Genomic DNA, 71,685 nt, shown 5'->3' with positions numbered 1-71,685 from the left:
ACACATTTCATCAGAGAGAATCTGTTTAGTATTATTTCATTTCATTTTGAGCACTTCAAAGAGATATTGTGCTTGCAAATCAGATAAACGTTTGCACAGTATAAAAGGAGCTTCTCCAGCTTTAATAAAAATGACCTTTATTTATATAGCCTTTTATTCAAACAATGTGTGCAAGTGCTAACAAGTACCTAATGAATACCCACATACACACAAAGGCATACATTAATTATAGCAACAAGTATTGCTTAATACCATGTAGCGCTTAGCTTCAACCTTGCAATTTGTGGTTATGTGAGTCAACCAAAAGTCAATTAATTTGTATTGGGACTTCTGTTGTCTCAACTGCTTTTTTGTATTTGTTCAAGAAGGGACAATGCACACTAATTAACATGAGCACTTGAGTCCATCATGTAAATGTGCCAGATTTAGCCCTAAAGGCTCAGATTCTCATCTGCAGTCCCTGACAGGTTGATTGCATTAAAAGAGAATATACAAGAGCACATACTGTAAGCACAGACAGAAGCACATGCTCTCCTTATGTTTTTTATTTCGGCCTCTAAGACCAATGACCAATGTAGGACACTGTTTGCCAGCGCAAATTAGCACACAAGCTATTTCATTAGATTCAGTTGCTGCTTGTCAATATTAATAGACAAATGAGCAATTGTATAAATAACAAGGGAGTACTGAAGCTAGTTTAGAACATTGGGAATTCAATTTATGGTTATTATATGCTAAATCAAAAGTAAATAAAAGTTTACATCTACATTTATATACTTGCACATCGGTAGTGCTCCATTACTAGAACTACAAGGCAGGAAATGCTCACAAAAATATACTTTTCTTCTATTTCTGTGATGTTTTTTTACATCCATTGGTTAATAATGCCCCTACAGTGAACACTGTTGGTCGTACTGTGTGGAAACAAGGCATACTGTATGAGTTTAAGTGAAATGCCATAGAGAGTGAAATTAGTCGTTTTTGGTATCGACTTGAAGAAGGTCACCGAGGAAGCAAGACCAATTTGACTAGCTATTCTTAAAGAACAAAACATTCTAATCTCACATTGTAGGTATGTGTAAGTCAGTGTGGCTAATACTAATAAAAACTATTGTTCGTGTTTTATTTCTGGTTCATTGTCACATAAGCCTGCCTAGCGATGCTGGAGGTTAAGAAGACCTCATGTTGTCACGCAGCACATCACCAAACACTTAGTATCTGACATTTCTGTCAGTATTCCAATAAGTAAATACATATTTCAATGTCAAATTCATTCTTTCTTCTGAGAGCTTCAAATGCGATTGTTTTTCTGTCGCAATCTGTTGGATGCTTAGAATCTGACGAGAAAATTGTCATGGAGATACCTTGTCCAGGGTGAACAAGCATCTAATAATCAGTGACGTATCCTGGGATCATGGTGGGTGTTTCAGGCTTTTCAACTGCAGACATCCTGCACGGCCCAGGTGACCCTGCCACAGCTGATCAAGCCCTGGCCTGAGTCCCATTACCCCCCCACACTCTCCTGCTCGACCCCCTTTATACTCAACCATCTGGGGGATCTTTGTGCTGCCTCGGAGGCTGATGGCTCTGCCCTTGTCTGCCCCCGTCACTCCTCTTACTGAGAGCTTTACTCCAACATCCGCAGGCCACTCAGTATCAACATAATTCGTAATGTAACAGTGAGCACAAACTGTGCAGTTAGCAAGCTTATCAGAGACCCTCTCAGGTTGTTCAAATGTCAAGGCAAATGGGATGCATTGAGTGATATTTAAACTCCACTAAGAGACATTTATGTGAATTTTAAATAAATGACTGAATTTGAAAATGTAGCTTGTGCTGAAGCCACTGAGATTTCTCACCCATCTATCTTCTCTTCACAGAACCTTCTGGTCCATACAAAGACTGCATGGTTCATTTTCTTCCTTTCTCCATTATAAACGTTTCCGAACATTTACTGGATAATTAAACTGATCATGTAGGTTAATGGAGAATGAAAACTTGTAATTAACTTGAGAAACCATTTTATGCTACTTTATAACTCTTTTTCACTTCATTTCAGAGGCAAACATTGTACATTCTTCTCTGCTACAGATTTAGTTGATAGTTAATTTCAGATCATCATTTTTTATTTAGAAACAAACATGGTGAGCAGCAGGCCATGGATGGTTTTGTAGATAAGCATGAATCAATGAATATTATGACTCGTTTGACAGATGGCCGGTTGTCAGAGCAATACATATTGCACCGGTGGGTTTCAAAAGGAGCATTTGCTGCAAACCAGATAACAGACTGGTGGAGAACATCAAGCTTCTGGAGTGCGCCCATTCATGCCAACCTATTTAAAATGTCACCATAACTCAACGTAGGGAGGATGGTCGTTTCAGATTCCCTTCAATAGTTTAACCCTATGGTATTACCTCTCTAATAGTCTCAGCTGGGTTCATTTCAAAAACTGTTTGAGATACAAGTAGTTGAAATAATGTAAATACATATAAAAAGTAAAGATTACAGAAAAGTCTAATTTAGCCTTTAGTCTTCTTTGTGACCCTTCTGAGGTGGCCAAAGGATTGCTCACCATTGGACTTGTTGGACTAAGCGCTCTCTGCTGTGTCAATCCCCAAAGACCTTTCCATTTCATTCCCTAATGTTTAGCTGAAATAGTGTCTTACAAACCGGAGATGGTCTTGCGATGGGACCAGCCGCAACACCAAATCTGGCCAGAAGCATAAGACAGACAGAAATATAAACACCCGGCAAATCTTTCAAAACAGCTTTTTTGGTAGTTACCGCTACAGTATGTGTCTCTAGAAGCACATTAACATCCATATTTTATACAGTCTATGGTGACAAACAACTGCATTTCAGCAGCAACATTATAAAGCAACTTACACATTATTGCATTACTATTAACATTCTAATAGTGTCTTATATAATAATAATCAGTCACCTTTTTCTGCAGAACGATACTTTTATTTTCGAAAACTATAATTACATTTTGGTTGATAACACTGCTTTTCTATTTTTTGAATGCAGGACTTTTAATTTCAAGAGAGTCATCTTACTTTAACTAAAGAAAATGATGTGATTTCTTCTACCACAACTAAACAAAAAAATGTTTCCTTAATCTGAATACTTGCAATCATGAGGGATTGAGCCCAGAAGATAAATATATTTATCACTGTTCCTGTGCAAGGCTTTTGTTGGACCCATGGGAGTTGAAATGAGGCGTCCCACATCGTAAGCAATCCCAGCACTACGCTGTGATTTTGAAGGACAAACGATTTTCTGCTTTCTCAGAATCGAGGTTGAAATATAATTATGGCCGGTCAGTCAAGTGTTTCACATAAAAGGCAAAAAGTGTGCCTCAGACCCATCAATACTGCGGCTGTTGTAAGGACAGTTAGTTTCTAGGTTGGAACGGCTGTTTTGTAAACTGCTGGACATTTTGCAACTTAAGGGACTGTACATGTTTGTTGGTGCCTTGGAGGCTCTTGAGTAGTTCTGAAAGTTACATATTTGGGGTCTCAACATGGTCAAGGATACACAGACTTTCTCCAGTCAACATGTGTAAGTCTGAGTTTGGCTCTGTGAAACAAAGTGTATGTGGGTTCTTCGCTTGAACTGTGAATAATTCTGTGGCTGTGACTGCGAGGATTCAGCCTTACAAATCATACACTCTTGCCCCTAATATGCTACAGAACCATGCATAATGAATGGAGGATGGATAGGGATGGATTTGGTAGTGATCTCAGTCATTCCACGTCCACACTACTAGTGAGTGTGTTCCAGTGATGGTGGGATGCAGCAGGATTTTGCATGCTGCCAATGTCGCGTCTGCAGGAAACTGTCCCTCTTTGTTTTTCTCTCTTTCTCACTAGCTCCTTGACTTATTTCCTCTCCAAAAGTCATTACAATTCCTATAATACAGTCCCCTCCTTTCAATATTATTCCCTAACCTCTCTCTCTCTCTCTCTCTCTCTCTCTCTCTCTCTCTCTCTCTCTCTCTCTCTCTCTCTCTCTCTCTCTCTCTCTCTCTGGATTTATTTATTTCATTGGCTGGCAGGCTCACTCTTCATTAATCTAATGCAGTTTTCTCAAATTCATTCAACTGCCTGCTTCAGCAGTCCTGTAGTGTAAAACTGTCGGGGGCTTTTCAGCTTGCCCAACTGTCACTCACCATGATCCCACAAAAGAAAGACATCTGCAATTTCTCCCTGTTTAACATAAAATGCAAAAATAACTAAATGTTTCTTCTACATCATCTTGTCTTTTTGTTTGCAGAGGGTTGCTGGCTCTTGCTTTTCCTCTTTCTTCTTCCTGTTCCATTTGGTTTGCGGTCTCTCACTCCGTAACGAAGGTGGAATTGAAGTCACAATCTTTAAAATGATTTTCGTTCCTAGAGTTGTTTAACAGGACACTAACATATCCTGAAATCTCAAACACCAGTTTGGCTTTTGTCCAAACTTGCAGAAGTCTAACCAATTGGAAGTCATTCTACCAAGAGGTGGATTAGGAGGGCTGAGTCGAGCTTTTAAAGATGCAACCAAATCTAAAAGTCAGAACTGTGAGCATAAGAAATCACCCAGCCACATAGCTCCTCCCATAGGTCTAGGCCATATGTGATGAGATGAATAAATACACAAGCACTTCTTATTGATTACCATATTTTACCCGGCTCTTATGGTTTTTATGTTCTGTCTGACTTTGTGAAGCGTCCTTGATGTAAAAATATGCAGAGCAATGATTATAGTCTCCTGATTGGATTTTAGTCAGAGCTTCAGGTTGTGTGTGGTAGTGTGTGTGTGTGTGTGTGTGTGTGTGTGTGTGTGTGTGTGTGTGTGTGTGTGTGTGTGTGTGTGTGTGGTGTGTGTGTGTGTGTGTGTGTGTGTGTGTGTGTGTGTGTGTGTGTGTGTGTGTGTGTGTGTGTGTGTGTGTGTGTGTGTGTGTGTACACTGTATGTGCATGTTGAACATTGCCCTGGGTTATTAGTAACCAGATCCAGAGTGCGACACACCTGGTTGCCTCTTGCACTCAAGTACAAATCTTAAAAAGCTTCGTCCCTAAATCATAACATTGGCCATTCATTTATTGCTGTGTGAGCAATCAGTGATGCACTGATGAGAAGGAAACACACTTTGTATAGCTTGCTCCCTTAATGCATATTAATGCATCAAAGTTTGTCCTTTCTTTAAAGCAGCTTTATTTAAATTAATATTCCTCATATTTACATATGATATGTATGTTTCAAAGAGCACTCTGTTTAAGTGACTTCACTTTACTTTCTCTACATGAATAATCTGGTGCAACCTCAAGTATACAGTAAGCAACAATCATTGGGGCTTATTTTGAAATAGTGGGTCTTTGTTTAAATTTGTCCTACTTTATAAGTCCCATTTTTTGTTGTTGTTCATACTTTATACAGTAATTGGTCCTGACCAATTGTCCGCATGCGACGAATAGGGAATGTGAAGAGGTTGGCTCATACAGTATGTGCAGTTCAATGCAAGGTTGCATACTTTTAAGAATGTGCTTAAAGAAGCTGAGCAATGCCGAGTAAGAATACAAAAGTAAAATAAATGTAAACAATTGTTTATTAGAAAACAAACAAAAAGGGTAAAAATGAAAAGATCTGTTATTAATATTTGTTTGTATGATTTTGCTGTGTATATAGCAATTTCAGTACACGTTACTGTGCATGGCACTTACAAGGTTTCACAGAATACAATGTGGTAAACAAGGTCAAAAGCTCACTGTCACTTTGTGTGACTGACGGATATGTCTGCTGTCCACATAAATTGTACATTTGTGGATCAAAACAAAGGAGACATGGCTCCACAGGTCCTGCGGCGAAGCTGTTAAGAGTGTAAACTTCACAGCTCTAATACTCTGATGATACAATTCAGATCCTGCATGGAGAGTGGGCTGTACAAATAAAGCACAGAGGCACACCGGGAATAGAAGAAACGTAGGAGAGAACCGCCCACCATAAGCCACTATACACATGTATCCACCGTGGAGTAAAAGCAATCCTTTTCAGAGCCTAATACAACAAAACTGCGTATTGGCTTGTAAATATAGGTATTGAGGGAAAGAAAAGGGTCAAATAACTGCATTAACAGGGCACAGGAGATGTTCTTGAACAGACAATAAGCTCTATAGCTAAATTGGTTCTGCACTGTCGCTTCTCTCTCAGCTGACGTACCTGCCTCCACCTTGGGGGGACTGCAAGGCCTCGGCGATGGACTCAGACTTCTTCAACACTTACAGCATCACAGCCTGCCGGATCGACTGCGAGACACGATACCTGGTGGAGAACTGCAACTGCAGGATGGTCCACATGCCTGGTAGGAACCACAGGGGCATGTCACTGCTCGACATACATGCTATCTACATTAGCTTATAAAGATGAAGATGTTAAAGTGTCTCTTTGTAGTGCTTTTATTTGAATTTGGCGTGGCAAAAACAATTCTTATGGAACAAAGAGCTTTTTGCCAGTGACTGCATTCATACTTTCACAATCCACTGGATTGGAAAACTCAAGTGTTTCCCTTCGAATTTGTGCAGTGATTACAGTTGGCATATGTAGTCTACCTCCTAAATGTAATCACAGGGTGGCATCTGAGCTGGCAAATTGAAAATGAGTTTGGCACAGAGGAAACATTGGCCTCTGTTAACCCGCACTCACCTGTCCAATAACTGTTAATGTGTCTCTATTCAATCACGGTCAGTGTTTGCATATCCAGGGAGACCCAGACAATCTGTCTGGGAAATAATCAGGATTAGCTGCTTCCCTAAAGTGATTGTGCAGTTGATTTATGTGAGTCTACAAACAACTCCCCAGCTAAATTCCTCCGCTCCTATCCATCTATGCTATCTTCCTGTCATTAGACTGATTTTTCACGACTTTAAAGCAAAATGCAGTGAATAATTGTAGCTGGGAAATAATTTCCTCTACATGTAGGACACAGCTTTTTCCTTTGTCGAGAGAGAGGGGTGGCTCAACTGCTACTGGGGAGAAAGATGGAGAGGGTGACAGAGACAAGGGTGACACGGACTGAAAGTAGTGACGAGAGGCGGAAAGTACAAAAGTTAATTAAATCAATTACGAGATGGGATCAGATTTGGGAAGAATATCCAGGCATGATAAGCTTGGTGATGACACACTGAGACAACATTAATTATCAGTTAACATCTTGTCACCCTTTGTGGTTCTTGGTTTGTAACCCTCTTCTCCTTTTGTTCACACTGAGAATATTATGTGTCCTTAGGAGATGCCCCGTACTGCACCCCGGAGCAGTACAAGGACTGTGCAGATCCTGCCTTGGGTAAGGAGATAACCCAGCATGCTGTGTGTGTGTGTGTGAGTGTGCATATTCGCTGTTCAATGTGTATAGCCAACTATTCAAAGCCCCTTATTCATGCTGATAACAGATAAAAGTGTTCCTTTAGCCTGAAGGTAGCTCGAATAGTAAACCTCAGGCCAGGCACTGAGCCGTGCCTTTTCACACTCCCCTGTCTCTTTATCAGCTGATACCTCTCAGGCCTTTCATGACTGTTGCTTGTTTTCAAATCTCTCACTCTTTCAATAAACCATCTTTTATATTTCTCATAAAGGCCTCTAGGGTGTCTCCTAGCGGCGTCATTTCAAAAGTTTTCTTTGACGCCTTTCACTCTGCTGGCTTTGTGTTTGTCATCCTGAGGTGATGATAAATCTGTCTGTCTCTGTGTCTTCTCTCTCTCCATTTATCTGTCCTCTATCTACCCCTGAATTCCTAAATAATCTATTTTTCAGACTTTCTTGTCGAAAGAGACAATGACTACTGTGTGTGCGAGACGCCGTGCAACATGACGCGCTTCGGTAAAGAGATGTCCTTTGTCAAGATACCCAGCAAAGCATCAGCAAAGTACCTCGCCAAGAAATTCAACAAGACAGAGCAGTACATATCGTAAGTCACATTCTTTTGTCTTATCCAATTATCCACAACTTTTACTGATATATTTTCTTTGAAAAGTTTAACTGATGAGCACAAGATATCTACTTCACTATTAAGGCCATTCTCAGGTTATGTGGGTGTTGGATGTGTCAGGTTTTCACATCACACTTCTTAAATTGGATACTGTGTTAATCAATCTGGACCCTTTTTCCCCATGTCTTTGTTTCAAAGTGCTTTATGGAGTCAACCGTGTTTTCTTTTATAGGTCCTGTATTGAGCGAGAGCACTGCAGCCACTAAACTGTTTTTGATGTAATGCTTCAGGCACCAATTGCACACCGTTATGGTACATCCACTAAAAAGGAAGTTACACTTTAAGTTGCACATGAGACCACATCATTCTGCACAGAAAGCTTAAGAGGGAGAGAGAAGGAGAGAACTGACGATAAGCAAAACACGCAAACACTGAGTGGAGGGGGGCTTTGGGCGTTGTATTTTCATTTTTTTCTGGGGAATAAATATTGAGAGCATATGATATTATCATGCTATGGCTTTACACATTATAATGTCCAAATGTATGAAATCAATTTAATTGAAAACAAAAACGTACAAAAAAGGTTACTGAAGTCTTATTTTCACATTTTTTTTAGAAGGAACATGTGATGTGGGAACAAAGTTAAAATCAACTTAAACAATTCATATTTGATTTTGCATATATTTCCTTTTTTGCAATATATACAAAACCATACTTAAATAAAATACATCGAATTAACATTATGATCTTGCTATAAGTCATATCCACAGGCTTATTTTCGGTTTTCATTTGTCAGGATTCACCATGTAATACAGAACTGTGGGTGTTTCTTCTATTACAGAAAACAGAAGTTGCATTAAAAAGGTTAGATGTGAGGGCTTCTTCATATTATGGGAAATGCTGCTGCACAGTACTGACACATCTGTAGCTTTTATTCTTATTTGTGATGAACTTGGAGTAGAACCTGATGTGTACCATTGTGTTGGTCAAACCACATCACATCTCAGACAGAGTGTTTTGAGGTTCATTTCCCTTATAGCAGCTTGCTTGAGGCGGCACAACAACTGCTGTAACCAGTTCACTTTCTCAAACCTGGATTGTTTTCCATTGAGTTGAGGAAAAAGAATAAGGATGATTCAGTCTTAGTTTGACTTGATTAAGCTGCCAAGTATGTACTGTTTCTTTGCCAAATGTAATGAAAAGATCAAAAGTAGTTCAAGGGAATGGGGAGAGGGAGAAATCATAGTTAAATCCTTTATCTATCATTCCCGGCGGAGCTGTTGAGGACAAGATAATTACACCATATGTAGTCGGAGTGCGGCAAAAACCTTTCACTTCTCCCTGCTGAAAGTTTTATTTAATCCCCTTCGGATAGATGTGAGTCCTTCCAGTTCATCTTTTGACTGGCAATGTTTCCAAGCAGTGTCAGGCTGATGAGCATTTGCTGGAAGTGTTCTGCTATCTGGGCTGCACAGTGTTTAGTGGTGTGAAACTGAAGTCTGTGACAGTGGACTGTCGTTCTACTGGGAACCACTAAAGCAGGGGGAGAGAGATATTGATATAGACGCAGACACACAGCTTTATTTATTAAATAATACTAATACTACTTGGACGGCAGCAGCAGTGTTATATTTATCCAATCATTCTACTTTGAGTGAAAGATAGAACATATACAGATATGGACTGAATTGAATGAGTGCTCCACTTCCACTGCATTGCACCGTCTTTCTCTCTTTTATTTTCATATATAGAGCCTATATTGCATATATATGCGAGGAAGCATCATTCAAACTGAAGACAGCTCACACAGGTGGGCCTACAAATCAGGAGAACACACACAGGAGTTTCAACAAAAAGCAATACAAAAACACAACTATATCAGTGATTCCCTATCCCAGGGTTTAACTACTTCTGCAGCTGCCATGGAGCAGGCCTTTCTGCAAAGATGTAGAAAAACTGATTAAACAAATTATTATAAAATAAAAACCTCAGTTTTTAAGATTTCCAAATATTGAATAAGATGTAATACCTGAACACTATGTGTTGCAAGCATGAAAACAGGAAGGTAAGTCTAAACAAGTAAGCTACAGTAAAGGTAAGGAATTAAATATATCATTGAAATAGTGAGATACGCAGAAGACCTATTTTGATTAAAGTAAAACATAAACAGTATATATAATCCACTAAAAGTATTGGTTTAAATACAATAGTTAGCTGAAAGTAAAACACAAATATGTTTATATGTATATAATGTTTGATTGGCAGCTGAAGTAATGGATAAACAGTTATAATGGGTAGCTAACATTGGATAAAGAACTGAAATTATACAATAAATTGTAAGTAATTGATTAACAAAAGAAACAGTTAACTAGCATTTGAAAAAATAAATAAACTTAGTGGATAAACTGTAAAATGTTGTTAAGTAATAAATAAACCGCTGCAATAAATATTTAAAAAAAATTGTGAGCATATGTTACAGTAAATGGAAAACAGTTTACTGTGTTTGAAGATATTAATACAAGTTGGTCGCTAAAAGTAATGGATTCAGATTAAACGTCCAAATTCTGCCACTCCAATTAGTACGGCCTAAAAGTATAAACTTGATCAAACCGAACTCATTGTTGCACACTATTCCCTTTTATATTATCAGTGTTTAATAAAGTCAATTTTACATTGTTTTATGCCAACACATTTAACACGTGTGCTATAGTTCTCAAAGATGGAAATGCAGCATTAATAAAGCCTGCATCCTATTTTGAGCTGGCATTCCACCTCTGTTATGATAATTCAACATACATTTGAGCTCATCGGAGGAAGCTATGGGTGTATGTCAAAAAAAGAATGGGAACGAGTGACCAAGATTACAACCCTAGGCGGGATATTAAGTGTATGATGATGGTTTTGTTTTATGTTGAGTATACTAAGGATGCTTTATGTGCTTTTAAAATCGTCTGTGCAGTCAAACTACAGGAGCTGAAAGTACATCTCCCAGCATGAAACAAGCAGATGTGTGCCCATCTACTATGAGAACATCTCCAGCTACATTACCAACTGTAATTTGCATTTCAACTTAGCCCTCGGCTTAGAGCTTCTTCAACTGACAGATCATCACGTGTCTTAACTTAAATTGAAGTAATAAAACAGTAAACGAAATCCTCAAAGTCAAGTTACGTTTTTGATTCAACCCCAGTTATGTGTGTAGTATGTCATTTAGCCCGCGGAGAGGATATTCAGGAATCAAAATAATAGTCTGCTTTGCCTTTGGCCGTAAACTAATTATTTCTCATTCTGCTGAAGTCCTGAATTTCAGATATTAACCCTCTGGAGTCTAAGGGTATTTTCTCGATTTTTAGATGTTTTCTTAAATCACCTTTTAAATGTATTTCTTCTAACATGGCACCCCATGTGTTAAATATCAAAATGTTCAGGACAATCTCTGGTATTGCTATATATGCAAATTACTCACCTTAGAGCACTGTTTGATGAGATAAGTAGCTCAAAAGCTTAAAATTTGACATCCGATTTTCGGAAAATCTTCAAAACTTTTGTGAAAACACAAATTTACTCATGTGATCGAATTGTTTTGGTGTTTTAGATTAGGTTACCAAAGTCTTAGGATCACAAAAGCAGTGAAATATTTGAATTACACTGTATATAAATGTGTTATTCATGTCTAAAATGAAAAAAATTTAATTCGAATTTTGAGTAAAATAGGTGTTTATCACTCTACTTTCACCACAGCAGGGATACATTAGGACATTAGGACTGAATAATGACTTCATATTACATACCAAGGTTCATGTGATGTGTACAAATACAAATTGAGCATTCAACCTTTTTTTTCAACCAACAATTTATTATAAATATGTTTTTTTCAACCAACTATTTATATAAATATAAGAAACTGGAAAATCTAACTATTTACAATATTGAACATCAGAACTTTCAACCAACTATTCATTATAAATGTCAAGACAGTGTCAAGGTCTGTGTCTGTCTTCCAAGACAGTGGGTCTGGCTGCTGTGAAGATTCTACTCCTTATAATCGAAAATATATGATTAATTACGTAAAATTAGAACTCTAGAGGGTTTAACACAGCATGCAATCAAACAGCTGTCATAATTTCCCTTGTTTTCCATAAAGCCCCTGTCACACTGTCTCGAAGTTGACACCCGATGGACACACGATAAAGGAAATGTTCAAATTCGGCTATGATCGTAGCAACATCGGGCCATTCGTGAGGGCATCTAAGCCATCGTATGACCGCCGGTGGAGTTTCTCAGGCTCCGGCAGCAACTTCGTGAGCGGCAACTTCGTAAGGCACTCGTGAGGGCATCTTGTCAAATCGTGTCATCTTCGTGTTATCATCGGTGCATTCACCCTCACTCTGATCGGGGCGAATGCCCGATGGCACCGATGATAACAAGATGCCCTCACGATGGCCTTACGAAGGGCAAAATTGACACACGAATTCAACACGAAAATGAACCTTCGCAAGGTCCTTCGGCAATTTGTTGGCATGCCAAAGATTTTGCCACCGCTCACGAAGTTGCTGCCGGAGCCTGAGAAACTCCACCGGCGGTCATACGATGGCTTAAGATGCCCTCACGAATGGCCCGATGTTGCTACGATCACAGCCGAATTTGAACATTTCCTTTATCGTGTGTCCATCGGGTTTTTTATTGCACAACAAAATCATGTAAATATATTATGTAAATAACCCAATTTGTGTTCTGTGAAACTAAAAAGGATATAATATATTATTTTGAAGGACAGTTGACAGGAAGTTGTTGTTGTTATGGAAACAACATTACGGAGAAAACGTAATATTTTCTACATATAACGACGGATAAAGTAAAGAACAAAGTCTGAAGATATCAGTACAGTATCATAGTACTGTAACATAATTGTTTTTGGTACTTTCATTGCAGTTGTATGTCTTAAATTACATTACATTGCATTTAGCTGACGCTTTTATCCAAAGCGACTTACAATAAGTACATTCGACCAGGAAGACACAACCTTGAAGAAAACAGAATCATATAAGTACATCAGGTTTCATAGAGCCAAACATTTCAAGTGCTACTCAACTGGCTTTAGGTAAGCCAGTCCTTTATTAGTATAAAAGTGCTTCGTTAATAGTTCTAACGCTCGAAGTGGAGTCGAAAGAGATGAGTTTTCAGTTTGCGCCGGAAGATGTGCAAGCTATCTGCCGTCCTGATGTCAATGGGGAGCTCATTCCACCATCTTGGAGCCAGGACAGCAAACCCACGTGTTTTCGCCGATGGGAACTTGGGTCCCCCTCGCAGCGAGGGCGCAACGAGTCGTTTGGCTGATGCAGAGCGTAGTGCACGCGCTGGGGTGTACGGTTTAACCATGTCCTGGATGTAGGAAGGGCCAGATCCATTCGCAGCATGGTAAGCAAGTACCATTGTCTTGAAGTGGATTCTAGCAGTTACCGGAAGCCAGTGAAGGGAGCGGAGGAGCGGAGTGGTGTGGGAGAATTTAGGAAGGTTGAAGACCAGACGAGCCGCTGCATTCTGGATGAGCTGCAGAGGTCGGATGGCACATGCAGGTAGACCAGCCAGGAGGGAGTTGCAGTAGTCTAGGCGTGAGATGACGAGAGCCTGGACCAGAACCTGAGTCGCTTTCTGAGTCAGCTGGGGACGTATCTTCCTGATGTTGTAAAGCGTGTATCTGCAGCAACGGGTTGTAGCAGCGATGTTTGCAGTGAAGGACAGGTTGTTATCTAGGGTCACACCCAGATTCCTTGCAGTCTGAGTCGGGGAAACAACTGAGGTGCCGATGTTGATTGTTAGGTCAAGAGTGGGACAATCTTTTCCCGGGAGGAAGAGCAGCTCAGTCTTGTCAAGGTTGAGCTTGAGGTGGTGAGCAGACATCCACTGATAGATGTCAGCTAGACAAGCAGAGATGCGTGCAACGACCTGGGTCTCTGAGCGGGGAAAGGACAGAATTAATTGGGTGTCGTCAGCGTAGCAGTGGTAAGAAAAACCATGTGGGCTAATGACTGATCCGAGCGAGTTTGTGTACAGGGAGAAGAGGAGGGGACCAAGAACAGAGCCCTGAGGGAGCCCCGTAGTTAATTGACAAGGGTCGGACTCAGACCCTCTCCAAGTCACCCTGTAGGTACGGTCTTTCAGGTATGAGGTGAGGAGGGAAAGTGCAGAGCCTGAAACTCCAAGTTTTTGGAGAGTGCGAAGGAGGATCTGATGATTCACCGTGTTGAATGCAGCAGACAGGTCCAACAGGATGATGACAGAGGAGAGGGATGCAGTTTTTGCAGTGTGCAGTTCCTCCGTGACAGCAATGAGAGCAGTTTCTGTGGAGTGACCTGCCTTGAAACCAGACTGGTGCGGATCCAGAAGGTTGTTCTGATGGAGATAACAGGAGAGTTGTTTAAAGACAGCTCGTTCAAGTGATTTAGACAGGAACGGGAGGAGAGAGACAGGCCTGTAGTTTATAACATCAGACGGGTTGAGAGTGGGTTTCTTTAGGAGAGGGTTTACTCTTGCCTCCTTGAGACTGTTTGGAAAGTGACCAGAAGTTAGAGAAGTGTTGATGAAATGGGTGAGAAACGGTAGAATATCAGGAGCGATAGTCTGAAGGAGGTTTGAAGGGATAGGGTCCAGAGGACAGGTGGTAGGGCGGGCAGAGGTAATGAGGGTAAGAACCTCACTTGGAGAGAGAGGGGAAAAGGAGGTAAGTGTGTTGGTGGAAGGAGGGTCTGGTGACCCAGCGGTGAGTAAAGGTGAGTCAGAAAAAGAAGAGCGAATATCATCAACCTTTTTTTCAAAGTGAGTAACAAAGTCGCTTGACAGAAGTGAGGAGGGGGGAGGAGCTTTTGGAGGGTCCAAGAGGGTGGAGAAGATGGAAAATAGTTTTTTAGGATTGGAATAGGAAGATTGGATCTTATCTTGAAAGAAAGTGCTTTTTGCCTGAGAGATCGAAGCAGAGAAAGAGGAGAGGAGAGCCTGATAGGTTAGGAGGTCGTCACGGTGTTTGGATTTCCACCATTTCCGCTCTGCTGCCCTAAGGACGGTTCTATTAGCACGCAGTGCATCATTTAGCCAGGGAGCAGGAGGGGACTGACGAGCCTGCCGAGATGTGAGAGGACAGAGCGAGTCCAGAGTGGATGAGAGAGTAGAGAGGAGAGTTTCTGCAGCAGAGTTTGGAGGCAGGAGATGGAACGAATCAGAGGAAGGGAGGGCTGAGAGCACCGACGAGGCAAAGCTAGAGGGGGAGAGGGAGCGAAGGTTACGGCGGACAAGTGCAGGATGAGAAGAGATTAGTTTGTTATGTTTGGAAAGGGATAGAGAGAATGAAATGAAGAAGTGATCGGATGTGTGGAGCGGGTTTACAGAGAGGTTAGAAGTAGCGCAGTTCCTTGAGAATATGAGATCAAGGACATTGCCAGCTTTATGAGTTGGTGGGGATGGAGACAGTGAGAAAGCAAAGGCGGTTAACAGAGATGTTAGTTCGTCTATCTTCCCCGTCTGGAGGTTGAAGTCTCCGAGAAGTACAGCGGGAGGGCCAGTTTCAGGGATGAGTGAGAGGAGATTATCTAATTCCTCCAAGAAGTCCCCCAAGGCGCCTGGTGGACGGTAGAGAACAACAATGGTTAACTGTATAGGATGGGTTACTGTGACGGCATGGAATTCAAAGGTGGAAGGAGTGAAGTTAGGTAGCTTGAAGAGGGAAAAGCTCCATTTGGGAGAGAGCAGGAGACCAGTGCCACCTCCTCTGCCAGTTGGTCTGGGTGTATGGGAGAAGGAATATGCAGTGGAGAGAGCTGCTGGGGTGGATGTGTTGGATGGAGTAATCCAGGTCTCAGTGAGAGCAAGGAAATCCAGAGACTGCAGGGAGGCGTAGCCAGAGATGAAGTCAGCCTTAGGAACAGCTGACTGGCAATTCCACAGGCCACCAGAAACTAGATGTTGGATCTCAGTGGAGCACGTGGGATAGACGAGAGCAGGCCGGTTATATCGATTAGGAGATACACGGGGCCAGTGATAATTGCGAGAAGACACATGAACAGGAATAGAGAAAATACACATGATTATAGCATGAGGGGCTAGAAAACTAAAGAAAAGATAAATAAGACACCAGCTCAATCAGAGTAGGATTTGCCTCCCTCGTGACTCCCGCAGGACTCCAATGTCTTTGTCAGTCTTACTCCCGCAGGACTCCAATGTCTTTGTCAGTCTTACTCCCGCAGGACTCCAATGTCTTTGTCAGTCTTCGGCTGTCTGACGCTGAAACTGACGCTCCAGGAAAGAGCTACCCGAAATGGATGCCTGATTGCTCAGTTCTCACAGCTGTAGGGCCACGGCCCTCTAATTAGTTAACTATCTACAGCTGATGGGCGACAATAGACTGGCCGTGCCTATATTAATGCAGGCTTGAGTGCTGAGACCTGTAAAGCAGGTTTCGCCTGAGCAGATCTGAGATTTAAAATCTCTCAAACGCGATTTAGCCGTTTACGCTACAATAACAATTTATACAGAGTCGAATAAATGAAACAGAGAAGTCTAATTAAACAAGAATATAACTTACAGTGGTTGCTGCGTCAATAGGTAATGTCGTCACCGGGTCCAGATGCACACAGTGCAAATGTAATGTAAATGTTGCCTTTGTGTGTGGTTCGGGGCCATCTTCGTGCGAAATTCACAATTCCATATTCGTGTGTCCATCGGGTGTCAATTTCGGGACAGTGTGACAGGGGCTTTATGACCAGACCCACCGTGGGGAAATTAGCTTGTGACTGCAGGTTGTTGGCGCGGGAGGATTATGAGACAATAGGCCCGCTGGGAACAGACTTGCAAAAGACCCCCCTACCTCAGCTACATGGAGCCCGACACCCAGGGGTGTCTTTTTGTTGTAGTTTTGTGTTCTCTTTGCTGCTGTTTTGTGTCCCATTTTAAGTTGGGTTTTTGTAATGATGTTTTGTCTGTGGTTGTTTAGCCCTTGTTGTAATCTGTTTGCGTCTCTTTGCATTTCATATTTATCCTATTGTGGTTACTTTTGTCTTTTTGTATTTGTTTTGCATCTCTTTGAAGTCGTTTTTGCATCTCTTCGTAGTTGTTTTGCATCTCTCTGTAGTCGTTTTGTGTCTCTTTCTGGTCGTTTTGTGCTTCTTTAGGGCTGTTTGTGTCTTTGTAATAGTGTTGCAACTCTGTGTAGTTTTAAGTCTCTGTAGTTGCTGTTTTGTCACTTTGTGATTGTTTAGAACCCTTTCGTAGTTATTGTGCATCTTTTTTTAAGCGCTTTATGTTTCTTTGTGGTCATTTTCTATCCATTGCTGCTTGTTTTTTGTCACTTTGAGAGACATTTTGTAAGTAAACGCCATGGAAACAAAGTTGTGGCCCTAAGCCTGTGCCCTGTCAGCCCGTTCAATAATCCATATATGGTTATTTACTCAACCCAATGCATCTGCTCAGTTATCTGCAGGAAGTGTCAGACTCACCAGTCATGTTCTCCGCCTGCGGACACTCTGATAAAACATGGTGTATGAAACATACACTGAGACATTTAAATGTGTGAACTAAGACTGAGCCTTTCTCTCTGTTTACAGTGATAACCTTCTGGTCCTGGATATCTATTTTGAAGCGCTGAACTACGAAACCATCGAACAAAAGAAAGCCTACGAATTGGCAGGCCTTCTGGGTAAGGAAATGGCTGTCTAGTGTTTACATGGGAGGAGATAATAAACAGTATTCATATACACCTCAGATGATTTTGATGGAAAGTGACAGTAAGGCAACCGCTTGTTATTGTAAAATAGGTGTTCAGGTCCCAGATGACACAGCGCTGTCTCTTTAATCTAGTGTGTCTATTGTGTGATTTCAACATTTTCTTCTTTCCAACATCTGTTTTCTGACACATTTCAGACCTAAACAAATATTAAAAGCACATTTAAAATATGCTTCATGTGAATAAACAGAGATGATGATCCTCCTTAAAATGTCCTATTTCTCTCTCCAGGTGATATCGGAGGTCAGATGGGTCTCTTCATCGGAGCCAGCCTCCTCACTATTCTGGAACTCTTTGACTATCTATATGAGGTAAAATATCTCTTTAAAACACCTCCCGCCATCATCGGAGCCTCTCACCCTCATCCGGTGGTGCAATGTATTGTTTATGGAAATGTGTTCCAGTATTAATGGTATTACTTGCATACAAAATTGAGTTTTGCACACTATTTCACCAAGGACGTGTTTTAACGAGCGTGACGAACACTGTGTCCCTCACAACCCTGCAGCCCATCTCTGTGCAACACACACACACACATTTTAGCAGCAGCAACTCTGAATACATTAACATTTTGGATGTATTATATTTTAGATTAGTTGGGATGTCTCTATCCGTTCTCATTAGAGCAACTCTGTGTTGCTTCCTCCATTACTAGCAATGCAGAAAGATATTTGTGTCCGTCTCCTTTTTAGTTTGTGTGTGTTTGCGTGAGAGAAAAAAGCAGCACCTGCATGTCCAGTTTGGAGGGCGAAACATATTTATAGATGGATAAAATCAATCTCTCTTGAATTTCATTTTGCATGATCCTTCAAACTCCAAAGTGTGTGGGCTTGAACTATAAAAAAAATATTTTTGAACGGGTCAGTAACGGGTGTCCTCTGCTATTTTCAGGTGATCAAATACAAGCTGTGCCGATGCGTGAAGAAGAAACACAAAGGCCGCAACAACAACGACCGGGGAGCTGTGCTGAGCCTGGATGATGTGAAACACAATGTCAGTAGACTGCTGCTAAGTACTTCCACTGTATCAGACTCAATGTCATTTGACAGGGACACACTTGGAGTGAAGGAGGATGATAGGGCAGCCGTGATGGTGGTGGGGAGGAGTCAAGAGAAAGAGATGGAAGAAACCAGGGACTGGGGAGACAGGGAAGGGAGTGAAAGTGTGATTGGGAGAAGAGGGGGAGACAATTGATAGTGGAAAGTGGTGTGCATTTAATCAAAGCTGCTGGACATGACCAGCAGGGACAGGCCAGGATTAGAGCATTGGAAGGTGTGACAGCTCACTTATTGCCAAGTATAAATGAAGTTCACTTTAATTGTAGGTCTGAGATCAGGCAGAGGAAAAAAGGGAAAGATGTGCTCATCTTCTGATCCTCTCCCCTGCCTTACATCTTCATCATTTTTTCTTTAAAGCATTTCTTAGGGGTCTATTCCCTCTCAGCCCCATCTTGTTTCTAATGTCACATTTATCTGAGGGTGTAGTACTTTCTCATATGTGTTTTATCTTCTGTTTTACTCTTGATGTAAGGACTCCCCCTCCCCTCTTGTTTCAATACGTCCCTGCTGATCATTTCTCTTCAGTGTCTTAATCCTCGTTTATCTTACAATCTAATTTTTGCTTTCGCTCTCTGCTAATGTTTCTCCCAGGCTCCTTGCGAGAACCTGCGTACACCATCAACATATCCTGGCAACATGCTACCCCATCACCCGGGCCAAGCTAACTTTGAAGACTTCACTTGCTGAGCAGACCCCGGGGGGAAGCATCCAAGTGCGTGTTATGCAACCAAAGCCAACCATACAAGAAGAACTATCCAGCACGGGGGGAGTGTGAGGAACTGATACAAAGTCTAACAGAGGCACTTTTTACATAGATACGGAGTTAAGCGGACAAATCAAACACGACAAAGAACTGTCACCCAAGGCCGAGCGGAGAGGATATCCCAAAAAGAAAAAATATCTGTCAATTTTCCGGAGAACATTTCATGCAGCACTCTTCTATCTCTTGTGTATCTCTGGAATACTGCCGCAGAGGATGTGGAGGAACCTTGCCAACACGGACCTCTCTATCTCTTTCAAAAGACAACTAAATTAAATGTAAAAATAAACATGTACAGCTATCTCACCATAGACAGCAGATCATAAAAAAGAGCCCCCATGCCTTTATATAACACACGATGGTTTCACACGACACCGGCCTGCTAGTGAGACTCATCCTGCTTACTCCACTTTACATGTAGCAACATAATGTACCTGTTGCAGCGCTCCGTAAAACATCAGCTGGACTCTGTGTAGTTGAGAATGTATTTATGTTCACGATGGGTGTAGTTGGGTGTACAGGGAAGTTTTTCAGGGGGCTTGTGTTAGACATAGAGGTGCATTATCAACCATTTAAAATGTACTGGCGATGATTTCAGGTCTCATCATGTAAATGCATGCTTGTATTTGTCCAATGCATGTTTTTCATTTCATCTATAATTTTTCTTTTTTTTTACATATATATATATAAATGATATAAGTACCAAGTTTGCCTCAATGATATACAGGAAAACGAAGATGATACATCCCATATATATATGTGTGTGTGTGTGTGTGTGTGTGTGTGTGTGTGTGTGTGTGTGTGTGTGTGTGTGTGTGTGTGTGTGTGTGTGTGTGTGTGTGTGTGTGTGTGTGTGTGTGTGTGTGTGTGTGTGTGTGTGTGTGTGTGTGTGTGTGTGTGTGGTGGGTGGGTGGGTGGGTGTGGGTGGGTGGGTGGGTGTGTGTAGTGATGTACTCATAGAATGTAGAATATAAAATATAAATACACAACTCAGCAGCGCAAGCTTCACTTTATTTGCTGCAAAGCTGGTGAAATGTTGCTAATTCTCCACAGAGCGTTAAAGAAAAAGGCACATGTGCAAGAATTGGGAGGCAGAATGCAGCTGCAAGGACAGTGTGTGTGTGTGTGTGTGTGTGTGTGTGTGTGTGTGTGTGTGTGTGTGTGTGTGTGTGTGTGTGTGTGTGTGTGTGTGTGTGTGTGTGTGTGTGTGTGTGTGTGCCCAGTCAGCCTGTGTCTGTTGACTGAAAGAATGGGCTGCACCTAATTTAATTTCTCATCTGTTATTTCATTTTCACGCGTGCCCTTTGAGTCGAGGAGTTTTCATTCAGCTTCATTAAGTCTTATCTCGACTGCAGGATGAGGTGAGGGGAATTATTTTTCGAGGAGTTGATCAATGAAATCCAAGTAATGTTGGGCTGTTAAAAAAGTTTCTGTATCTGTGTTCTTGTTGCAAGAGTCTTATCAAAGCACAATACCGCCAGTATGTTGAGGTGATGTAAAAGGCAACGTACTATTCTTCTTGATATATTGTCATATTATTAATATCGTGTTGATCCGACTGTTTTTCGGTTGTTGTTTTTTCTTTCATATAAAACATAATCGATATTGCCTGATAATCCTGTCTCCATCGTCCAGGTAATAGGCTGGTCTATTTAGTTATCAAAGCATAAATAAAATATAAATATCATTTTGGAAATTGTTATTCTTCTGAGGTTTTATTCTTATCAGTGAATTCAGTCTTTAAAACCTCTATTTGTTCGTTTGGTCGAGGTGAACGGGGGGGAAAGCGATGTATTTGTCAAATCCAGATACTGTGCAAATGTTCATTTTGAATCACAAGTAGCTCTCAGAAAATCTGATTAAGCTTTCTGGGCTTAGGGATTTTTCTCAATGTTCTCTTATCAACATATTATCTTGTGTTTTGCATCACACAACACTTTTTTTAATTAAGTCAGCATTAAGGGTTTAGGGGCAGGAGTCTGGCATTAAAACATGTATTACTTATCCACTGAAATTGAATTCATTTGTTGCAGTTAAACCGCTGCAAGCAACATTGGTGTTTCTGAGCTTCATATGCTTGAAATGTAATTACAGTTTCTGCTGCTCAGTGACAAAAGAATGGATGAGAAATATCCTGCACAGCCAAAACAAGTTTAATCAAGATTGTCAGTGAGCCAGTGGCCGCACATTCTGGACGGCTCCTGGTCCTATACTGTACTGTACATCTGCTGCTGCCAGCTGCCACACTTGTATTAAAAGCAGCTTGGTGATGCATGACAGTGTGAATATTAGAGTCCAGTTAAACATGTTCTGCCTTGAAATCATGTTTGTTGCTCGGATGGCTGCACAGTCCGCTGCTACCAGACACTAAGGGTTATTCTAGGACAGGAAGTTTACTTTTGCCTCATGATTCTTTCATGCTATCTTTTAGCAGGGAAACCGAACATCAACATTGTTCACCCAATGTGAGTGTGCATTCATTTTTTATTATTCAGAGGAGAAACCTCAGCTGGTATTCACACATTCATATCAAGTGCGAAAGCTCCCGGGAACCAGCTCCAACATCTGATGAAGATGTTTCCTGTTTTGAATGTCTGAAACAGGATGTTGCCCCCTGACGGTTTTATTATATTCTGTTGTACCTGCCAAGAAGACAAATTAATCAAGAAATAAAAGATGATGCTGTTCATTTCCTGTGTGCACTTGTTTGATTGTGTGAGTGACACTCTTTCGACCCAGAAGATTGCAGGGTGTCAGAAAACAGGACAGCTGCCTGCCAGTGACAGAAATCCTGCAGAAGATGCTTTCTGCCTCTTGATGAGCCTCAGGCGTAAAGCAGAGCAGGTGGGGGTGTGAGGGAGATGCACCGGAGGGACTTCAGACAAAATAAAAATATTTCCAAAATGTACGGCTTTGGGAGTATTTCCTGCAGTTGTGTAGTCTTGATTCAGTTTCACCTGTTGTTAGCCAATTCCTAAATCTTGGCATCCGCCTCCTGAAAGATGTCCACCTACAGTATTATGCACCTCATTCAGCTCCTCAATATAAAGATCAGTGATGTCTGCTCCCTCCCTGCTTTCACCTTGTTGCTTGACACTCAGCCAATCTGATGACAGTATAAGAAAAAGATGCTCCTGTACTGGAAACTCCCAAACTGCAGGCCCTTCCTAAATGGCTTTAACACCCTCGGGCCTTTGGATGTGATGAAGCCTTCTAATGCTTGTTGATATATTTTAATGAGACTTGTCGTGTGCATATTTTTATCCACATCTGCCAGTTTAATCATGCATTCTGCTGTCACTGAACATGCACTCCCACTCTAAATATGTTTCATATCAGAGGCAATTTCCATCTAATCCTACTGTATTATCACATCTTATTATCTACATCGACAAGGAGATTAGGCTCTTGTTCTACACTTTCTTAATGTGGTGAACAACGTTTTGTCATTTCCAGTACTTTAGCTTAACACACAAGCACACACTCAGACAAGTTAAATAACAATGACTGAACACTGGTCTAGTTTTGTGCCAACATAGTGATGCACCAATGCAGTGCTGGGTTGTTTTGACCCAGCACTGCATTGGCTCAAGTGGACATTTCTGAATATCCTTGAAACACTTCCCAACAATAATCTAGAGAAAATAACCAAAACATTGAGTCAAAAAAAACCATTAGCTTGGGGGATTTTCTATCCAATGTTGACTGAAAACATTATTTTACCTTGCGTCAGACTACTTGCTGGATCTGTACTGTACATAAATGAATTTACGCCCCAGCTTGCTGCCAGCATGTCGGATGAGTCACGTTTCTGGTATAAATGTATCCTGTCAGATCTCTCCGTGCAATTAGGATGCTGAGCCGTTAGTCGGAGATAAGGCACGGCTCCTCTGGGCTCCACTTTACATTCTTCTCATCAAGAGGATTGCTAATTACAGAGCAGTCAAGTTTCTCAGCACTGATGGACACTGTATTATATTTCAGATTTGAGTCCGCCTGATTTGTCCTTTCATTTGTTTAAAGTATGAAACCTTATTATTAAATATCCTGACTGTCAGCACGCTTGCAGAGGATACACATAATCACCTGCCATCTTACAGACACAGGATTTGAAATCCCCTCTGGTATTTGAAGAACAATGGAGCAAATCTGACACTTTAATGTCCCATGAATGAGGATTTCGATGCACCTTGCTGCAAGAAAAAAGTCATAATGCACACCCCCTCCTCCCTTGTATGCACTCATACAAGCACCCTCTGATCAAACACAAGCAGGCTATGCAAACAGATGGTAGGCCGTGTTTTGCACTGTTGTAGCTTCATGCTAAGTGGGGGGAAGTGTAATGACATCAAAGTTTGAAACAAGAAAGTGTTTCAGTCAGTGGCTGACTGGATGCCAGCCACAGCAGAACTCTCAACTTGTTGTTTACCAGTTAATTTAGAAGTCACTTCAAAGGTTCAACATCCTCTTTCCAGATTAAACAAAGGGCTGTGATGTTATGCACGCAAAGAAGGTCAACTGACACTGGTGCAGTATGGAGGTGCTAGGGGTTGTGATTTTGATCAGCTTTTCATGAAGGGAGCTGTTTTACTAATTTATGAACCCCTGCTGAGATGAAAGAAAAGACAATGGCTGGGATTTTTCCCTCAGCCTGATAATTAAAATTGCAGTGGGAGCAAATTACTTTCAACACATTTAAGTTAACAAAATACAGGCTCCAAATGTGTTTCTCCGGTCATGAAAGAGAGTCACTTTATTATTTGATTGGTTATGTGTTTTTTTTAATATGCTCATATTGTGTGTCCTTTTGTTTTAAAGATTGACAGGTTGAATTTAAATATGTATTTCAGATATGAGATAAAGTTTCTGTGTTACATTACATTACATTACATTGCATTTAGCTGACGCTTTTATCCAAAGCGACTTACAATAAGTACATTCGACCAGGAAGACACAACCTTGAAGAAAACAGAATCATATAAGTACATCAGGTTTCATAGAGCCAAACATTTCAAGTGCTACTCAACTGGCTTTAGGTAAGCCAGTCCTTTATTAGTATAAAAAGTGTTCTATGTGAGCTCGAAATGCTGTTTTGTTTGAGTTTATGTGTAATAAATGCAGTGGAGTAAAAGATAGGTATGTAAAAATTATACAAAAGAACGGTACTTCTGACATCAACACGGTACCCCGGGCAACCAATAGGGGTCACTTGGTTACCACCACCCAAAACCCCGTTCTCGCACTCGCGATAGTTCCGTGCCTCTACCGGCGGCGACATTCAGAGAGGAGATGGCGGCCAGAGGGGGATTTCAGTCGGCACCGACGGGCGGTGTTGTTGGAGCAATGGGACCCGGACCACCGGTACAGGGCGCAGGACCAGGCATGGGTCCCGGGACTCCTACGGGACGGATGGTACCGTCGTCGGCCCAGCAGAACCACATGTACCGTTCCCCGATGCCCGGGCCTGGGTACCCGGTAAGATATCACTCCATCTTTGCTTGCTGACGCGTTAGCCAGTCCGCTAGAACAAAGCCTCTTACCGCTGCTTTGTCACAGGCGGCTAGCGTTAACCACCAACACTGCTGCGGGCCACAGCTCACTGTAACACTGGCAGCCCCGCTCGAAAGTTCCCTCCGGCCAGACGCGTTTTAAACGGAGAGTTTGAGACACTATCATAGTTTGTTTGTTGTTTGAATCTGCTAACCCTCCCGCCCGCTAACGTTAAGGTTAGCTAGTTAGTCATGGTAGCCGTTTAGCTTAGCTTGCTAACGCTAGCCTATGGCTTTTTCTTTCAGTTAGCTTGAAAACAAATCTTACAATGTTATGATTAGTTTCTAAATGGGACACGTGGAGCCTTTCATGTTAAACGTCGTACTTTAGAAAGTCCAAGCTTTTGTTGAATTGTAAGTTGGTTTAATTGTGCAGAAGTTACCATGTCTGGTCCACTTTGAATGAGTTGGCTGCAGCACGGAGCTGTAGTTTATCTCTGCAGAGTCTCACATGTAACACAACAGGATCAAACCAGAACCAGGCTGCACACTATCTGTCTGTAGTCTGGTTCTGCATGAAAGCTGGTGTTCCAACCCGGCAACATCAGCGCCTGGCTTTGGTAAACTTAGTGTCACCTGGTTGTTAGATATAACATAACAAATCAATCCAATCAAGACACGTGTCCTAATCAGATGGAAATTCAAAGAAATGAATGTAACCAGTAAAACTATACATAAATGCGTATTGCAGTTCACAATTCCACAGTTGTTAAAATCCAAACTCAAATGTGTGTCACTTTTTGTAGACTCAGGTTGACATCAATTGACACATTTGTACATATAAAATACCTCATAATACTAGTCACTAACATATAACATGTTAATTTTTGGAGTTTGAGCAATATTGTTATTGTATAATTAAATACCACCTGGAGCTGTTTGCTATCTATAACTGCACCACAAGTGGGTGGCTGTAAAGAGTTAACCCTCTGGAGTCTAAGGGTATTTTCTCGATTTTTAGATGTTTTCTTAAATCACCTTTTTAAATGTATTTCTTCTAACATGGCACCCCATGTGTCACATATCAAAATGTTCAGGACAATCTCTGGTCTTGCTATATATGCATATTACTCACCTTAGAGCACTGTTTGATGAGATAAGTAGTTCAAAAGTCTAAAATTTGACATCCGATTTTCGGAAAATCTTCAAAACTCTTGTGAAAACACACATTTACTCATGTGATCGAATTGTTTTGGTGTTTTAGATTTGGTTACCAAAGTCCTAGGATCACAAAAGCAGTGAAATATTTGAATTACACTGTATATAAATGTGTTATTCATGTCTAAAATGAAAACAATTTAATTCGAATTTTGAGTGAAACAGGTGTTTATCACTCTACTTTCACCACAGCAGGGACTGAGATACATTAGGACTGAATAATGACTTCATATTACATACCAAGGTTCATGTGATGTGTACAAATACAAATTGAGCATTCAACCTTTTTTTTTCAACCAACAATTTATTATAAATATGTTTTTTTTCAACCAAATATTTATATAAATATAAGAAACTGGAAAATCTAACTATTTACAATACAACATCAGAACTTTCAACCAACTATTCATTATAAATGTCAAGACAGTGTCAAGGTCTTTGTCTGTCTTCCAAGACAGTGGGTCTGGCTGCTGTGAAGATGGGGGTGATGGTGCATGGGCTGCTGTGTAGGTGGGGTGTACAAGTGCTATACGAGACCTCCACGAGACCTCCTTGCTGGCTGGGTTGAAGGTGATGGCTGTGGTGGAGCCTTTGTGCTGAGGTGTATCTTGACCTGGTGGCAGCCGCAGATGGAGGTGGAGGCAGCTGTAGTGATGCTGGTCTGCTGGTCCTTGGTGGTGATGGCTCTGGTGAAGGCCCTTGAGCCACAGTAGATCTTGACCTGGGGGCCGGCACAGATCGATGTTGTGGCTGCTGAATAAACGCCGCCTGTGGGCCACTAGGCCCAGACAGCTGTGAAACCTCTCTGTAAAACAAATTAAAATGTAGGACAATAATTACAACTAATTTCATTGAAATAAAGTTCAAGTAAAATGTTGCTCAAGCACAAATAACAATGCACACATAAAAAGAAAGTTTGGGAGGTTGGAGAAGGAATCTCTCTCGATCTCTCTCTCTCACACACACACACACACACACACACACACACACAGGTATTTCCAGTTACTTTACATTCAGTATAAAATCACAGACACACATATACATAGGCTACATCTGATTACAAAGTCTCATCTGTACAGGACGGTAAAATAATAACAGGCACACATATAAATAAATCAATGACAAAGTCTCATCTGTACAGAACAGTATGATACAATAATCGATGTCAAAAACATGTCACTGTAAATGTCTCCGTTGTGGGACGAATACATGATTAATTTAATCCTCTACACATGTAATCTCACTTTTACACACCAAAATAACGTTAACACAGAGTAAACGTTTGCTAATGGAGAGTCTAGTTTGTCCCAAGAAAAAGTTCATGACTATCGATAAAAAATATATCAATAAACCTATTGTTCATTTTCGCGGTATTCCCCACACATTGCCAGTACACTATTACTGTAATATTTACACTTACCCATGCCCAAATGGATACTTGTTGTTGTCTTTGTATTCTTCTTCTTCAGAAGAGTCGAAGACTTCACGTTCTGAGGCTCTATCTTCACTGCTGCTAGCGAAAAAAATCTTTAGCGAAGTCGGCAACTGTAACGTTTTTTTTTAGCCATTTTCTCTGTCTCTCTCTCTCTCTCCTCAAAGACGTAAACTGATGGGAGACACATGGTTTATGTTTTTTTTACTTGGTGGGTAGGCCCTTAGTGATTTCTCGATGTCCATTGGTCATTTCAGACCATGATGGCTGCCGGCCGAGATTTCCTTGACGGACACACGAATCCACCAATCCCACACAGTGTAAAGTCAAGCTGCTTTGAGCGGCCATATTGGCTGCTGTGCCCTGGTTACAGTCTCACAGGAGATACCGCTGGAAAGCTACTCTTCCAGCGATTGGACCTCAGATCCAGTCTAGGGAAAGAAAATGTTATGCAATATAAGGTGCACACTGAAACCCTGGGGGTGGCTACTAGGCAACCCACCTGTTGAAAAATATTGTATATCATCACATGAAACACATTATTACATTTAATGGTCCAGCATATTGGCTAACAGTTTTCCAAAGGCAGCCCTAGTCTGTGTTGGAAATCAGAATTTATCTGACATGCCTAAATTGCCCTCACTGATTGTTGTCGTGTTATACATGCTCCTACTTCGATATAATTTGTAGATGTATCAATAGACCTTGGCAGATTGTAACTTCTCAATATTCTACTCTGTGTATATTTGAATGGTTTAGTAATATTGTATGGAATCATGAGTATGCCTTAAGCCAGCGCTTTTCAAAGTCTGAGGCGCGCCAGAGAGCTTCAGGGGAGGCTCGGTTCGCTGATGGCTGGCACCGCCCTTTATTTCAATTTTAATAATAAGGTGTCCGCGGGGTCTTAAAAAGTATTAGAAGTTGATAAATCAATTTAGCGAAAATGAAGGCTATTAAAAAGTATTAAACGGCATTTTCCAAGGTATTACATTTTGTAGCTTGTTTTCAATAAGTATATAAATTGTCCAAAGAGGTTGTGTTCTACAGTCTGCCTGAATGTAATCATTGCGTAGTTGTGTAGTGTGATTCTGTGTAGTTTATTTATGGCATCCCGTTGGATTTGACGTCATCTGAACAGGACATCGCACGCTCACTGCTTGATAGCGCGCGAAGGTCCGTTTACGCCGGTTGTTAAACAACATCGTTATGGGGAAATGCAAGTTTGCGTCCAAATGGTTGGAAGATAAGGAGGAAGGACAATCAATACTGTATATCAGGGGTGCCCAACCAGTCGATCGCGATCGACCGGTCGATCGCGGGGAGATTCCCAGTCGATCGCGAGATGTGTCTAAAAATAGAACAACAATATTCTGTTTTATCGTTAATGTCCTGTAACATAATCTTCCTGTGCCAGAATAATGCACTTGAACGCATCAAAGCTTTGTGATTGGCCGGCGTGACCCCATGTGTCGGGGCGTGGCTGGTGGGCAGTGGGCAGTGTGCACTAGTTCGCTAACGTTGTCCGTGTCAACAGGAGTGACAGTCCGCACACACACAAGACCGCAATTATGGCAGAAGCAAAACATATATCATTTTCACTCCGAGTGGGAGGATGATTATTTTTGTATCTATTCCAATTCAAAGTCCATCTGTCTCATCTGCAATGTGAGCGTTGCTTTATCGAAGAAGGGTAATTTAGGAGCGGCATTTCAAAACATTGCACAAACGCTCCGAGACGGAATTCCCTCCAAATTCTGCCCTACGCTCCAAAAGGGGAGGGGCCTGAAAGGACAGCTAAATGCACAGCAGTCCATTTTCACCACAAGAGCAAGGCTGCTACCATAGGCATAGCATCTTAACGTGTCAGTCACGTTCTTGCGAAACACATGAAGTCTTCCTGGAGGCTGCCGACACGCTTTTGGGGGACAGTAAAAATAACAGTAGCATTTCAACAGGTTTTTGATATAATAAAAACTCAAGTTAGATACCGTTATTAATCAGCTGTAAGTTTTTAGTTTGTTTGAACTTAGTCATTATAATTATTGTACAAAATGGTATAAGAATGCAAACTTAAATTGATTATAGTCTATTATCAATTCAGGTTAAGAAACTAGTGTTGCTTGCATCCTATTTTAAAGGCATTTATTGTTATACTCTACTAAAATGTCTTTTTTATTGCACTTTGGCAGCAGATTCCTGTGTAGCTTCAGATCTGAGTTGTCTTATTAGTAAGCCTAATTTATACTTTTGTATCAACACTATTTTTATATAATGGCAAATAAAGGGTTCAGAGTCTTTTCTTTTTTCCTGTGTCATATGTGGCAGCACTGTTCAATGTTTCTTGAAAACATTACCCACTGTAGTATGTGACGTGTGAATAAACTCCAACTCTGTATCAACAACACTGTTGTGTAACTTCAGTTAAATACTTGTATGTGTGTAGATTAGAAAGAGGTAAGATAAAGGATCTGCAGTATTTTATGAAGTATTAATCATACAAAGGTCAGTTTTATACAAGTAGAAGTGTGTATTTACCTGGTAGTAGGCTGTCAGTAATGGCCACGCCTCTCTATTTGGACTGGTAGATCTCGGCAGACTGGCAACTTTAAAAGTAGCTCTCGGTTCAAAAAAGGTTGGGCAACCCTGCTGTGTATATAGTCAATGTGAGGTAAACAGCCTACAGTCCAAATTGAAATTGAGCAATTTTATTTCTCTGAATGTTTTTAAGGCACGTCTGCACGAGATGCTTGCTGACACTATGGGTGTTTGTAAGTGTTGGTGAATATGTAAATATGATGTCCTCTATTGTTTGTTTTTATGTTGTTTTTATGTTTCATGTGGAACTAAATTGATGCAGGTCTCCCTTGTAAAAGAGATCCATGATCTCAAGGGACCTATCTGTCTAAATAAAGGTTTGAAATGAAATGAAAGTGTGTCACCAACTGGTTAAAACTCAAAGTGGCGATGAGGTCTTAACATTTATGGAAAGGGTCTTAAAAGGTCTTTCATTGGACTTCAGGTGCATATACCCCTGCATAATACTTAATTTGATACCGGTCAAGGCTGCAGCCAGAGGATGATCTGCGTTTATTCGCAGACTCATCGTTCCCACTAAAGTAGGGGTGAGTTTAATAAGGAGGCAAAGTTGACGTTCAGTGTGTTGCCGGGGGCATATAAGGATTTATCCACGATGTTGAAAATGTTAAAAAAAGAAGAAGTTTAAAACATAAAGGTTTTAAAAAGTTGTTGTTTCATGTGTTAAGGGGGTGACGCTACTCAGCCCATCAATTCGGTGCAGTCAGTGAGTCAGCACGATAGATTCAAACACAGACGAGAGAAGAAGAGGGAAACACTCGGAGTCATTTCAAATGGCGTGCTCAAAAAAGAGAAAGGTAGTCAGCGAAAACAGAGCATTTAATGACATTTTATCTCACTGGACCGCTTTGAAATACAATTGAATACCCCTGCATTATAGCAACAATAATAATAATAGCAATAATAATTAATAATCTTATGTTCTCTGAGGGGAGGCTCACCTTCCCACACTTTGAAAACCCCTGCCTTATGATATTTCTTTAAAACACACTTTTGTATTTCAAATCTCGTTTTGAACGATGTGTTTGCTGCTTAGCTACAGGGAACTTGAAAAATGTTTTCAGTGAAAGGAGATTACATCTATTTTTCTCTGCGTCCTTGACGGCTTTCACTCACACAAGCCGCCTTTCACAACCTAGTCGAATAGTTTTCATACTCTGAATGCTGCAGAACTCAAATTGTTCTCAGGTAAACCAAGGCTGCACCGATGTATTGTGTAAAAAGCACTAAATGATCGGCATGCAACCCCTATCTGCCCACACGGTGTGAAAAAGGCAGAGCGCATTCACCTAGCTTGTATTGTTGACAAGTCAATGTCCGTCACTCTGCCACCTCCACCATATACTGAGAGTGCGTTTTGCCTTCATCTCACTCATTTGTTGGACTGACTGCTGGAGGGAACGCTGCAATCATGCAGTCTAATACAAGAAGTCGCCTTTTTGAGTTCTTAGCGCTTGGCTTGGTGAGTTTGGAAGAGTTTGTTCTGCGAGAAGGAGCTGGCATGCTAATTGTTGTTCCCTCTTTTTGTAGGACCAAAGTAAGGGGATTTCATAACTAGGGAAAAATGTTGTTTTTGTTATGGTGCAGAGCTGCTGATTATGAGTATGCTATGTTGTTTTCTTGTACTTGAAAATGTGATGTACAACATTGGTTTGGATTAATTATTAAAACCACAAATGATGTGCTCTTAATTAGTGGACTGCCCTTTCCACATTTTAATATATCATAGTAAATGGGGCTGAGAATCATCAGAGGCAACACAAAGAATCTGTTACAATAATTAGGTCACAATACAATATTATAACCATTTTTGAGTAATGTAATAGCATTGTTTCCCATTTCCAAAATGTATCTGGATATCGTCACTCACAGGGCAATCGTAATGATTTGTAAATAATGTTCAATCATTTCGACATTCTTCTTTGCTGGAACAGGTGTGTTCTGAAGTCAACTTAACATAAAATCATAACTTTAACAACCAGCCAATATCACAATAGTTGTGGATTTATTACTCCACATCGGCTTGAACTGAAACTGGAAATCTGAGTGTGCGAGTGCTACACTAGTGTATTTTCCTAGAACGCTTACAAAAGATCATCTAGGGTATGTTGGTGTATAGATCGGGTTCCTGTAGTCTGAATAAACCTCGGAAAGAAATAAGATGATTTGACGTCGGCAAAAAATTCAAGAAAGTCGGCTTTATTGTCAATCTTTCTGTTTGTGTGAATTAATGCAGGTATTGAATTATCTCTTAACACCAGACTTTTTTCAGAAGTTTTTTTGAGCAAAAGACAATAATTGTTCCTGTATTTTCTATGCAGAGACCGGGCATGCCCCCATCCAATCGCATGACCCCACAGGGGCCGGCCATGGGGCCCCCAGGATACGGCAACAGCCCCGTGTCTCGCCCCGTGATGCCCGGCGTGATGGACCCCTCCCGCAAGAGGCCCGCGCCCCAACAGATCCAGCAGGTTCAGCAGCAGAACCGCAACCAGCAGTAAGTGCCCCCCCCCCTCATATGGAAGATCAATATTCAGTAGTGGTGCACGATAATTATCGGTCCGATATTAGGAATTATGACGTCATCCCGATAAACCCGATACCAGTATTAATAGCCCCGATAATATACAATATATTTTTTGGGTAAAAAAAAAGAAAACAATACTGCGGTGTGGGTGGATTGGGATGAGGGGCGCTTGTTTTTCACTCGGCTCCTCCCGTTTTGCCAGTACTGTGGTATTAGTGGTTTAGGAAGAGGGGAGTTCTTCACAAATCCAGCGCTCCCTAACTCATGCCTGGCTGTGACGTAAATGGTGTGCGGCCGTGAAGCCAGGACAGTAAACAAACATGTCGTCTGTAGTATGGGACTATTTAGTTCGCTTGCTATTTGTATTAACAAATGCAATGCAGAAGTTCCACGAGGAGGGAAAAAGGCAACGAGCTATAATACTTCCAACCTGATTTGTCACCTGAAACATCGCCATCGCTACGATGGTGTGTTAAAAGCGTACGAAGACGCCTGCGCTGCTAAACTAGCGGCGAATCCAAAGCCAGCTGCAAAGGCACCGGGGCTTTTACCTATCGACGAGGCTTTTGAAAAAGGCAAGAAGTTTGCCAGAGACGACCCCAGGGTTAGTTTTGTTCATAGTAGTAATGCTCATGTCATTTGCTCACTACTAGTCTTTTTTTTACCACCAGGTGTGCAAAAACTACAGGTACATTTAATATATATATATATTACATTATTATCGGTTATCGGTATCGGTCTTGAGAAGCAGGAAGTTATCGGTATCGGTTTCAAAAAACCAATATCGTGCATCCCTAATATTCAGAGCTAGCCTTTAATTATGGGCAGTGTTGTATTAACAGTCACCTGTAGTAGAGGCATTGGGATTTCAGCTTGTGGAGGAAATGTTGTTTTTATTGTGATCTATAGTTTTTCACGCCCTGCAGCCAGGGCTCTCGACTAACTTTTTTCCCCATCCTCCCGGAACCGTCCCGAAATACAATCTAAGCTGTCCCGAAATTAATGTGGACCGTCCCGAATTTAAAATGTTAGTTTTTCTACATTATCATTAGTTAAAATCATTCAAAGTGACCTTTAACATGAATGCGATGGAGGGTTCTCTTCTCAGCCTTATTACCCATAGGGGATGAAGAGGAGTAAGTAAATAAAGAGGCCGGTGCTCCAGGATCTGGTTCTGCTGTGCGTTTTTGTGATTAAACGGTAAAACATTTCAGAATTCCTCCACGGGATGCCATTGTACATCACTCAACCCGCGAAATACACACACTCACTCAGTTTGTTTGTTTGTTTGTAGCCTTTATTTAACCAGGTGAAGCCCCTTGAGATCAAAAGATCTCTTTTTCAAGGGTGACCTGCAGGACATTAGTTACACATGTAACATAAAAACAACAGAACAACAATAAGGATGACAAACAACATAATGTACAGCATGGTTGCCCAACCTTTTTTTAACTGAGAGCTACTTTTAAAGTTGCCAGTCTGCCGAGATCTACCAGTCCAAATAGAGAGGCGTAGCCATTACTGACAGCCTACTACCAGGTGAATACACACTTCTACTTGTATAAAACTGACCTTTGTACGATTATTACTTCATGAAATACTGCAGATCCTTTATCTTACCTCTTTCTAATCTACACACATACAAGTATTTAACTGAAGTTACACAACAGTGTTGTTGATACGGAGTTGGAGTTTATGCACACGTCACACTACAGTGGGTAATGTTTTCAAGAAACATTGAACAGTGCTGCCACATATGACACAGGAAAAAAGAAAAGACTCTGAACCCTTTCTTTGCCATTATATAAACATAGTGTTGCTACAAAAAGTATAAATGAGGCTTACTAATAAGACAACTCAGATCTGAAGCTACACAGGAATCTGTTGCCAAAGTGCAATAAAAAAGACATTTTAGTAGAGTATAACAATAAATGCCTTTAAAATAGGATGCAAGCAACACTAGCTTCTTAACCTGAATTGATAATAGACTATAATCAATTTAAGTTTGCATTCTTATACCATTTTGTACAATAATTATCATGAATAAATTCAAACAAACAAAAACGTACAGCTGATTAATAACGGTATCTAACTTGAGTTTTTATTATATCAAAAACCTGTTGAAATGCTCCTGTTATTTTTACTGTCCCCCAAAAGCGTGTCGGCAGCCTCCAGGAATGCTTCTTTCACAACTTCGCCGTCTTTGAAAGACTTCATGTGTTTCTCAAGAACGTGACTGACATGATAAGATGCTATGGTAGCAGCCTTGCTCTTGTTATTGGGCCGGGTGAAAATGGACTGCTGTGCATTTAGCTGTCCTTTCAGGCCCCTCCCCTTTTGGAGCGTAGGGCAGAATTAGGAGGGAATTCCGTCTCGTAGCGTTTGTGCACTGTTTTGAAATGCCGCTCCTAAATTACCCTTCTTCGATAAAGCCACGCTCGCATTGCAGATGAGACAGATGCACTTTGAATTGGAATAGATACACAAATAATCATCCTCCCACTCGGAGTGAAAATTATATATTTTGGGCTTTTTTGCTTCTGCCATAATTGCGGTCTTGTGTGCGGACTGTCACTCCTGTTGACACGGACAATGTCAGCGAAATAGTGCCCACTGCCCACCAGCCACGCCCCGACACATGGGGTCACGCTGGCCAATCACAAAGCTTTGATGCGTTCAAGTGCATTATTCTGGCACGGGAAGATTATGTTATAGGACATTAACGATAAAACAGAATGTTGTTGTTCTATTTTTAGACACATCTCGCGATCGACCGGTCGATCGCGATCGACCGGTCGGGCACCCCTGATGTACAGGGTACAGTTTACAAACTCTATTTACAGAGACAGGTACCATGAGTATCAAACGGCATGTCACCCAGCTGAGTACATAGCTAGACCCGCGAATTTGCGGGCCAGGAATTTGCGGGCACAGCTGTAGCTACGTGTGTGTGTATTTTGCGGGTTGCTAAATGTTTTGTGCGTGTGTGTTTATGTTGACATGGAGGTTTAATAACTGTGTGCTACACAAAACGTGCAGTCGGTTTCATTTTCATCGCCGTTTGTAGTAGAGTTAGCAGGGTATTTTTATTTTAACTCTCGTCCCAAATTCGTCCCAAAATTATTTTTTTATCCTCCCCGACACTATTTTTTTCGACGACGGGACGTCCTTAAGCTCGAGCCCTGCCTGCAGCTACACACTGCCTCAGATTACTGCTGCGGTCTACTCCTTCCTGTTTCCTATTGTTGTTAAATTACTGTCATTCCTTACCTTGGTTGAAAAAAATGTACTTTTTAACCTTTTCGTAATGGAAAAAGCTAGTTTACTAAAGAAATGCTTTTAGTTTCTGCACTATTACTGATAGAGGCAAACTGAAAATACTTTGGGGCTTTATACAGTGGGAACTAACAGAGGATTACATTGCTATTGATCAAGTCTGTTTTCTTATACAAACTGGATTCATGGAACACCAGTTTTGAGTTGAAACAATTTATCAAAGAGTGAAACAACAGAAATGCAATTAGAAACTTTTAATACATTTTTGATTGGGTGGAAAAAGGCAAACATCTCCTTACTTCAGAATCTCAAAAGTGAGGATTTGTTGCTTTTTATCTGCTTTGTAGTATTGGACTATATATATATAATTTGGGTCATATCCTTTTTTCTTTTCTTTTTTAAACAAGCTGTTTTAAATCCATACTGCATGTTACACTTTTGAAAATGTTGCCCTTTACGCTTAACAATTTGTAGATTAATTGAGAAAAAAGTATAAATGAAATGTATGTAACAGACAGAAAATACAAGTGAAAATGTATAATAAGCATGGAATACACAAAATAATTGTTTTCATATATGACATTTGACCCTGCGACTGATTATAATAACTGGCTAACATTGCTACGTTTGTATTTGGAGCGCTGGTCACTGTACCCTGTTAGATTGAGGACTGAATCATTGTGATTATGTTAATGCCGTGTTGCTCTGTCTCGCACTGGCACTCATCTTGTTTCTATGTGTTTTTACAGCACAAAGAAGAAGAAGATGGCTGATAAAATTCTACCTCAGAGGGTGAGCATTAATCAAACGGCAGTCCCTGACAATCCATTAAGTCCTGCCTTCATTGTGTTTCAGAGATAACATTTGCTTTTCAATTTTTGTTTAAGTTGAAGTGGCTCGAAATAAAGGACTGTTGGTGTTTTTTGAAGGCCCTTTTTAGAGAACTACAATTCAGAGAGGACCTACTGTATGCATGGGATTACTCATTCCACATCTGAGGCTTTTCCCCATGTGATGGCTTCCAAGATGGATTATAATAAAACATCCTTATGTTCATTAGTTTCTTGTACTTCCCTCCAACATTTTAATTCTATAAGCCCATATTACCTTTCTGGTTGTTGATGTAAGCTATATGTTTTTATTGTATAGAAATGACTATATGTTATATTATATTAAGCATATTCTTTTTTTTAATGTTTTTTACCCAAATGATTATTGAATTGAAACGGCAAGCTCTCCAATTCATGAATTATGGCTTGATAAATATATGTATCCTTATCAACCCGATAATTGATGTTGTCACTTCATTATACATATTTATACAACTACATATTTAAGTGTATTCATCTTTGTGTTTGCATTTTAGTTACAGAGCAACTTCAGTTGTAAAGTCCACAAGTCAAAGTGTATTATTAAAAAAGACAATTTTATTATTTCATCTTACAAAATATTGTGCTTCAGAAAAGAAATGTTGTTGCATTTAACCTTTCACAAAACATGTGTCACTGTGCTGAACTTTCCTCACAAAGGGAGGCAGGCATGTGTAGTAACAAGGAGGTCTAACAGCAGCATGAATAACGTTTTTTATAACCACAATAACAAAATCCTCAATATTACCTTTGAATGTAATGAAAGACCTTCAAAATCAGAAACAGTTCTGAAAAAGCACTTTGTGGAGATGGAACATGAACTGACGGTATGTTCCTCTGAGAGTGCTGCGTTGTTTGATGTTGCATGTTGCTCACCAGTACCTGTGTTGTGTCCCAGATCAGGGAACTGGTCCCCGAGTCTCAGGCTTACATGGATCTGCTGGCTTTCGAGAGGAAGCTGGATCAGACCATCATGCGCAAGAGGCTGGACATTCAGGAAGCCCTGAAGAGGCCCATAAAGGTACCATTCAATTCAAGTTCTTTACTCCTGAAGTCCTCAAATCACTCCGGTTCAGACCTCAAATTAATTTCAAAGCCATTCCAAAGCCCAGAGGACTCCACCCATCACTATAAGTGGACATTTATAAGTAATAATTCAATAAAGGCTGGTAAAAATGTCTACAGCTCTGAGTCCACGGGTTGACATGAAATGAAGATTGTTGGTTTAACACTCTTTTTACGAGGCAGCAGTCAAGAGGGTGATGATATATAGTGAGGTGCCTGGCAGATATGTACTTTTTATTAGTTCAAAGTAGTGATTTTACAATACCAGAAATGAAATAGGCAATACTGCAAGCAGTGGCATTTTCAGTACCCACTTTGAACCAGGGTACAAAACTAAAAGAAAACAATAAATCCTGTGAAGTCTACTCCAACATACACTCCTTTTTATATATTCTGTTTTTGTTAGGATGTTAATCAGGTCATAATTCCCTCTCTATTATGTAGTTTATATATTACTGTGATAACATCTACTTGACAGTTCTCAACAAAAGTACATCTAACAAGATTCCATGTGTTAGTTCTGAGTCCTATGCAACCTAGTGAACCTGTGGTAAAGTATAAAGTACCATCATATTTACAAAATGATGGCATTAATTGGTACAGAAAAATCAGTTCTTGTGACATCAATGGATGAAATTTGTCAACGAAAGGTGTCTGGCGTTGAGCTTCAAAACATTGATCCTAATTTAATCTGCACGCTGTCACAGCTGGGAAACTTTATTTCCCCCTTGAGTCAGATGTACCTAATCAAATGAATCGGAACTATACTTGTGATATACTTATGAGTCTGCACATCAATGTTTTTTTCCAGCAAAAGAGAAAACTTCGGATCTTCATATCCAACACCTTCAACCCGGCAAAGCCTGATGCAGAGGATGGAGAGGGCACAGTTGCATCATGGGAGCTGCGTGTTGAGGGCCGTCTGCTGGAAGATGTAAGCTTTGTGAACGAAATATATTTGTAAAATATTTCACTAATTATAGCCCAACACTTACAAATGTATTCCAGAAAACTGCTTTTGAACTAACCACATCTTAAATGTCTTTGTTGAATAACATTACGCTTACACCATGAAGGACTTAAGATTTGATTTTCTTTTAAAACATTACAGTGTTTTCTATACAGATTTGGTGTTGCTTTGATTAATGTTTCCATTAACGGTAACGTTTGCTCTGCAGTCGGCTGTGTCCAAGTATGAGGCCACCAAGCAGAAGAGGAAGTTCTCCTCTTTCTTCAAGTCTCTGGTGATCGAGCTGGACAAAGACCTGTACGGCCCAGACAATCACCTGGTGGAAGTAAGATTATTTGTTATGCATCTCTATAAACACATCTGCCAATAGTCACCCACAATTCTCTTCAGGGACTATATATTGTAGTGGATGATGGATTTAGTTTGTCTTTTTGTAAAGTCCCCATTTTCCATCATTGTAATGGTAGTGAAAAGGTGTTTGTTGGTTGGTTGAGCGACAATTGAAAAGTTGCTCTATATAATGTTTATAGGGTTATCATTATATACTATTATGTGATTGTAGTGGCACAGGACTGCCACCACCCAGGAGACTGATGGTTTCCAGGTGAAGAGACCCGGTGATGTGGGGGTCCGCTGCACCGTCCTGCTGATGCTGGACTACCAGGTAAACACTGCTCAGGGGTGGTCCTGTGGTTTGCTAATGTTGCCTCTTTTGCTCTTTAACCTGTTAGCCCCATGCCCCCGCAGGCTTTTTTTTTTACAAAACTGTGTCTCAGGGCTTCTTGACATTTATGAAACTATTAATGTTCCATACTCACTTAACGGGAAAAAACTCAGCTAACTGACGATACGAACCATTTTTACCGAAACAAAACACAAGTCTCACAAGAAGCGTCTAAATGAGCCCTGAGCGAAAAAATGCTATCGCACTTAGCACAGAACTCTCAGCTTAAATACCCTTATTACTTATCGTATCTGCACAAACAAGATATCGATTAGCAAACTGAGATTCCACAGATTCCAGAAATATTAGTATCATCACTGAGCGATCAGAACTCGCAACAGGGGAAGCAAACACAGACATCACAACACATAGCTTCACGGAGGAAGCTTCTTACCTTAGCTGTTGTTCTGATCAAAAGTCGTGTTCAATAGCATCAAGACAATAAAAACATTTATATTGATTCTGACTTTTCTACATCCAACTCACAGGTTTATCATTGCTTTGAGAAAAAAGATTATTAGTTTACCCCTTTTTTGAAGTGAAGATGTAGTCATTTGTTCTGGGAATGTCATTTTCGAGCCTGAGGCCTGAAAAACAGGCTTGGGGCTTAACAGGTTAAACATTCCCAAATATCTATTTAATTTGACAATCAATATTTTAGATGACAGTTTGTTTATATAATAACCCACCCACCCCAAAAAGTGAATTATTATATTATTATTTATGGTGTTTTTCCTCAGTCTGTAGTGTTTAAATAACTATGAACAACATTGATTTAAATACATTTCTATTTTGTGTTTAGTAAACAAGAAAAATACATACAGTGGGGCAAAAAAGTATTTAGTCAGCCACCAATTGTGCAAGTTCTCCCACTTAAAAAGATGAGAGAGGCCTGTAATTTTCATCCTAGGTACACCTCAACTATGAGAGACAGAATGGGGGGAAAGAATCCAGGAAATCACATTGTAGGATTTTTAAGGAATTAATTGGTAAATTCCTCTGTAAAATAAGTATTTGGTCACCTACAAACAAACAAGATTTCTGTCTCTCACAGACCTGTAACTTCTTTAAGAGCCTCCTCTGTCCTCCACTCGTTAACTGTATTAATGGCACCTGTTTTAAGTCGTTATCAGTATAAAAGACACCTGTCCACAACCTCAAACAGTCACACTCCAAACTCCACTATGGCCAAGACCAAAGAGCTGTCAAAGCACACCAGAAACAACATTGTAGACCTGCACCAGGCTGGGAAGACTGAATCTGCAATAGGTAAGCAGCTTGGTGTGAAGAAATCAACTGTGGGAGCAATTATTAGAAAATGGAAGACATACAAGACCACTGATAATCTCCCTCGATCTGGGGCTCCACGCAAGATCTCACCCCGTGGGGTCAAAATGATCACAAGAACGGTGAGCAAAAATCCCAGAACCACACGGGGGGACCTAGTCAATGACCTGCAGAGAGCTGGGACCAAAGTAACAAAGGCTACCATCAGTAACACACTACGCCGCCAGGGACTCGAATCCTGCAGTGCCAGACGTGTCCCCCTGCTTAAGCCAATACATGTCCAGGCCCGTCTGAAGTTTGCTAGAGAGCATTTAGATGATCCAGAAGAGGATTGGGAGAATGTCATATGGTCAGATGAAACCAAAATAGAACTTTTTGGTAAAAACTCAACTAGACGTGTTTGGAGGAGAAAGAATGCTGAGTTGCATCCAAAGAACACCATACCTACTGTGAAACATGGGGGTGGAAACATCATGCTTTAGGGCTGTTTTTCTGCAAAGGGACCAGGAAGACTGATCCGTGTAAAGGAAAGAATGAATGGGGCCATGTATCGTGAGATTTTGAATGACAACCTCCTTCCATCAGCAAGGGCATTGAAGATGAAACGTGGCTGGGTCTTTCAGCATGACAATGATCCCAAACACACCGCCCGGGCAATGAAGGAGTGGCTTCGTAAGAAGCGTTTCAAGGTCCTGGAGTGGCCTAGCCAGTCTCCAGATCTCAACCCCATAGAAAATCTTTGGAGGGAGTTGAAAGTCCGTGTTGCCCAGCGACAGCCCCAAAACATCACTGCTCTAGAGGAGATCTGCATGGAGGAATGGGCCAAAATACCAGCAACAGTGTGTGAAAACCTTGTGAAGACTTACAGAAAACGTTTGACCTCTGTCATGGCCAACAAAGGGTATATAACAAAGTATTGAGATGAACTTTTGTTATTGACCAAATACTTATTTTCCACCATAATTTGCAAATAAATTCTTTAAAAATCAGACAATGTGATTTTCTGGATTCTTTCCCCCCATTCTGTCTCTCATAGTTGAGGTATACCTAGGATGAAAATTACATGCCTCTCATCTTTTTAAGTGGGAGAACTTGCACAATTGGTGGCTGACTAAATACTGTTTTGCCCCACTGTATGTCACGTAGGGTAAACCTGAGAAATGGGCTCAACCAGGAAATAACAAAAAAAGAACTACAATTGTTAAGCCAGGGTTCTTCATTAACAGCCTTTATGAATGTATGCTGCCTAAGGTTGTGGGATCATAATCGATAGTATTAATTGCATCCACAGGGATAATGTCTGTAATCTGGCTTCACACTATTATCGATTAGTAGCTGATGTTGTACATTTTATAACAATTTGAAAATCACACCTTTGCCAAAAGTCGTGCCGTCAGCCTTAACATAGCCACAATTATTGAAAAAGCCAGTTATGTTCATAGTGAAGCACAAGGGTTAATCAAAGGGCCGATTAACATGTATAACAGATAGACCTGGCTTTAATCTGTAATCTCTCTCTGTACCCATCAGCCCCCTCAGTTCAAGCTGGACCCCCGGCTGGCTCGTATGCTGGGCATCCACACCCAAACCAGACCTGTCATCATCCAGGCTCTGTGGCAGTACGTCAAGACCCACAAGCTCCAGGACCCTCATGAGCGCGAGTTCATCAACTGTGACAAATACCTGCAGCAGGTTAGTAGCAGAACCCACCTTGAAATCTACAACTAACCCTAAAATACCCTCTGTTCTTTTAACTGGATGAAAACAAAAATGTGGCCAGTTTGTTCCTGCTACTGATGTGAACAGTCCTCTCCTGTCCTTGTATGGGGACTCTTTTTCCCGGGGCACAGGCCGGTTTCCAGCTGCATTTCATTCTGTGAGACAAACAGAAGGTTGTGGACCGCTGAATTCCCACAATGTCAACATATGAAATACACTGCTTGTCAGCGTCCAGTTTCTTGTTTCTAAAACGGTGATTTGTAATGTGGTGAAGATGAAACGGGGTCATTCATTTTAAAGCTCATTTATCCCTTTTTTTTTTTTTTTTTACTCTTGTACCCACACTATCTGTAAACATGGTGACAACAGATTCTAATACCAGAGAGACCAACACACCCCAGGATAAAAAAACAGAACGGGACAGAGGTGGCTATATATTTGTTTCCGTAAAAAATAAACATTGAGTAGATTAAGTAAGTGGCACAGTAGAAGTTAAGCTGTGGGGCTACACATAGTTGCATGGAAAATCCCACTGGCCTTTTACTTGAGGGTAATTAAAAAAAACAAAAACATCCTCCCTGCAATGATATTATCAAGCCTCCTAATGTCCAAATTGAAATTGCTTCACAAAGTGTTTTTTTATTTCTCTGTAGATCTTTGAGACTCAGCGAATGAAGTTCTCTGAGATCCCTCAGCGCCTGCATGCCCTCCTGATGCCCCCAGAACCAATCATCATCAACCATGTGATCAGGTAACCTCATTACAGCGATGCGTGACAAAAGATCACGTGCAAAATGGGGCTTTCCCCGTCTGTCATTGTCTCTGAATCTCCTGCTGCTCATGTGACATATCCACATGCTACTAAAACTAAATATGCTGTATTCTCCAGTGATGCAAATTAGTCGCTTTTTTTAATGCTGATTTGGATGACTTGTGTAATTCGTGGAGAACCGAAGAGTTTTTGTTTTGTGGGGGGGGGGGGGTCGTCCGTCCTCACTTCAAAAAAGAAGAAATCTAGACCGCAAAATAATTAAACAAGCGAGCGCCTGTTTTTCCTGACCAAGGACAGGTTCCTTGAACACAACACGAGCGTAACCTGTCTTCACGTGGTATATGTCTCGTCTGAAAGGAGTGTAAACTAGATATGCTGACAGAGCACCGGAACGCCGCTCCAGCTCTTCAAATATTGCAGTACCCATAAGGATGACACACACATGCCGCAGTGTTTGCGTGGCTGTGTCTTTAGTTGTAAGCACTGTGGCGATCTGTTGTTATTAGCATCTGGTTAGCTAGCTATGCTAACGAATTTAAAGCGCTTTTATACAACCAGGTGGAAGAGAGCGCTCTCCTGAGAGGCTCAAATAACCTCAGCTCAGTGAGGTTAAGGCACACCTTGATATGATCATTATAGTTATTAATGAGACATTAGAGACTAAATGAAAAACAGGTATAAAATACTATATGACAGTAACAACAAAGTTGTTAAAAATAACAAGGATAGAGTTTAAAAGGGGAGTGATTTGTAAAATATCCAAAAAGAAAAATCTGCTTAAAGTTCTGTTTCATATGGGTGTTGAAAGATGTATCCATAGATCTCTTCATGTTGCTCTCAAAGTGTACCAGATTGATGCTTTCAACTTCAATATTTAAAAAAAAAAAATCTTCCCGGGGGAGCATGCCATTGCCATTAAATCATGTTCACATGGATAGGATACTAAATACATTTGCACACATCTTGTGTCCATATCTTTCTGTTTTGGTGGTCATGCCACAACCGTGCACGTGCATGCATGCGTGAGTCATGGTGAGATATCTGGATTCAGAGGTTGCTTTTTCTTTGCACAGCATGAAAGAAAGGCCAAATGAATGGGCTGTGATTTTAGTTTTTTTTAAGCAGAGGTTGAGTTCAATCATTTGTACGGCCCTCGGAGGATTTCAAAAATGTAAAGGAAAAAGGTTCCCCACCCCTGCTGTAAATAATAATAAAAACCCTTGATTTATAACTTAACATCTCTGTCTCCTATTGATCTGAGTATATTATAAAGAATAGCCAGTTAATTGAAGCATTATAGCGCAGGCCTTTGTCAGATGGTATATTACGCTGGTTTTTTTCTGCTTCGAATAGTGCTCTCTTTTTTCACCATACCTGTGTTTGCATCCCTGATTCTCTCATAGTGTGGACCCTAATGACCAAAAGAAGACGGCTTGCTACGACATTGACGTGGAAGTGGACGACACGCTGAAGACCCAGATGAACTCCTTCCTGCTGTCCACTGCCAGTCAGCAGGAAATAGCCGGACTGGACAACAAGGTACAGCAGGGGGCTTTAGGCAGATGTGTGCCCTCCCTGTGCGGAGGAAAAGAGTTTCATGACTCCCTGCAGTGTGTCTTTTTGTGGCGCTTTGATTTATTAAGTCCCTGCTGACGATCTTGAATTCAAACAATGTCTCACAAAGAGAGGACAGACCATTTTTTGGGTGAAGTAGTTAGCACTTCATTTAACTTAACGCTTTGTGACAACTTCCATCTGCTGTAGCTGCGTAAAGGCCATTTCAAGAGCTCTCGCTTTAAAGGTGGGGTAGGTAAGTTTGAGGAAACCGGCTCGAGATACGCTTTTTGTTATATTTCATGGAATGCTCTTAACATCCCGATAGCAATGAATATCTTAAGTGCTTTGACAATAAATCCATAAAAAAACGTCATCTGTGGAAGCTGTAAAAAGCACGAGCAATCATTTTAGCCGGCCCGGCTAAAATAACTGGATGGCCTACCTGCCTGTCAGCCTTCCATCTGTGCACAAACTTATCTCGTGGAGGAGGGGCTCTGTAAGGAAGTAGCAGTTTTTTTCCGGTTGTGTATTTTCAAATTCTAGCGCACTCGAGCTGGTTTCTCCAAAATTACCTACCCCACCTTTAAATGCAATGTGAACGTTTTTTTTTTTTAATTGGATCCCTTTACTATTCGTCGAGCGAGTCGTTTTTTGTGCGCCTGCTGAGGGCAATGTCACACATATCTGCTCTCTTAAATTGTAGCCTTTTGAAATGCTGCCTCCTTTTAAGAGTTTTAGAGGTCAGTCAGGTCGTCTTGACCTCCTGCTAGCTGCTATTACCTTGGCTCCAATCATATTGATAAGACGAGGAGACATCGCCCTAAAGACGGCCCTACTGTTTAGTCTTTGTGTCAGCCGTGTTTTAAAGGGAGCTTGTTTATAGTTGATGGGCGCCATTCATTCTGTGACTTTATTGTGGTGACTGCCTGATATCAGAAGCAGTTTGTCACAAAGCCCGTCAAAGTTTCTCTCTCAACACTGTCCTGTGAAACATGCCTAAAAACTGCTGCTGTTTAACGCTTTAGAAACTGCTGATCTGAAGAATACTGGATGTAAAAGGCTTATTAAAGAAACGCCAGTTCTCCATCCTTCCATTTATTAATCACATTTATTACATGGCTTAGTTGAATACTCGATTCTGATTGGTCAATTCAGAACACGTGACACGTTAATCCAGAACAGACAGACCACTGTCAAGGATTTATTGACCGTTGTTAAGGACGCTCACATCTGCACAAACAAGTCCGTTCGATTTAACTGTATACAGTTTCTAACTGACAAGACAAGAGCGACAAGAAAACAGCGGAGAAGTAACGGGCAGAAACCCTCCTTTTTACGCAGCGGTCCAGACATAGACATCAGACGGCGACACATATTCAGTGTGCAGTTCCTTTGGCATTAGGGCAGGGATATCTAGATACTTTCCAAGGTTTGACTTAATGAATTGTGACTTTTAAAGCAAGCAACGATCTTTTCAAATCTGTAATCAAAAAGCTCCGCCTTCCTGCCGTTGCTACGTAGTTCAAACAGTAACAACAGACTATTTTTCTTAGTGGATGCATGTCAATTTAAATCAATAAAACTATTTTTTAAATCAATAAAATAATTTTCTAAATCCATAAAAGCATTTCAATTAATATTGGGAGTCATATCGTTACTTTGTTGAGAATGTGGCCATGTAATAAGCGGGATAATGTGCAGCGACGTGGTCATTATGACCACCTCGCTGCACATTATCCCTTACTTAATACCTTATTAACCGTTTTGATTGTTAACCATTCTCTTTATTCTGTTTTATTATCCTCAGATCCATGAAACCATTGAGACCATAAACCAGCTGAAGACCCAGAGAGAGTTCATGTTGAGTTTTGCCAGAGACCCTCAGGGCTTTATCAACGACTGGCTGCAGTCCCAGTGCCGAGACCTCAAGGTGAGTCAGTCCGTCTCCGCCGGATCTGATCTGGAGCCCGCTATCTCTCCAGACGCCATGTTGCTTCTGCGTCAAAACAATAAAGATGTCAATGAACTGCATCCCTTCATGTTTTGTGGGATTTTGAATTGGGTCAAGTTTGAAAGATAATATATAGTTATTGTGTCAGTAATTCAAAAAAGGAAACGTACTGCCATTTTGTGTAAATGTTGAGCAGAGAAATCCATTATTGGATAAAAAATAGTTTGCTGTTGTGACTATTCTTAACTATTGCTGCTGTTTTTGCGCCACTTTTTTTGTTGCCAATATTATTGAGCACAGTTGTTTTTGCCGACTACATTTGGCCTGTAATGCATATTTTCCATTTGTAGTAATGTCATTTCTGACTGTAGACTTGTTCTTTATTTGAATTGAAGGTCTCTCAATAGAAGATGTCATGTGCTATACAGATTTATAAAGCCCATTAAACAAAATAGTAATTTTTTTGGGACGTATAAATGTACATGACTCAGTCTGTAAAACCCATTCAGACGCAGCAACTATAACAAAACATTGAGGACTGTCAATAAAACACGTCTACTTGACAGCTAATGTCCGATATAAAATGTCAAGGTTCAGAAAAAGGAACATCAAAACAACAATTACACACATACCCTCTGGTTTTACAAGCTCCGTAGCTTCCTGAGGTCATGTTTGAGGTCAATATTTGGAGACGGGTTTTAATTTGTGATTTGAATGTAGGCAAAGAGGACTTGATTACATTAGTACGAGGACATTGCACACTCGTGTGTAACGCAGGAGGGCAGAGTCCAAATGGAGCGTGAAACATTTAATAACATGTCCGACTCGATTCACGTTCACCTCCACCGTCCGCTGAGTGAGCCAATAGGCTGCTGACCAGCTGCCGCCCTCCTGCAGTGTGTGTTCAGCCCCGTGCTGGGAAATTCCACAAATTCAGTTAGATCTCACAGTCACTGTCTAACAAAAATAACCGTTTCTCTTGTGAAGACATGTTTGTCATAGCAGTGTTTGATAGATGTTGTTGTATGGCATTTCTCACCAGCAGGACCAGTCGAGGTTGAGTTGTGTAAACGTGTCTTTCTCTGTTCACAGACCATGACCGATGTGGTCGGAAACCCAGAAGAAGAGCGGAGAGCCGACTTTTACTACCAGCCGTGGGCTCAGGAGGCCGTCTGCCGCTACTTCTACTCCAAGGTAATCCAAATGATTCCCACTCCTATGTTTTGTCTTTTCTTTTTTGACACTTATTTACTTATCTCAACAGCTACTTGATGAATTGTTCTGTATTTGTGTGCAGAAATGTAGCTTTCCCCGAGTTTGTGTCGTATCACTTGTACAAATGTGATGACACCGGTATTGTTAGCTGTTTTTGATCAGATAGCAAGAGCTACAGATGTTTACATGTCAGGCAATTCTGTACATTTTTCTAATCAATGAATCTGCTGATTAGTTGTTTTATCTTCTGATATCTTTGTATTGTTCTTTCTAATAACATTTCTGAGAATAGTAATACATGCCAATAGTTATCAGTTTACTAAAGCTATTTCCTATACATGTTTTAAATCTGTAATGTATTTGCTCCACAAAATAAATAGGAAAACAATGAAGAAAATGGTTGACTTTTAGCAAATGTTACACACGCTAACACTCTGCTGAATAATGTCAGCGTTACATCTTAACACCAGTTCTGTAGCATGGCTGTAAACTCTTGCTTTATCATGGTTATTGAACGTCTCCTCAGCGCTTTGTGTCCTGGTGATTAAATGTTTCCTCGTCTCTCAGGTCCAGCAGAGGAGGCAGGAGCTGGAGACGGCGCTCGGCATCAGGAACACCTAAACAAACGTTTCCATGAAGGACATCTAATGTGTGAGCGCGCGTGGGATGAGAAAAACAAATTCCTCCCAGAGTCTTCTGTCATAGATAGTAGTTGGCTTTACCGTTATATAGGATGTCTGTTTTTATTTTGTTTATTTTTCACCCTGCAGCACGACTTCAGTTGCGCTCTTTTTGCTACTTCCACTTTTTTGTAATTTTTTCCTCCTCACACCAGAGTTCCTGGAGCACAATATATTTTTGCATGTCTCAGCCTTACCTTGAAGCATTCCTTTCATTTTGATACGTTGTGCCCGCACACAACGGTACAGATTGTACACAAACGACAAAGCAGAGGGCGACTTTGATGCATTTTGGCCCTGATTCTAAATCAGATGGAAAGATGAAAAGCAAACTAACATTTGACTCTCCCTGGCCCATTCAGTTAGATATTGGTTGTGATTGTGTTTGTAATCGTTTGAGCTGCTTTGCTGCTCATTGGCTGTCCATGTGTCCTTTTTCTTAAGCTCTCATTGGTTGGTTTTGTGCCGCAGTCTGGTGTATGAGACGTTTAAAGCTAAATCATGGAAGAATATACAACTTTTGTAAAGGGTGCCATTTAGTATGAAGTTCTCCTTTTTTTTCTTTTTTGTTATCAATGATTCTTGTTTTTAAATATGTATTATTATATCAGTACGTGTCTTGTTATCTAGTACAGATTATCAAGGAAGTAGCTAGTATGAGTACCTCTAGTCTATATAGTTTTGTAAATACTGAGCAGTAAAAAAACTGAAGATGGATGTGAAGTATAAATGTATCTCTAATCCTGCAGATGTTTTTCTTAACTCTTTGTCTACGCTCAGATAGTTGAACCAGTATTTATATTATGGATCAGCTTCGCGCAGTGATTGGCCTGTCCTCGACGTAAAGACGATAGTCACATTTGACGATTCGCTGCTCTGCGGGATGAAATGTAAACGGCATTCACATCGCCTGCAAGCTGGGAAAAGTTCAATATTCTGCTTTTCAGATTTGTGTATTTCTAAACATGTGCAGAGAAGCCATGAACACGATTTTAAAGAGTCGTAGGTTCTGCGTAGGCCGGCTCAGGACTGACAACTGGTTGAGCTTAATGGTCGTTTCCCTGTTAGAGAGGGCAGAGGAGTCCTGGCTGAAACTTTACTGTGTGTGCATTTAATTAACAATTCCAAGAATACACTAATGTGGGTTTGGGCAGGTACATGATTTGAAATGAGCGGTGGGAACCTCTGGGATGAAATAAGCCACACTGGGGGAAACTGTAGTACTGTTTGAATCTGCAGACTTTTTCATGGACCAAACCTATTTTTCTGTATGTTCTTATGTTATAATAAAGGATATGTAAAATGTACCTTTGTGTCCAAGTTATTGGTTTAACTGTTTATGATTTTCAGGTGATTTGTTTGTATGTTCTAAATTAAAATACTGCTTTTAAAAGATGCAAAAAATATCCTTTAAGTGTTACTAAAATGTCACCAATTAAGTGCACTTTCACAAAAGACAAAGTGTCAATGAAAAAATCAGTGGTGGAAAAAGTACTGAAATTATTTACCAAAATACCACTACAACAATATTAAAGTTATTTACAAAAGATGTCCTCAATCCAAATCCTACCCTTGTAAAATCATCAATAGCTAAATGTTCTTGAAAGTAAAAGAGTTGTTCTGCTGTAGCTGTTCAAGGTCGTGTTACAGTTTATCTGCAGTTGAGTTTAGTCCATTGTTTTGACTTAAAGTGTCCTTGAAAAGTCATTAATATGAACTATCTGAGATTGGAGAGGGAATCACTTCTAGTGAAACTAACAACTCAAAGACCTCTGAAAGCAACAAAGGCGCAGCTGGAGCTTTTTGCTTTCAGGTCATACGCAAAATCAGTCATCAACCAATGATCTCCAACACAGGGTCGGCGTCATGGGGGCTCATTCGCGGACCATGCCCCCCCCCAAATGAGTCACTGTGCCCCCCCAACGCAGGGTGGGCAAGCCTAGCCACTTTGCCGTTTAAAAAAAAAAATCATATAAGTGAAAACGTTTCCACTAAAGGTTTTTTGTGTGAAATACGTCAGAAATAAAGAATACAAATATAAAACACAGCCTTAGCTGTGCTCACTGCTGCTCTCTGATTGGTGTGTTGCTTGACCAATGACCCCCGACCTTTGTTTTGTTATCATTACGTGGCTGTGTGTTTAGATGAAAGCCCAGTGGCGATCTGTTCATCTGTTACACTGATTAGTGATTATACAGTAAAGCCATCGAAAATAATATGATATACATATACAGTACAGTACAAGTATCCTACTTCTGGGTCTCTGTGTTTCATTCAAGCTCGGCTCTGTGTGTGTGTGGCACGAGCGCATTTTGTGAGTGCGCGAGCGGTAACGTGGAATGTTGATGTTAGCATCTGGTTAGCTCGCTATGCTAACGGATATAAAGAGCTGTTTCTACACCAAGGTGGAGGAGAGTCCTCTCCTGTCAGACTGAGAGGATCGTATAACCTCAGCTCAGTGAGGTAAAGGACTCTCTCAGTGTTTAGATAGTTCACTTTAGTGTAAGTTATCTCAGTGGGTCTCAAACGGGTTGGTCACCATTTATGTAAACAAGTATTTGCGAGGAATACCTTTATATGATCATTATAGTTATTAAAGAATAAGAGAATAAATTAAAAACGGGTATGAAATACTATAGGACAGTAACACAAGAATACAGTTTAAAAGTGGAGTGATTAGTAAAAATATCCATAAAGAAAAAGTAAATCTGTGTACAGTTCTGTTTCATATGGATGTTGAGAGATGTATCCATAGATCTCTTCATGTTGCTCTCAAAGTGCACCAGATTGATGCATTTAACTTCAATATTTTAAAAATAATCTTCCCGGGGGAGCATGCCCCCAGACCCTCCTAGAGGAGGTTAGGTCCACACCCACCTAAAACATGTTCACATGGATAGGATACTAAATACATTTGCACCCTTTTTATATGGTGGCCTATGTCCTTATATGTTTCTGTTTTGGTGGTCGTGCCACAACCGTGCATGTATGCACAGGTCATAGGTGCGCTATACAATAGCGCTACACTCTGCAATGTGTGTGAAAGACAATAGACTTTACAGCATGTTTTTTGAAGTTGCGTTGGTGTTTGTGTGTTGGTTGTTGACGGCAGTGTGTGCCCCCCCTTTGTAAATGATTTCCCCCCCATTCGATTTGTTCTAGAGCCGACCCTGCTCCAACATCAAATCAAGTTTTATTTATATAGCACATTTATAAACGATTTTTGGTCGAGCCAAAGTGCTGTACATATAATAAAAATAGCCTACAGTAGAGAGACTTTACAGCAAATACAACAGCACAGATTGTTCAGAATACATGGCATTTTGTTTTATTGTCATGTGTTCTCTTATATCAATTCTTAATCTGAAAATGAACTACAGCTGTTAGACACATAGTAAAGTACTAACAACTATATTTCAATATGAAATACATTTTGGTAGAAGTTTAAAGGTAAAATGAAAAAATCCACATAAGTGAATGACAGTTCTCTCTAAATAACTCTGAAATATAGTAATGAAAAACATGTCATTATGTAGTTTCCCCAACTTAATTTCACTCTTGAACTCTAAAACAATCTTTGGCAAGGGAATCAATTATTAACTGGCAATTGTAGAAATTGTTGTAATTGTTGTATTATGGACCAGTATTTCCATTTGAGGCATTTCCTATGATTGTTGTTCACTTCCTCATTACAAGAATGCAATAACCCAATGAATTAATTTCACCAACAAATGTTTAAACATGAAATTGCAAGTGCAATTATGTTTTCTTAATTTTAGATTTTACTTGTGTTATATTTCATCCCATTTTAACCTGCAAGGTGTTGATATTCTATTTGTTTTATTACCAACAACTCTTTCTATGTAGTTGCTATTCATAAAATAGGGCTACTTCTCAAATTGGTCAAATTGAGTTAAAACTGGATTATTCAATACGTGTGTGTGTGTGCGCGCGCGTGTGTGTGTGTGAGTGAGAGATATAAAGAGAAGGAGTGTGTCGGCGAGCGAGCAGACCAACCAGCCGCAGAGGGCGGGCCAGCCTCAGCTGTGTGTCCGGTATAAATACACGTTGTCCCGGCTTCAGTGTGTCTCCGCACCCGCAGCAGCTCCGTCTGGAAGGTCAAACACATCATGGCAGCACCGAAGAAAATCTGTGTGATCGGCTCTGGTAACTGGTGAGTAAAATCACTACTTGTATTAACTTTGATTAGTTTGAAGCTGAAATAGAGACGTATGTCTTATGTATTGAAATGAAATATTGGAGGAACATAGCCTATGCAACTTCATCCTTTGTAAAGCAGAAACATAATTAATATAGAGTTAAGAACTGCAAAATGTATTTTGCTTTCAATAGGGTTTTAAACTTGAACTCCTAAAATATTTATTTAGAAGGCATTTCCCCCTTTTTATAACTACAATGTTTGTGTTGAGTCAGCCTTCAGGTGGTGTTGATATCCCTCAGCCTGCATGACATAGAGCAGTCTGTGGTATTAAGATACTAAAGATACTTAACATAAAAGTAAAGTGGTAATAATGGACCTGCATTCAAACCTGTGCATACAAAAAAGTAGGACTGTAGTATTATAAGCAACTTGTAACGGACATGTTATGTATAGAAGTACTCATGATGTAGTGGTGTGACTCTTGTTAGTTAATATTAAATCGTATTTAATTGTCATTATTATAAATGCACTAAAATGTATGCAAAATTATAATTCTGTTGCTGGTCTAGAGAGATTTTGGATACTTTTGGTACTTCATTCATCATGTATGCAAAAACTCAATCTGAAAAGTAAAAACAGTGGATTTATAGAATAAAGAAGGATCAAATGGAAAATACTTAACTCATTTCTCGAATAAGGACAGTTATGACAAAATGATATTGGAGAAATAATCAGGTGGTGGACTGTTTGCCAGTGTAGTCTATCCTATTCTCTATTTGATATAAATAAAGTTTAAGTGGCTGCTCTTAGCTTATGTTGATATTAAATAGCCTACAGTCTTAAAATACATCTCCTCTCTTGCCAGATAATTGTCCCGCGGTTTTCTTTTTCTCACCTGTAGTATTATTCTTGTCCGGGAAAACAGCTGAAGAACTATTCCAGTTATGTGACACTGAATGTGTTCACTACAAATGTCAAGGGTTACGGGTCATTTAACAACTGTTCACTGTTGGTAGTAGATACACTACTGCCTATCAATCACTATCAACTATTAGAAACAAGCACAAATAATCTAAAACCAACTTTTATTATTTAAAAGCAAATCACTTTTTTTGGTAAAATAGCATGAATTAAAAAAAGTCAGTCATTTCAGAAAACAATTGTCTAGCAGCTTTAAAATCAGCTGTGGTCTTCTAGAGAGAATAATCAGTTAGGTAACAAACGTACAGCTACACAATATTCGTATTAAAAGCAATAAGGACCTTTATATTTGCAAGTATGACAGGCTCTCTTTATAAGAGAACATCAAAGCAGATTTACATTACAACATCATTCTGGGAGGCCAGCTGATACCAGGGGGCACTGTATGCAAAACCATCACACCATACAAGACAAATGGAATATACAGATACCCCTCAGACACAGTATGCAAAAACCTCACCCCCTAAACACGTCTGTTGATCACACATAGATTTAAGGTTCACTCCCAAAGAGATGACCTAATCAGAGAAACTAAGGTTAGCAATGTTAACACATTTGATCGCACAATTCCCTTAACACAATATAAACTGTCAAACCTATGAATGGATTTCAGACAACTTTTTCATATATTTGTCTCTAGTATCACTTCAGGACCATTCATTTAAACCAATGTATAATTTCAATGTAACAGAAAACATCAGGACATTTAATCTTTTTTGGGAAACTTGAAGTACAACAAGCCACTGTCTCTCACTGTGTACCTCCATGTCCACAGGGGCTCTGCCGTTGCCAAGATTGTGGGTGCCAACGCAGCCAAGTATGACAGGTTCGACACCACAGTGAACATGTGGGTGTTCGAGGAGACGGTGAACGGACGTAAACTCACAGAAATCATCAACAACGACCACGAGAATGTGAAATATCTGCCCGGCCACAAGCTGCCCCCCAATGTGGTAAACAAACACTCTTGGATTACATTTATGACTTTCTGGTGTTGTGATATAAAGTAAAGTTTCACCATCTTTCCTCTCTCTCCTTCAGTTGGCTGTTCCAGACTTAGCTGAGTCTGTGACAGGAGCTGACATCCTCATCTTCGTGATCCCTCACCAGTTCATCGTGAGAGTGTGTGACACCATCAAAGACCACATCAAGAAGGATGCTGTAGGCATGTCTCTCATCAAGGTAACGTCTTTCTTACGTTTTATATGGAAACATATGGTACTATAACATAATATTTGCAACATTTCTTGACATTTCTACTCCAACTTGACCTATTTTGGATATAAACATTGCTGAGTAATTAAGGGGAAACTTTCTTTTTATTTGGTCAATATGTTTTTACTTAAAGGTCACCTATTGTGCAAAATCCACTTCTTCATGTCTTTTCTACATCAACATGTGTCCCCTCTGTGTAAAGAGATTCTGAAAGTTTCAGGAAAAAAGATTCTCTCACTTTTTGTCCTGATCCATTTCTATTAAAACCTCTCTGAAAATGAGCTGATCAGATTTTGGCCACTGATGATGTCATACATTTTTTTTGGCTTGTGTTACCATTCGCCAATAACCAACCAAGGTAACCCCCCCCCCCCATTTTCACTTTTTATTAGTTATTTGCCAGGCTGTACAATCATAATGTCTGTGATGTTAGAATCCAAAAGAAGATCCACACAGAGCACGTGTACAGTACTTATACATTTATAATATATCACATTTCAAATTCAAAGAAGCTTAAATGGCAAGAACATAACTATTTTTAATAGGGTTTTTAATACTTTAATTGCATTTTCCCGGTATTTTCTATTCATGTATTTCTTTTTGTTATGCACCAATACATCAAAGCAAGTATTTGTAGGTGGAACCAATTTGGAAATATACCAGATTTGTATCATTCTGGAGCAGGAATTTCACTATGCACAAAACAAAGGGAAAGTATTTCTGCATACTAATTTTTAAATTTGCTGCTCCAGGGGGTGGATGCGGGTCCAGAGGGGCTGAAGCTGATCTCAGAGGTCATCAGAGGGAAGCTGGACATCACAACGATGGTCCTCATGGGAGCAAACATCGCCAACGAGGTCGCTGAGGAGAAGTTCTGTGAAACAACCATTGGTACGGAGGATAATTAAGGGGATCTAATTGAATTTGTCCTTTGGATAGGACTTTACTATGAAAGTAGAGCACAGTATTGCTTTGAGTCTGGATGCATGCTTACAATATACATCTCTCTGTTGACATGTTTTTAGCTGTAAACAGCAACTTTGAGACAGAATCGCAGTGAGCAACATGACTGATTGATATTACATATATACAGTAATTAACATACATTATATTGTTCAAAACTATCATCAAATAGGTGTAATGTCATGCCTCAGATTTGGTTTTCCTATGTTATGTAGACCACATGGTAATCTTCATGGTAACACTTTGGGCTACGCTGTGTCAAATATGTTTTGAAATGAAGTTAAAAAAACACACTTTTACACATCACCATTTTGGTGTGTCTGAAAAAATAAATCCGTACTATTTAATATATAACTTTTAGAAATGTATTTTGAACAAAACAGTGTTATTCCTTCTGTCTAGTCTTACCAATGCATGTTTATGGTTTTATACAGTATACATTTCTTAAGTGCTGCATTATGGGAAATGGTGTTGATTTATTTGTAACTTTTGGACACAGGTTGCAAAGACAAAGCCCACTGGCCCATGCTGAAGGAGCTGATGCAGACCACCAATTTCCGTGTGACTGTGGTGGAGGAGGCTGATGTTGTTGAGATCTGCGGGGCGCTCAAGGTGAGCTCTCCTCCTTCGAAACACATTTACTTATTTCTATTGTCACCAGCATCTGAGTGCCTTAGAAATTCCAATGTCATTCAATGTCTGTGCGCTCTAAAAAATACATAAAAGTTGAAATGCTCCAAAATATCATAAAATAAAAAGAAGTCAATGCAGAATAATGTTTTTTTACAAATCTATTCAATTCACCATTTGCCAAAACCTCTTTAACTAGTAACTCTAAAACACTTCTACGGAAAACTTTCAAATATCATGCTGAAGAGATGCATCTGCTCATATTGAAGGTGCAGAATGGATAAAAAAAATTCTTATCACTTATAATCTCACTATGTTTTTGATATATTTGGATTTCTTTCAATATGTAAACAGTATTCAACAGGGTATGTGTATGCATCAAAGGCATTAAAGAGGCAAACCGTGATCTATTTGGAGGCAATTTCTTTCTCATCCAAACAGTTAGATTCCTCCTGTGCATTAGTACTAACCCCAACCTGTAAAAAGTGCAACCCAACGACAGCAGTGTGCGCTCTTGTGTCTCCAGAACATTGTGGCAGTGGGAGCAGGATTCTGTGATGGCCTGGGCTTCGGCGACAACACCAAGGCAGCGGTGATCCGTCTCGGCCTGATGGAGATGATCGCCTTCGCCAAGATCTTCTGCACAAACTGCCCCGTCTCCCCCCGCCACCTTCCTGGAGAGCTGCGGCATCGCTGACCTCATCACGACCTGCTACGGTGGACGCAACCGCAAGATTGGAGAGGCTTTCGCCAAAACAGGAAAAGTATGAGTGAACAGATTTCCTCTTCCTCTGTGTTTGTCTGTATCACTCCCTTCTCGTGGAAAGGATTATCAGACACTTAAACAATGACAACAATCTTTTTTTTCAGAGCATCGAGCAGCTAGAGAACGAGCTGCTGAACGGTCAGAAGCTTCAGGGTCCAGCCACCGCATCAGAGGTCCACGTTATCTTGGAACAGAAAAAACTGGTGGAGAAGTAAGTTTGTCATATTTTGTCCAACACACACATACACCCATGGTAACATTCAGAAGGTATACAACCTAAACTATGCTAAGAAAATAAACGAGTGAACATATTTATGGAGAGGTTATTAAGAAAAGCACAGCTAAAGTAAGTAAGACATAATACATTGTTTTTGAAAAGGTAGCAGACCAATGAAGGGAAGCAGTCAAATGTGAACCTGGAGACAAATCAGGGATTATCCAAAAGATGGCTTGTTGGGACATTATCATTACTACAATTACTGATACGTGTCAGTATAACTGGGTCCATTTGAATATGCTATCTCAACCTAATTTGTGATTGTGTTCACATCATGTTATGCAAAAATGTTGAGGAATAGTGGGACATTTCAATCATACTCTTTCTTGCTGTGAGTTAGCTGAGAACATTGGTACCGCCCTCATGTTATTATAGTACATATGAAGCTAAAGGTGTCAGCTAAGACTGAAAACAGGAGAAACAGCTTGCTTTGTCATATTTTGCTTCTTTAATCTATACAAAAGCGACGAGTGGTTACATGAGTTTGTAAGTGTGGTACCAATCTTCTAATCTAGGTAACCAATAGGACAATTTCCCAAAATGTTCAACCTTTTCTTTGGTAATATCCATTGTTCTTAAATTATTTATTTTACCTCGCCAGGTTTCCTCTCTTCACTGCTGTTCACAATGTCTGCTTCCACGGCCATCCAGTGACAGAGTTCATCAAATGTTTGCAAGACCACCCAGAGCACATGTGATGGATGACAGCAGCCTGATGAACAGGTGAAAGCTGAGAAAGGATTTACACTAGAACTACTGTCTAACCCAGGTCATTTCAGGGGGGATGTTAGGTGAAGACTATGCCTAAACCTGACTACCTTCATGTTTAAATCTCAAACAGAAAATACCTGCGCTGCTTTGTTGACCCGCTTCTGTCGTATTATGGACAGAAAACCCTTACTTCTGTTTTTACTGATTCGAAACAAGTTGTTGTTTTAAATCTACCCAGTCTTAAAAGTTTAAGGGATTTTAATCACTTTGCCTTACACGATATTCAAACCCTGACCTTAATCTTACTAAATGTGACATAATTTATAAAATTAAAGTGCCTTACTCTGCCTTAACACTCACATGTGTTGTTTTTCTTCTGGACTTCTTATAATGATTTATTTTGGAATAAATTATTGAACTTGATGTCTGTGTTCGTGTGTAATGTTTTCGTTTGCACTTGCTGGTGTGTGCCTGCAGGACACACTCTGCAGCACACTCCCTGTAATCTGACCTGAGCTCAGTCAGGCTGCCACTCTAAACTCTTCACCTTTACCATTTTCTAGCCATGTCTACTTTAACCTTTCTTATAGTCCTACCTGAGGCCTCATAACTCATGGCAGAGTATGGATTTTTGCTGCAAAAATATTCAATTTATAAATGCCCTCATAATCTAAGAATCTTTTGAATTATTTTGAAACCACTTGATGACAATTAAAATGCAAGAAACCCATGTGTGATCATGACACCATATGCCAGTGTATTCCATCAATGCTCTGTTGATAAGAGATTCAGCTCAAGGCAGCGTGAAAGTCAGTGGGAAGCCTATTTCCTCTGGCCTTGAAGTGGTAATATACATTCCCTGCCTGCCAGTTTCATAATTGTTGAAACACTTTATAAAAATTCCTCCATTATCGTTTCTCCTTGATCCTACTATCGTGTTACTTTTTCTTAGTTTTGTTGTAGACCGTGGAGCCACATCATTTACCACTTGTTTAAATCAGGATCCCTGGCTGAAAACCCCTTGCATAGTTATTGAGTCAACTGGCCTGTGAGATTTCTAATAATACCGCGCTCTAAAGGGGCAAATGGTCATCTATAATTAGACAGCAGACAGATCTGCAGCTGCCCCATCCCTCCTTAACAACACGGATGGAGCGATGCTCCATTTTCGTAACACTACACCATTGTGGTGTTGTGAAAAAACAATAATATGTCTGTCCTTTATAAGAAACTTTGAGCAAATTCGAAATGCACAAAATATACATGTTGATGGTGACTTTTAGTGGAGTGCAATGTACATCTTAGCCATTACAGAATAAAATCCCCTAAAGGTCAAGATGTCACATAATATTCCTTAACAATTTGTAGTTGCGATGTATATTTTGTCCACTAGTGTGCGCCATCACATCGATCACAAGTCGTCAATTGTATCTGCCTTTGACTTGGCACCTTTAAAGATACCCTATCAATCGGATTACTGAATGGAGGCAGTACAATCTCCCAGTGTAGCCTATAATATAGTAGTATAGGTTATACAACACCACCATACCATAGTTAAATATTAAAGTTTCTGACAACAGTGTGGCTCCAACAGGGAAACAGCAGGGATGGATCCCATACATGCATGGCACCCATCCCCTCGGTGAGGGAGGACCCGCCTTCACTTCCTCAATTCCAGCCCTCATCTCAGGAGGGCAGCCAAGGTCTGTCAAGCTTTTTAACAACAGCCAATAAATACCGGAAGCTGACCAGATTGACCTACACAAGATGAAGAAATGTGGACAATTCGTTACTTTATTTGAGCTTTTTGGCAAGTGTCAGGGGGTCTTATCATTTACAAGTCAAAACTGGCAAATTATAATAATTTCACAACAGCCAACACTACAACTTAATAGAGCATCCCATCCGCCCTTGATAGGCTGGCTCGCTGATTATTTCTAGGGTGACTGATTTATGGATCATCAATGTATTTTTGTTTGTTTCTATTATAAATAAACGTGATGTTTATTTAAAACCTTAACTATGACTTGACTCAAGGTTATAATAAATTAACGAATTGGGTGATTCAATTGGTCTTATGTAGAACACTTTTTGATTATGTTTGTAGCCTTATTTGCCATTCACATTTATATTAGAAAACAATGATTCCAATGTAACGTGATTGGACCCATACAGTCTATGGACTGGACACACATGACACTCTTTTCACCTATTATAAAAAAAGAGTGATGGTTATGTTTTCTCTGAGACCAATTGAATTCTCTTCTTCATTATTTTCAATAATATGAGGCAGCATAGTTTTTATACTGTATTTTGATGATTACTATCAGCCCCCCCCAACTCAAGTAACAAAATGCAATATTATAAAGATAACTCAACAAAAAGTAAATATCTATTAAACCTTAATATGGAAAGTAATAATACTTCGTGATATTGCCACTCAAACTAAATCTAACGGTCACCGTTTGGAGTCTTATTTGAAAATGTCCACCGGAAGGGCCTTGTTTCCTCTTCAATTCAACAGTAAAGTTGAGGGAGGCAATTCATCGCACAAGTAACCCAGGGGAAGGAGGCTTCATCAAGTTTTCTCTCATCCTTTTCTTTTGGATAATAACTTATTTTCATCCAACCGTCCGGGGCCCGGGACACAGAAACATGGTCTGAGTCCGACCCTTGTCAATTAACTACAGGGGTCCCTCAGGGCTCTGTTCTTGGTCCCCTCCTCTTCTCCCTGTACACAAACTGGCTCGGATCAGTCATTAGCCCGCATGGTTTTTTCATACCACTGCTACGCTGACGACACCCCAATTAATTCTGTCCTTTCCCCGCTCAGAGACCCCAGGTCGTCGCACGCATCTCTGCTTGTCTAGCTGACATCTCTCAGTGGATGTCTGCTCATTCACCTCAAGCTCAACCTTGACAAGACTGAGCTGCTTTTCCTTCCGGAAAAGATTGTCCCACTCTTGACCTAACAATCAACATCGGCACCTCAGTTGTTTCCCCGAGTCAGACTGCAAGGAATCTGGGTGTGACCCTAGATAACAACCTGTCCTTCACTGCAAACATCGCTGCTACAACCCGTTGCTGCAGATACACGCTTTACAACATCAGGAAGATACGTCCCCAGCTGACTCAGAAAGCGACTCAGGTTCTGGTCCAGGCTCTCGTCATCTCACGCCTAGACTACTGCATCTCCCTCCTGGCTGGTCTACCTGCATGTGTCATCCGACCTCTGCAGCTCATCCAGAATGCAGCGGCTCGTCTGGTCTTCAACCTTCCTAAATTTTCCCACACTACTCCGCTCCTTCGCTCCCTTCACTGGCTTCCGGTAACTGCTAGAATCCACTTCAAGACACTGGTACTTGCTTACCATGCTGCGAATGGATCTGGCCCTTCGTACATCCAGGACATGGTTAAACCGTACACCCCAGCGCGTGCACTACGCTCTGCATCAGCCAAACGACTCGCTGCTCCCTCGCTGCGAGGGGGACCCAAGTTCCCATCAGCAAAAACACGTGGGTTTGCTATCCTGGCTCCAAGATGGTGGAATGAGCTCCCCATTGACATCAGGACAGCAGATAGCTTACACATCTTCCGGCGCAAACTGAAAACTCATCTCTTTCGACTCCACTTCGAGCGATAGATTTATTAACAAAGCACATTTATACTAATAAAGGACTGGCTTACCTAAAGCCAGTTGAGTAGCACTTGAAATGTTTGGCTCTATGAAACCTGATGTACTTATATGATTCTGTTTTCTTCAAGGTTGTGTCTTCCTGGTCGAATGTACTTATTGTAAGTCGCTTTGGATAAAAGCGTCAGCTAAATGCAATGTAATGTAATGTTAACACATTTGATCGCACAATTCCCTTAACACAATATAAACTGTCAAACCTATGAATGGATTTCAGACAACTTTTTCATATATTTGTCTCTAGTATCACTTCAGGACCATTCATTTAAACCAATGTATAATTTCAATGTAACAGAAAACATCAGGACATTTAATCTTTTTTGGGAAACTTGAAGTACAACAAGCCACTGTCTCTCACTGTGTACCTCCATGTCCACAGGGGCTCTGCCGTTGCCAAGATTGTGGGTGCCAACGCAGCCAAGTATGACAGGTTCGACACCACAGTGAACATGTGGGTGTTCGAGGAGACGGTGAACGGACGTAAACTCACAGAAATCATCAACAACGACCACGAGAATGTGAAATATCTGCCCGGCCACAAGCTGCCCCCCAATGTGGTAAACAAACACTCTTGGATTACATTTATGACTTTCTGGTGTTGTGATATAAAGTAAAGTTTCACCATCTTTCCTCTCTCTCCTTCAGTTGGCTGTTCCAGACTTAGCTGAGTCTGTGACAGGAGCTGACATCCTCATCTTCGTGATCCCTCACCAGTTCATCGTGAGAGTGTGTGACACTATCAAAGACCACATCAAGAAGGATGCTGTAGGCATGTCTCTCATCAAGGTAACGTCTTTCTTACGTTTTATATGGAAACATATGGTACTATAACATAATATTTGCAACATTTCTTGACATTTCTACTCCAACTTGACCTATTTTGGATATAAACATTGCTGAGTAATTAAGGGGAAACTTTCTTTTTATTTGGTCAATATGTTTTTACTTAAAGGTCACCTATTGTGCAAAATCCACTTCTTCATGTCTTTTCTACATCAACATGTGTCCCCTCTGTGTAAAGAGATTCTGAAAGTTTCAGGAAAAAAGATTCTCTCACTTTTTGTCCTGATCCATTTCTATTAAAACCTCTCTGAAAATGAGCTGATCAGATTTTGGCCACTGATGATGTCATACATTTTTTTTGGCTTGTGTAACCATTCGCCAATAACCAACCAAGGTAACCCCCCCCCCCCCCATTTTCACTTTTTATTAGTTATTTGCCAGGCTGTACAATCATAATGTCTGTGATGTTAGAATCCAAAAGAAGATCCACACAGAGCACGTGTACAGTACTTATACATTTATAATATATCACATTTCAAATTCAAAGAAGCTTAAATGGCAAGAACATAACTATTTTTAATAGGGTTTTTAATACTTTAATTGCATTTTCCCGGTATTTTCTATTCATGTATTTCTTTTTGTTATGCACCAATACATCAAAGCAAGTATTTGTAGGTGGAACCAATTTGGAAATATACCAGATTTGTATCATTCTGGAGCAGGAATTTCACTATGCACAAAACAAAGGGAAAGTATTTCTGCATACTAATTTTTAAATTTGCTGCTCCAGGGGGTGGATGCGGGTCCAGAGGGGCTGAAGCTGATCTCAGAGGTCATCAGAGGGAAGCTGGACATCACAACGATGGTCCTCATGGGAGCAAACATCGCCAACGAGGTCGCTGAGGAGAAGTTCTGTGAAACAACCATTGGTACGGAGGATAATTAAGGGGATCTAATTGAATTTGTCCTTTGGATAGGACTTTACTATGAAAGTAGAGCACAGTATTGCTTTGAGTCTGGATGCATGCTTACAATATACATCTCTCTGTTGACATGTTTTTAGCTGTAAACAGCAACTTTGAGACAGAATCGCAGTGAGCAACATGACTGATTGATATTACATATATACAGTAATTAACATACATTATATTGTTCAAAACTATCATCAAATAGGTGTAATGTCATGCCTCAGATTTGGTTTTCCTATGTTATGTAGACCACATGGTAATCTTCATGGTAACACTTTGGGCTACGCTGTGTCAAATATGTTTTGAAATGAAGTTAAAAAAACACACTTTTACACATCACCATTTTGGTGTGTCTGAAAAAATAAATCCGTACTATTTAATATATAACTTTTAGAAATGTATTTTGAACAAAACAGTGTTATTCCTTCTGTCTAGTCTTACCAATGCATGTTTATGGTTTTATACAGTATACATTTCTTAAGTGCTGCATTATGGGAAATGGTGTTGATTTATTTGTAACTTTTGGACACAGGTTGCAAAGACAAAGCCCACTGGCCCATGCTGAAGGAGCTGATGCAGACCACCAATTTCCGTGTGACTGTGGTGGAGGAGGCTGATGTTGTTGAGATCTGCGGGGCGCTCAAGGTGAGCTCTCCTCCTTCGAAACACATTTACTTATTTCTATTGTCACCAGCATCTGAGTGCCTTAGAAATTCCAATGTCATTCAATGTCTGTGCGCTCTAAAAAATACATAAAAGTTGAAATGCTCCAAAATATCATAAAATAAAAAGAAGTCAATGCAGAATAATGTTTTTTTACAAATCTATTCAATTCACCATTTGCCAAAACCTCTTTAACTAGTAACTCTAAAACACTTCTACGGAAAACTTTCAAATATCATGCTGAAGAGATGCATCTGCTCATATTGAAGGTGCAGAATGGATAAAAAAAATTCTTATCACTTATAATCTCACTATGTTTTTGATATATTTGGATTTCTTTCAATATGTAAACAGTATTCAACAGGGTATGTGTATGCATCAAAGGCATTAAAGAGGCAAACCGTGATCTATTTGGAGGCAATTTCTTTCTCATCCAAACAGTTAGATTCCTCCTGTGCATTAGTACTAACCCCAACCTGTAAAAAGTGCAACCCAACGACAGCAGTGTGCGCTCTTGTGTCTCCAGAACATTGTGGCAGTGGGAGCAGGATTCTGTGATGGCCTGGGCTTCGGCGACAACACCAAGGCAGCGGTGATCCGTCTCGGCCTGATGGAGATGATCGCCTTCGCCAAGATCTTCTGCACAAACTGCCCCGTCTCCCCCGCCACCTTCCTGGAGAGCTGCGGCATCGCTGACCTCATCACGACCTGCTACGGTGGACGCAACCGCAAGATTGGAGAGGCTTTCGCCAAAACAGGAAAAGTATGAGTGAACAGATTTCCTCTTCCTCTGTGTTTGTCTGTATCACTCCCTTCTCGTGGAAAGGATTATCAGACACTTAAACAATGACAACAATCTTTTTTTTCAGAGCATCGAGCAGCTAGAGAACGAGCTGCTGAACGGTCAGAAGCTTCAGGGTCCAGCCACCGCATCAGAGGTCCACGTTATCTTGGAACAGAAAAAACTGGTGGAGAAGTAAGTTTGTCATATTTTGTCCAACACACACATACACCCATGGTAACATTCAGAAGGTATACAACCTAAACTATGCTAAGAAAATAAACGAGTGAACATATTTATGGAGAGGTTATTAAGAAAAGCACAGCTAAAGTAAGTAAGACATAATACATTGTTTTTGAAAAGGTAGCAGACCAATGAAGGGAAGCAGTCAAATGTGAACCTGGAGACAAATCAGGGATTATCCAAAAGATGGCTTGTTGGGACATTATCATTACTACAATTACTGATACGTGTCAGTATAACTGGGTCCATTTGAATATGCTATCTCAACCTAATTTGTGATTGTGTTCACATCATGTTATGCAAAAATGTTGAGGAATAGTGGGACATTTCAATCATACTCTTTCTTGCTGTGAGTTAGCTGAGAACATTGGTACCGCCCTCATGTTATTATAGTACATATGAAGCTAAAGGTGTCAGCTAAGACTGAAAACAGGAGAAACAGCTTGCTTTGTCATATTTTGCTTCTTTAATCTATACAAAAGCGACGAGTGGTTACATGAGTTTGTAAGTGTGGTACCAATCTTCTAATCTAGGTAACCAATAGGACAATTTCCCAAAATGTTCAACCTTTTCTTTGGTAATATCCATTGTTCTTAAATTATTTATTTTACCTCGCCAGGTTTCCTCTCTTCACTGCTGTTCACAATGTCTGCTTCCACGGCCATCCAGTGACAGAGTTCATCAAATGTTTGCAAGACCACCCAGAGCACATGTGATGGATGACAGCAGCCTGATGAACAGGTGAAAGCTGAGAAAGGATTTACACTAGAACTACTGTCTAACCCAGGTCATTTCAGGGGGGATGTTAGGTGAAGACTATGCCTAAACCTGACTACCTTCATGTTTAAATCTCAAACAGAAAATACCTGCGCTGCTTTGTTGACCCGCTTCTGTCGTATTATGGACAGAAAACCCTTACTTCTGTTTTTACTGATTCGAAACAAGTTGTTGTTTTAAATCTACCCAGTCTTAAAAGTTTAAGGGATTTTAATCACTTTGCCTTACACGATATTCAAACCCTGACCTTAATCTTACTAAATGTGACATAATTTATAAAATTAAAGTGCCTTACTCTGCCTTAACACTCACATGTGTTGTTTTTCTTCTGGACTTCTTATAATGATTTATTTTGGAATAAATTATTGAACTTGATGTCTGTGTTCGTGTGTAATGTTTTCGTTTGCACTTGCTGGTGTGTGCCTGCAGGACACACTCTGCAGCACACTCCCTGTAATCTGACCTGAGCTCAGTCAGGCTGCCACTCTAAACTCTTCACCTTTACCATTTTCTAGCCATGTCTACTTTAACCTTTCTTATAGTCCTACCTGAGGCCTCATAACTCATGGCAGAGTATGGATTTTGCTGCAAAAATATTCAATTTATAAATGCCCTCATAATCTAAGAATCTTTTGAATTATTTTGAAACCACTTGATGACAATTAAAATGCAAGAAACCCATGTGTGATCATGACACCATATGCCAGTGTATTCCATCAATGCTCTGTTGATAAGAGATTCAGCTCAAGGCAGCGTGAAAGTCAGTGGGAAGCCTATTTCCTCTGGCCTTGAAGTGGTAATATACATTCCCTGCCTGCCAGTTTCATAATTGTTGAAACACTTTATAAAAATTCCTCCATTATCGTTTCTCCTTGATCCTACTATCGTGTTACTTTTTCTTAGTTTTGTTGTAGACCGTGGAGCCACATCATTTACCACTTGTTTAAATCAGGATCCCTGGCTGAAACCCCTTGCATAGTTATTGAGTCAACTGGCCTGTGAGATTTCTAATAATACCGCGCTCTAAAGGGGCAAATGGTCATCTATAATTAGACAGCAGACAGATCTGCAGCTGCCCCATCCCTCCTTAACAACACGGATGGAGCGATGCTCCATTTTCGTAACACTACACCATTGTGGTGTTGTGAAAAAACAATAATATGTCTGTCCTTTATAAGAAACTTTGAGCAAATTCGAAATGCACAAAATATACATGTTGATGGTGACTTTTAGTGGAGTGCAATGTACATCTTAGCCATTACAGAAATAAAATCCCCTAAAGGTCAAGATGTCACATAATATTCCTTAACAATTTGTAGTTGCGATGTATATTTTGTCCACTAGTGTGCGCCATCACATCGATCACAAGTCGTCAATTGTATCTGCCTTTGACTTGGCACCTTTAAAGATACCCTATCAATCGGATTACTGAATGGAGGCAGTACAATCTCCCAGTGTAGCCTATAATATAGTAGTATAGGTTATACAACACCACCATACCATAGTTAAATATTAAAGTTTCTGACAACAGTGTGGCTCCAACAGGGAAACAGCAGGGATGGATCCCATACATGCATGGCACCCATCCCCTCGGTGAGGGAGGACCCGCCTTCACTTCCTCAATTCCAGCCCTCATCTCAGGAGGGCAGCCAAGGTCTGTCAAGCTTTTTAACAACAGCCAATAAATACCGGAAGCTGACCAGATTGACCTACACAAGATGAAGAAATGTGGACAATTCGTTACTTTATTTGAGCTTTTTGGCAAGTGTCAGGGGTCTTATCATTTACAAGTCAAAACTGGCAAATTATAATAATTTCACAACAGCCAACACTACAACTTAATAGAGCATCCCATCCGCCCTTGATAGGCTGGCTCGCTGATTATTTCTAGGGTGACTGATTTATGGATCATCAATGTATTTTTGTTTGTTTCTATTATAAATAAACGTGATGTTTATTTAAAACCTTAACTATGACTTGACTCAAGGTTATAATAAATTAACGAATTGGGTGATTCAATTGGTCTTATGTAGAACACTTTTTGATTATGTTTGTAGCCTTATTTGCCATTCACATTTATATTAGAAAACAATGATTCCAATGTAACGTGATTGGACCCATACAGTCTATGGACTGGACACACATGACACTCTTTTCACCTATTATAAAAAAAGAGTGATGGTTATGTTTTCTCTGAGACCAATTGAATTCTCTTCTTCATTATTTTCAATAATATGAGGCAGCATAGTTTTTATACTGTATTTTGATGATTACTATCAGCCCCCCCAACTCAAGTAACAAAATGCAATATTATAAAGATAACTCAACAAAAAGTAAATATCTATTAAACCTTAATATGGAAAGTAATAATACTTCGTGATATTGCCACTCAAACTAAATCTAACGGTCACCGTTTGGAGTCTTATTTTGAAAATGTCCACCGGAAGGGCCTTGTTTCCTCTTCAATTCAACAGTAAAGTTGAGGGAGGCAATTCATCGCACAAGTAACCCAGGGGAAGGAGGCTTCATCAAGTTTCTCTCATCCTTTTCTTTTGGATAATAACTTATTTTCATCCAACCGTCCGGGGCCCGGGACACAGAAACATGGTCTGAGTCCGACCCTTGTCAATTAACTACAGGGGTCCCTCAGGGCTCTGTTCTTGGTCCCCTCCTCTTCTCCCTGTACACAAACTGGCTCGGATCAGTCATTAGCCCGCATGGTTTTTCATACCACTGCTACGCTGACGACACCCAATTAATTCTGTCCTTTCCCCGCTCAGAGACCCAGGTCGTCGCACGCATCTCTGCTTGTCTAGCTGACATCTCTCAGTGGATGTCTGCTCATCACCTCAAGCTCAACCTTGACAAGACTGAGCTGCTTTTCCTTCCGGGAAAAGATTGTCCCACTCTTGACCTAACAATCAACATCGGCACCTCAGTTGTTTCCCCGAGTCAGACTGCAAGGAATCTGGGTGTGACCCTAGATAACAACCTGTCCTTCACTGCAAACATCGCTGCTACAACCCGTTGCTGCAGATACACGCTTTACAACATCAGGAAGATACGTCCCCAGCTGACTCAGAAAGCGACTCAGGTTCTGGTCCAGGCTCTCGTCATCTCACGCCTAGACTACTGCATCTCCCTCCTGGCTGGTCTACCTGCATGTGTCATCCGACCTCTGCAGCTCATCCAGAATGCAGCGGCTCGTCTGGTCTTCAACCTTCCTAAATTTTCCCACACTACTCCGCTCCTTCGCTCCCTTCACTGGCTTCCGGTAACTGCTAGAATCCACTTCAAGACACTGGTACTTGCTTACCATGCTGCGAATGGATCTGGCCCTTCGTACATCCAGGACATGGTTAAACCGTACACCCCAGCGCGTGCACTACGCTCTGCATCAGCCAAACGACTCGCTGCTCCCTCGCTGCGAGGGGGACCCAAGTTCCCATCAGCAAAAACACGTGGGTTTGCTATCCTGGCTCCAAGATGGTGGAATGAGCTCCCCATTGACATCAGGACAGCAGATAGCTTACACATCTTCCGGCGCAAACTGAAAACTCATCTCTTTCGACTCCACTTCGAGCGATAGATTTATTAACAAAGCACATTTATACTAATAAAGGACTGGCTTACCTAAAGCCAGTTGAGTAGCACTTGAAATGTTTGGCTCTATGAAACCTGATGTACTTATATGATTCTGTTTTCTTCAAGGTTGTGTCTTCCTGGTCGAATGTACTTATTGTAAGTCGCTTTGGATAAAGCGTCAGCTAAATGCAATGTAATGTAATGTTAACACATTTGATCGCACAATTCCCTTAACACAATATAAACTGTCAAACCTATGAATGGATTTCAGACAACTTTTTCATATATTTGTCTCTAGTATCACTTCAGGACCATTCATTTAAACCAATGTATAATTTCAATGTAACAGAAAACATCAGGACATTTAATCTTTTTTGGGAAACTTGAAGTACAACAAGCCACTGTCTCTCACTGTGTACCTCCATGTCCACAGGGGCTCTGCCGTTGCCAAGATTGTGGGTGCCAACGCAGCCAAGTATGACAGGTTCGACACCACAGTGAACATGTGGGTGTTCGAGGAGACGGTGAACGGACGTAAACTCACAGAAATCATCAACAACGACCACGAGAATGTGAAATATCTGCCCGGCCACAAGCTGCCCCCCAATGTGGTAAACAAACACTCTTGGATTACATTTATGACTTTCTGGTGTTGTGATATAAAGTAAAGTTTCACCATCTTTCCTCTCTCTCCTTCAGTTGGCTGTTCCAGACTTAGCTGAGTCTGTGACAGGAGCTGACATCCTCATCTTCGTGATCCCTCACCAGTTCATCGTGAGAGTGTGTGACACTATCAAAGACCACATCAAGAAGGATGCTGTAGGCATGTCTCTCATCAAGGTAACGTCTTTCTTACGTTTTATATGGAAACATATGGTACTATAACATAATATTTGCAACATTTCTTGACATTTCTACTCCAACTTGACCTATTTTGGATATAAACATTGCTGAGTAATTAAGGGGAAACTTTCTTTTTATTTGGTCAATATGTTTTTACTTAAAGGTCACCTATTGTGCAAAATCCACTTCTTCATGTCTTTTCTACATCAACATGTGTCCCCTCTGTGTAAAGAGATTCTGAAAGTTTCAGGAAAAAAGATTCTCTCACTTTTTGTCCTGATCCATTTCTATTAAAACCTCTCTGAAAATGAGCTGATCAGATTTTGGCCACTGATGATGTCATACATTTTTTTTGGCTTGTGTAACCATTCGCCAATAACCAACCAAGGTAACCCCCCCCCCCCCATTTTCACTTTTTATTAGTTATTTGCCAGGCTGTACAATCATAATGTCTGTGATGTTAGAATCCAAAAGAAGATCCACACAGAGCACGTGTACAGTACTTATACATTTATAATATATCACATTTCAAATTCAAAGAAGCTTAAATGGCAAGAACATAACTATTTTTAATAGGGTTTTTAATACTTTAATTGCATTTTCCCGGTATTTTCTATTCATGTATTTCTTTTTGTTATGCACCAATACATCAAAGCAAGTATTTGTAGGTGGAACCAATTTGGAAATATACCAGATTTGTATAATTCTGGAGCAGGAATTTCACTATGCACAAAACAAAG

The 71,685-nt window shown here is 40.4% G+C and overlaps 5 protein-coding genes and 1 pseudogene across 8 annotated transcripts in view; all 6 read left to right on the top strand.

The window, feature by feature from the left end:
- asic1b (acid-sensing (proton-gated) ion channel 1b) overlaps window positions 1-19,887 on the top strand; it is a 203,086-nt gene extending 183,199 nt beyond the window's left edge. For all 3 annotated transcript variants that reach the window (XM_034205737.1, XM_034205735.1, XM_034205736.1), the window contains 7 exons: window positions 6,194-6,344; window positions 7,269-7,325; window positions 7,793-7,946; window positions 17,561-17,652; window positions 17,971-18,050; window positions 18,631-18,732; window positions 19,389-19,887. In XM_034205737.1, the coding sequence (XP_034061628.1) occupies window positions 6,194-6,344; window positions 7,269-7,325; window positions 7,793-7,946; window positions 17,561-17,652; window positions 17,971-18,050; window positions 18,631-18,732; window positions 19,389-19,484 (732 nt within the window). In that variant the 3' untranslated portion in view covers window positions 19,485-19,887. The remainder of the gene's footprint in view (window positions 1-6,193; window positions 6,345-7,268; window positions 7,326-7,792; window positions 7,947-17,560; window positions 17,653-17,970; window positions 18,051-18,630; window positions 18,733-19,388) is intronic.
- Window positions 19,888-24,751: 4,864 nt separating this feature from the next.
- smarcd1 (SWI/SNF related, matrix associated, actin dependent regulator of chromatin, subfamily d, member 1) lies at window positions 24,752-50,210 on the top strand. 2 transcript variants are annotated; one of them, XM_034205760.1, is made up of 14 exons: window positions 24,752-25,032; window positions 32,613-32,788; window positions 36,844-36,886; window positions 37,862-37,984; window positions 38,840-38,962; window positions 39,207-39,323; window positions 39,561-39,662; window positions 42,540-42,701; window positions 43,098-43,154; window positions 43,382-43,479; window positions 44,904-45,039; window positions 46,865-46,987; window positions 48,101-48,202; window positions 48,791-50,210. In XM_034205760.1, the coding sequence occupies exons 1-14, from the start codon at window positions 24,847-24,849 to the stop codon at window positions 48,842-48,844; spliced, it is 1,602 nt and encodes a 533-aa protein (XP_034061651.1). In that variant the 5' UTR covers window positions 24,752-24,846; the 3' UTR covers window positions 48,845-50,210. The 2 variants fall into 2 exon arrangements, with proteins under 2 accessions (XP_034061651.1, XP_034061652.1); XM_034205761.1 differs by lacking the exon at window positions 43,098-43,154.
- Window positions 50,211-52,868: 2,658 nt separating this feature from the next.
- LOC117539599 (glycerol-3-phosphate dehydrogenase [NAD(+)], cytoplasmic-like) lies at window positions 52,869-59,031 on the top strand. Its single transcript, XM_034205825.1, is given in 9 exon segments — window positions 52,869-53,077; window positions 54,822-54,999; window positions 55,088-55,228; window positions 56,014-56,152; window positions 56,724-56,836; window positions 57,381-57,515; window positions 57,517-57,618; window positions 57,725-57,831; window positions 58,499-59,031. Coding segments are annotated over 9 exon segments (1,056 nt in total). The 5' UTR covers window positions 52,869-53,033; the 3' UTR covers window positions 58,596-59,031.
- Window positions 59,032-62,360: 3,329 nt separating this feature from the next.
- On the top strand, window positions 62,361-66,892 carry LOC117539483 (glycerol-3-phosphate dehydrogenase [NAD(+)], cytoplasmic-like). Its single transcript, XM_034205671.1, has 8 exons — window positions 62,361-62,403; window positions 62,682-62,859; window positions 62,948-63,088; window positions 63,876-64,014; window positions 64,586-64,698; window positions 65,243-65,479; window positions 65,586-65,692; window positions 66,360-66,892. The coding sequence occupies exons 1-8, from the start codon at window positions 62,393-62,395 to the stop codon at window positions 66,454-66,456; spliced, it is 1,023 nt and encodes a 340-aa protein (XP_034061562.1). The 5' UTR covers window positions 62,361-62,392; the 3' UTR covers window positions 66,457-66,892.
- Window positions 66,893-68,063: 1,171 nt separating this feature from the next.
- Window positions 68,064-71,685, top strand: part of cers5 (ceramide synthase 5) — a 24,638-nt gene continuing 21,016 nt past the window's right edge. The window contains exon 1 of the mRNA XM_034205745.1: window positions 68,064-69,121. The gene's annotated coding sequence lies outside the window, so the exon portion shown is untranslated. The remainder of the gene's footprint in view (window positions 69,122-71,685) is intronic.
- The window catches only part of LOC117539541, a 4,467-nt pseudogene continuing 2,997 nt past the window's right edge, over window positions 70,216-71,685 (top strand).

This window comes from Gymnodraco acuticeps, unplaced genomic scaffold, assembly GCF_902827175.1.
Source record: "Gymnodraco acuticeps unplaced genomic scaffold, fGymAcu1.1, whole genome shotgun sequence".
NCBI classification, from domain to species: domain Eukaryota; kingdom Metazoa; phylum Chordata; class Actinopteri; order Perciformes; family Bathydraconidae; genus Gymnodraco; species Gymnodraco acuticeps.
Note: the sequence above shows the minus strand (reverse complement) of the source record. Positions and strands in the feature narration are given on the sequence as shown.

Excerpts from the sequence above, each read along its gene's own strand:
- smarcd1 (XM_034205760.1), top strand. The coding sequence starts at position 24,847 with ATGGCGGCCAGAGGGGGATTTCAGTCGGCACCGACGGGCGGTGTTGTT. Across the intron at positions 37,985-38,839 it reads CCCTGAAGAGGCCCATAAAG|CAAAAGAGAAAACTTCGGAT; the intron begins GTACCATTCAAT and ends GTTTTTTTCCAG. Across the intron at positions 38,963-39,206 it reads AGGGCCGTCTGCTGGAAGAT|TCGGCTGTGTCCAAGTATGA; the intron begins GTAAGCTTTGTG and ends TTTGCTCTGCAG.
- LOC117539483 (XM_034205671.1), top strand. Across the intron at positions 64,015-64,585 it reads GTTCTGTGAAACAACCATTG|GTTGCAAAGACAAAGCCCAC; the intron begins GTACGGAGGATA and ends TTTTGGACACAG. Across the intron at positions 65,480-65,585 it reads CTTTCGCCAAAACAGGAAAA|AGCATCGAGCAGCTAGAGAA; the intron begins GTATGAGTGAAC and ends CTTTTTTTTCAG.